The 70,006-nt window shown below is 39.1% G+C and overlaps 8 protein-coding genes across 10 annotated transcripts; 1 reads left to right on the forward strand and 7 right to left on the reverse strand.

The window, feature by feature from the left end:
* Positions 1-2,647: 2,647 nt before the first annotated feature.
* On the forward strand, positions 2,648-3,683 carry LOC115623034. Its single transcript, XM_030517211.1, has one exon. The coding sequence runs from the start codon at positions 2,681-2,683 to the stop codon at positions 3,566-3,568; it is 888 nt and encodes a 295-aa protein (XP_030373071.1). The 5' UTR covers positions 2,648-2,680; the 3' UTR covers positions 3,569-3,683.
* Positions 3,684-7,916: 4,233 nt separating this feature from the next.
* Positions 7,917-10,278, reverse strand: LOC115622387 (protein artichoke). Its single transcript, XM_030516311.1, has 3 exons — positions 10,059-10,278; positions 9,573-9,991; positions 7,917-8,906 (listed from the first exon to the last, which is right to left on the reverse strand). Exons 1-3 carry the CDS (start codon positions 10,276-10,278, stop codon positions 7,917-7,919), a joined length of 1,629 nt encoding a protein of 542 aa, XP_030372171.1.
* Positions 10,279-11,467: 1,189 nt separating this feature from the next.
* On the reverse strand, positions 11,468-12,506 carry LOC115622388 (phospholipid scramblase 2-like). Its single transcript, XM_030516312.1, has 4 exons — positions 12,428-12,506; positions 11,894-12,372; positions 11,680-11,838; positions 11,468-11,615 (listed from the first exon to the last, which is right to left on the reverse strand). The coding sequence occupies exons 1-4, from the start codon at positions 12,504-12,506 to the stop codon at positions 11,592-11,594; spliced, it is 741 nt and encodes a 246-aa protein (XP_030372172.1). The 3' UTR covers positions 11,468-11,591.
* A 2,275-nt stretch (positions 12,507-14,781) lies between these two features.
* LOC115623119 (phospholipid scramblase 1-like) lies at positions 14,782-16,621 on the reverse strand. The gene is made up of 2 exons (XM_030517327.1): positions 16,112-16,621; positions 14,782-15,058 (listed from the first exon to the last, which is right to left on the reverse strand). The coding sequence occupies exons 1-2, from the start codon at positions 16,604-16,606 to the stop codon at positions 14,882-14,884; spliced, it is 672 nt and encodes a 223-aa protein (XP_030373187.1). The 5' UTR covers positions 16,607-16,621; the 3' UTR covers positions 14,782-14,881.
* Positions 16,622-16,917: 296 nt separating this feature from the next.
* Positions 16,918-19,137, reverse strand: LOC115622978 (phospholipid scramblase 1-like). The gene is made up of 4 exons (XM_030517129.1): positions 18,999-19,137; positions 17,787-18,340; positions 17,565-17,723; positions 16,918-17,500 (listed from the first exon to the last, which is right to left on the reverse strand). Exons 1-4 carry the CDS (start codon positions 19,081-19,083, stop codon positions 17,459-17,461), a joined length of 840 nt encoding a protein of 279 aa, XP_030372989.1. The 5' UTR covers positions 19,084-19,137; the 3' UTR covers positions 16,918-17,458.
* A 320-nt stretch (positions 19,138-19,457) lies between these two features.
* On the reverse strand, positions 19,458-21,152 carry LOC115622389. The gene is made up of 5 exons (XM_030516313.1): positions 21,131-21,152; positions 20,964-21,038; positions 20,699-20,902; positions 20,241-20,335; positions 19,458-19,502 (listed from the first exon to the last, which is right to left on the reverse strand). The coding sequence occupies exons 1-5, from the start codon at positions 21,150-21,152 to the stop codon at positions 19,458-19,460; spliced, it is 441 nt and encodes a 146-aa protein (XP_030372173.1).
* Positions 21,153-21,996: 844 nt separating this feature from the next.
* Positions 21,997-27,847, reverse strand: LOC115622149 (phospholipid scramblase 1-like). 3 transcript variants are annotated; one of them, XM_030516015.1, is made up of 5 exons: positions 27,524-27,847; positions 26,018-26,300; positions 23,276-23,766; positions 23,055-23,213; positions 21,997-22,802 (listed from the first exon to the last, which is right to left on the reverse strand). In XM_030516015.1, exons 1-5 carry the CDS (start codon positions 27,686-27,688, stop codon positions 22,743-22,745), a joined length of 1,158 nt encoding a protein of 385 aa, XP_030371875.1. In that variant the 5' UTR covers positions 27,689-27,847; the 3' UTR covers positions 21,997-22,742. The 3 variants fall into 3 exon arrangements, with proteins under 3 accessions (XP_030371875.1, XP_030371878.1, XP_030371876.1); XM_030516018.1 differs by lacking the exons at positions 26,018-26,300; positions 27,524-27,847 and adding an exon at positions 24,842-25,187 and having other exon boundaries at positions 23,276-23,753; XM_030516016.1 differs by lacking the exons at positions 26,018-26,300; positions 27,524-27,847 and adding an exon at positions 24,842-24,981.
* Positions 27,848-55,675: 27,828 nt separating this feature from the next.
* LOC115622390 (odorant receptor 67c) lies at positions 55,676-57,131 on the reverse strand. The gene is made up of 4 exons (XM_030516315.1): positions 56,299-57,131; positions 56,035-56,233; positions 55,814-55,969; positions 55,676-55,735 (listed from the first exon to the last, which is right to left on the reverse strand). The coding sequence occupies exons 1-4, from the start codon at positions 57,129-57,131 to the stop codon at positions 55,676-55,678; spliced, it is 1,248 nt and encodes a 415-aa protein (XP_030372175.1).
* Between the last annotated feature and the right edge of the window lie 12,875 nt (positions 57,132-70,006).

Here is a 70,006-nt window from a genome sequence, read left to right on the forward strand (position 1 = left end):
ACACACACACACACACACACACACACAAACACAAACACACACACACACATATATATATATATATAGATGTGTGTTTAAGTGCGTCACAATGTTGCCGCTTACATATTGTTACACATTTTTACTTGTATAATCAAAAAATTGTGCGTTGCATGTTGATTTGCGCAGTCAGCGTGTCACTGCCACAAATATTCATCTGTTTGATATATATGCTCTATAAATAGCAGCACTATGAAGTATCATTAATTAAGTTCATGTCTTTTTTCGCTGTCATTCCCTGGCCAAAACCCAGTAGGCCGCCCGCGCATGTATAAACAGTTTTCGAATATAATTTGTAACCAAAACAAATTCATATCGAGCTCCACAGTGCAGGTGGTGGCTTAACACGACCAACAACATTTGCATTGCATTAAGGCAGTTAATGCCAATTTGCAAGCCACGAAAGCCACAAGTAGCAGCAAATGTTGCCAGAAACTCAGACTTCATTAATTATTATATATGAAGAAAATGCAAATATAAATCAACAACTACAATTGTTTCCCGATTTATTTATATTTATTTCAAAAGTAAGCAAAAACTTTTACCCTGTCTCTAGCACCGAAACAGATTGTTTTGATTTATAATGAAATGTAGATGTATAGTATTATCTATAATTTTTGAAATGAGTTTGAATGAATTTTCACAAACAACACAATATACTCACACGATTTGAAAATCTATTCTACTAAGATAGGCTAAGGTTAATATTGATGAAATAATGTTTTCCAAATGCTAATGGAGACCATTAGGAATTGATAACAAATCAGATCAAAAAATTTAAATCTGGCTATAGAAAGTCATAATTAAGTTTCATTTTCGTAATCTCGTTAGCTCAGAAAATGTTGCGTATATACGAAAAAATGGCGCGAAAAATGAAAAAATTCAAACCACCACAACAGGCTCGACAACATGAAAAGGTTTTTCCTAGAATCGATGTGCGATTGCACGAATTTCCCCCGCCCTTTAAAACTGTTAATTAAATTGCTGAAGTGCCGCTGTCCATTTGGCCCGACGCTAGAGCTGTATTGCTTTCCTCTCGCCAGGCGTAATGAAATATAATCCAGATGATATGAGCGGCTTCCTACCAGGCTTTTGTGGCTTTTTGAAGTCCACAGAACAGATAAATATGTACATATATATGTGTGTAGCACTACTTGTATGTATGTACTCGTACTTCATGGCAGCAACACCCCGCCCGCAAAAGCGACCACTCAATCTCTTTCTGGGTAGGCACCGCTAATTTGTTTTTTAAGGCAGCTCTGGACGACCGCCTGCAATGCCTCATGCATAATTTATTTACCGCAAATTCGCATTGAATTGCGTTTGCACGTGTGCCACAGTCTGCCCTGCCCTGCCCTGCCCTTGGGTCTGGCTCTGGCAATCCCATCAGGCTACACAAATAAGCTTTTGATAGGCAGCGGCAGCAGCAGCTGCGAAATAGCGAAGGAGCGAACGCTTTGCAAGGATATGGCCATGCAATTTGGCTATTAAAAATCATTAGCAAGACATTTTATGTGCTCATGCACTTTGCTTGCTGTTGACCACTTTGAAATACTGGCAGCATTTTGGCCGGCTTACATACCCTTCTATTGGCTGCGACGACATTGCGGGGCGTTTGCAGGAGGTAAATATTTCTAGATGAATTTTTTGGCAGCAGGCGAAACTGGTACTTGCACTTACCTGTACCATTTTGCTTAAAGCCCACTAAAATGTTGTGGCTTGAAGCAAACATTGTACAGTGGTATGCATATTTCAGTTAACCATCACAAACTACCAGCGATAAAATATTCCATGAAATGTGCCACAAATTCTATAGTTTTGTTTTGATTTTGATCAAAAATTTATTTGTCTTTTGGCATTCTACCCTACTACAAGTATTCAACAGCTTTCTCTGCTGAAATAATAGCGATTCAAAAGGCAGTATTATTTGCGATATTTGCTCCGACTAGCTGCCAGCTATTGCGGCCATCACTAAGGTCTAACCAACTAAAGGCTTAATAGCCCCAAATTCCTGGATTTTATATTCATCTGCAATGAAAAAGCTGTCTTAATCGCCAAACTCTCCAACAACTAAAAATGCAACAACAACCAACTACTCCAATACGAAACAAGCCAGAACGCAAATTCTCAAACAAAACATCATTGATAAAACACTCCAGGCTTCACCACATACAATTTCCAACCACAAGTATAATTTCCCATATCCCGTAACCCCAATCTTATGTTACTTAGAAAACAAAAGATCCGGGCAACCAACTTCAAGAACTTGTTCTGTTCTTGGAGTTCTCTCTTTTAAGCAAAAGCGCTTGCGCAAAGTTTTGTGTGTAATTAAATAGTTAGATCTTAGATTAGAAGCAATACCATAACAAACCAATCATTATTTGGCTGAAATGCGACGTTGAAGGTTCATTGTCTCATATGAATGAATAATTTTGGAGTTCCAAAATAATGATTTCCATATTTAATCACAGTAAGGAATTGATTTCTGTTCATCTAAAGCAAAACTCCAGTCCACTGTGCTTTAAGATTAGTCGGCAGGAACACTTTGCAGATAATTTAGTTTTATATAAGCAAGCTACACAGGCACGTCTAATTTAAATATATTTACTAAAAATCCCCAAACCAACGGAGAAGATCTTAAAGTATGGACTGTCGTGCGCCTGGCCTGTCAGAATCGGAGAGCTGCGAAATCACGCACGTGTCTAGTGACGCGCCGGTAGACGAGGAGGAGGGACTTGATTTGGATCTGATCTACGACAGACTCGAGAGCATGAAGCAGCGTCTGTTATATCTGAGAAGCTTGTTGGTGTGCGTGAACACGGGGAGGGCCTCAAACGGAAAGGGTCCATGCGAGCAGCACATCGAGGGGAATGGCTCGATCAACTTGGAGCTACGACAGTTGCAAAAAGCCGCAGCTCGGATGGCACAGGAAATGAATGCGCTGATGAAGAGTTATATGAGCAGTCGGAAAGACTACACAGATCTCAGTGCGAGAGTCGAGCACCAGAAAAAGGAAGTTCAAAAGCTGGAGCAGGACCTAGGACAGGTGCCCAAGTGGCAGGAAGAGACGCAGCATAAGCATGGACTCTGCATCGAACGCTACAATGATCTACGCATCCATTGCCTCACTTCGAACCAAGTGCTTGGTTGCTTTTCGGAGATGCAGCGTGACTTTTCCAACAAGGTCCAATTCAAAACATCCATTAGGTGCTTCAAGAAGGACAAACATGAGTTTATCGAAAAGTGGCGGGAGTTGAAGTGCTTGAGAAGAAATATGACCACCAGGCTTCTACTGCACGTCAACAAGGTTGAGAAAAGCGTGGAAGAGCAAACGCGATTACGTTCTTACAGACCCAATACTTGTATGTCAAAGGAGTCCGTAACTTCCTTTATATTGTCGTTTCTGACAGACGATATGGGACGACAGATACCGAAAATCAAAGGGATCCTTAAACTTGATCTCGATATACAAACGAAAGGTGAAGACGATGGTGACGATGCTGCCAAGACTTTAAAACCTAATCATAGTTAAAGTTACTTTTAACAAATATATTTCTGCACTCTTGTTCGTTACTTTTCCCGATCTACCAAGCTCTACCGATTCCATTTTGTAGTTAAATGTAAATAAAATTGCATTCTCTGAGTTATTCATATTCAATAGAGAATTGAACACAGAATGTCTGTTGCATGGCAACAATACTATCATCTAATCAACTAAGATCTGCAGACTTACAATATTATTGATCTACTTGTATACACTGATAAAAAAGTTGCACAGTACGGATGAATATTTTCATATTAAATTTATTGTTCACCTATTTCATATTCAAATCAAATAAAAACATCGTAAATTTTACTAAAAACATATTCAATTAGTGATTTTAATATGTTGATATGCACACACTTCAAAAAATAAATAGTTAAATTTAGTATATTCCATAGTAAATTATAATATTTTTCTGAACTCTGAACTAAAATTTGAAGTTTTTTGTAGTGGATTTAAATATACTAGAAATATATTAAATTTAAATTGACTAGAATTCTCAAGTCTGTTTTCAGCGGTTGTGTGGCATGGTCGTGGATATGGTCGTTAGGTATGTGTCAAGTAAGTGTTATTCAATCAGATGCTTCTCACTTTTAATATTAATATTGATCCAAACTATATCTGTACTAAAGGGCATAAAAAAATATCAAAAAAATTAATTCATTATAACAAAAAAACTTTAAGATTACTCTATGCTAAAAATGGTGGTTCTATAGAAAAAAAATATATATAATAGAAATAAAATATGCATCATGATAATGTCAATATTGAAAAGAGTTAACAAAAAGAACAGTAGCATAGACAAAAAAGTGGAAAAAATATGTTATAATTATAAAAAATAAACCTTTGGCGTGAATCAAACCCACGTCTCCACATTGTGATTTAATATCGTCACACTTCAAATTTAATATTTTAATACTAAATTTTTAAATTTAAGTGTGCTTACTTCATATTTACTAAAACACACGATGGTGCAAAATCGATGGTAAAAATAGTTAAATCTACGTGTAAATATTGAAATTTCCGTGCTTTTTTTATCAGTGTACAAAGGCATTTGAGTTTTTAAACAAAAGGATAAAGTTATTTATCATTAAATAATAGCTATCTTTCAATTTCAAGCCGTTAACTACTCATTCATCAATAGCTGTCGAGCAATTTCAACATTATCTTTTGGAAATATTTTATAGTGCTCGTATACTTCTATGTATAGTATGAACTAACTTATTTGCGCTACAAATTGCATATTTTTCAAGGATGCTCGTAAGTTTTCTCAATTCTTATGGCAGATTTCCTCCTTCCCAGGTGCGAGCTCCTTGTATCAAATATTCATTATGGCCAGTTCTGACAGTCTGGCCAACGTTTCATGGTGTGCAACTTTTAGCCAAGTGGATGGCTGGCCAAACTTGGCTGCAAATCAAATTAGTTCAACAGTAGCAACAACAACAACAACAACAGCAACTGGAACAAGCACTGTAGATAATTAAAATTTGTTGCAAACCACACAAGCACACACATGAAACAACAAAATATGCAATTTAAGTGCATTGCTTGGGAAACTTTTCAAACCACAACTGCCAGCGCTAATTTTACAAAAATAATTTATAAATATAATATGTGCATGCGAACAAAAAAGCAATGCATTGCTAATTGTGCAAAATGTTTGCTGCATATTTTGTTAACAATTTTTGTAAATTTCCACACAGACACACACACACACACACACACACACACAAAGATGCAATTAAACACTAAGTCTAATTGAGTTTCATGCTGAGCAGAGAAAATGAAGGCAGGCAACAACTTTTGTCTTCTCAAGTTTGGCCAAAAGTGGCCTTCAGGAAAGTTCTTGGCAGGTGCTGTTGAAAATTTAAATATGATATAATGCGTATACGCCAGATGCGCCCCCCCATTCCACCCCACACGCACACACACACACACACACACACACACACACACACACACACAAATCTGAGCAGGCTACACAACACAAAATTGATGAATATGACACGCACACAAAACAGCATTCCATGTGATGAGGGTTCAATAATCAACACGGTGGTCCTAAAAATATACTTATTTATATCCATGAGTGTGTGTTTGACACACTTGTTGCTTACGCACACACACACGCACACACAGACACACACACACTCAAGCAGAACTGGCTCGTTTGTCTGCTTTTGTCATTTCACTTATCAGTTTTGTGCAAACGAAAACAAAACGAAAGTTTTCTTACCAAATTAATTGAATTAACTTTGTCATTCTGCTCTGTTAGAGCCAAACAGCAAAGTTGACCACAAAATTCATAAGATAGTGCTTACCACACCACCATCGAATGTGGACAGGACAGGTCTGGATAGACATGAAGTTTGCCACAACTTGCCTAAAAATTGACCAGAAATCTTGCCAAAAATCCAGTTAAATCGTCTGGCATTTAAATTGTTGTTGACACGCTGCTGATAACTTTAAACACAAATCTAAGGACCTACATAATATGCGAAAAGGAAAACGTGCTATTTTCATGGCATAGGCTTCTTTCAGCCGCCTCCATTTGTGAATCCTTTGCATTGGCTCTTGTTCCTGACAGGGCGATCTGTTGACACCTCTCTGCATACCTGAAATTCCCATACTTGACTCAGCACTCAATGCAATACACGTTTATACTGAAGTTGGACTCCTGATGTCCTTATCTAGGGCATGTTTCATGCATATTTATATGCCATCCAACAAGGCGGCAAGCACTTCAGGATGGAAAGGGTCACAATTCCTAATCAGATTCGACTGCAAATTAGTATGTGTACGTATGTAGATCATTGTGCAATTATTTAGCTGAACTCTACAGTTTGTTAACACACGTGTCTAACAAAATTGAAAGCGAAAGGCAAATAATTTGCACACAGAATTGTCAAATTATTCAAGTAGGCCATGAAAGGTCAACTCAAACAAACTTAGACCAAAGCATGGTTATTGCTTTTTGAGATAAATAACCCCACCACTACCATGATAATCGAGTATATGTTGTTGCGAATTTGTACACAAATTATTTGTCTGTTTGACCGCTGTCTGTCTAACTACAGGAACTTTCCAAATAATATTTATTAACCCATGAAACACATGCTTTTTTATGCACCATCTTTATAAAAAGCTAACAGAATAGTTTAAAATTCGGAAAAAGTTGTTATTAGATCATTAGGGAAGCTTTGAAATTACTTTTAATCGTATATACGAATATCCCAAACATTACTTTAGCTATTGCAATGAAACAAAGAAGACTGTCCAACTATTTTTTCTTTGATTTAGATTTATGGCTAAGGACTATTTAATTTGCGATGCAGCTTACAAAAGTGTTTATTTTAATCTAGTTTCCTCTATTTTGCCAAACACGGATTTCGACCCTCATCAACTTTGGCAGGCACTTTAACCCTAACAAGCCGCTTTAGAATTAATGCACTGACCTTTATGCATTTTAATCCACAGACATACTTATATTTTGGTCTGAATGTTGTTGAAAGCCGGAGTTAATTAGGCAGGTAGAAAATGGTATTGGTAATGGTTGGGATCCGGACACTCAAACTCTCTAAATTCTCGGCTTAAATGCCGATCAAAAAGAATTGAGCAAATACATTTTCTTGTATAGAATCTTTAAATATTCATCAACCTGAATAGCTCGCCAGCGACACTATTCAGTTAACTTTAGTCGGCTGTCGCCTGCCACATGCCACTTGCCAGATGCCAGATACCTCACCAATTCCTTCATTTACTCATTCATTCATTTGCCAATTCATTAAGTCAGCAGCGCAATGCAATTGCAAGCACAATGCACAAAACTTTGGCCTCAAAACAAATCGAAATTTTAATAAAAATTCTTACGCTAAATTAATTTGAACGCCACCAAAACAAAAGCAAAAACAAAAGCAAAAACAAAAGCAAAAACAAGAACAAGAACAACAGCAACAGCAGCAGCGACAGCGACAAGAATGTTCACGTTGATGTGAGCCAGCATTGCTTTGCTCGTCCTTGCCATCATTGTCGTCCAACTTGCTCCGCTTAAGTGGTGTTAAGTATTTGAGAATCTGGGTGCCTGTGTGCGCCTCACCAGCGTTCGTGAGCAACGGCCGTTTCCAGTTTTATTGTTTAACGACAGTTGGCCAAATACTTTGGCAGGCAAAACTTTTGCGCTCATGGTCATTCAATTGTCTGTGATTTACGAACCGAACACAGACACTCCACCAACACAGCCCCAGCCCCAGCCCCAAACCCAGGCCCAGTCCAAACTTGCATTCCCAACTCCGTTGTCGTTTAGGCTTATTGATTTATTAGTGGGTACTCCAATCGCTCATATCTTGTCGTAGCTCTCGATGATGCTGTGGGCGCGAACTGCTACCAAGTCCCTGATACAATGTGCCACAGGCGTCACCACACAGAGCGGCTTCTGGCCACTGAAGTAGGCATTAGGGGCGTTGGCGTAGGCCACCTTGCGGGTGTCAAGCCAGGAAGTAAGCTCGTCGAGACAGGCGCATTGCCAGGGATTGCCTTCGACGCTAATGCGACGCAATTGCGACAGAGTTGCATTCAGTGCGGGCAGAAATGTCAATCGATTGTTGTTGATCTCCAACGAGAGCAACTGTTCAAACAGTGTCAGGACATCGGACTCGATTTCCGGCAGCCAATTCTCGCTCAGTGTGAGAACCTGCAGCCGACGTAATGGGGCGAACATGCGAACGTCCAGATGGGTCAGCTTATTGCTCTTCAGCTTGAGGGACTGCAGGAAGGGCAGCGATGCAAAGGCCAGTGGATGCAGCACCTCAATGCTGTTGACGCTCAGATCCAATTGTGTCAGCCTGCGAAATAGCGTTTCACCAAAGACCATGGACCCAATCTCCCTGATTGTATTTCGGCTCAGGTCCAGACGCTCCAGGTTATTTAAGTTGGCAAACACATTATCGGGCAATCTGGAAATTTTGTTGCCCTGCAACCGGAGTGAACGTAGTGCCTTCAATCCCACAAACGCTTTGCTGCCAATCTCGCTCAACTGATTGCTCCACAGATTGAGCGTCTCCAGTCTATTCAGTCGGCTGAAAACCAAATCTGGCAGCACTCTCACATTATTCGAGCTGTAGTCCAGCAGCAGCAAAGGCGCTCCTTGCTCCCCACTGGCGCCCGTAAAAAGTTCCGGACTTACTGCATAAATATTGTTATTTGACACATTGAGGACACGCAGCTCGGGCAGAGTCTCAAATAGGGCAGTGTCCAACACCTCCAGCCAGTTACTGTGCAGATGCAGTTCCCGGAGCTTGGGAAGCCCTCGCAGATGGCACCAAGCGAACTATGGGCGATACGAGCAGGAAAAGCAATTAAAGTTAAACGAAACATAACTGAAAACTGTCAACGTGAGAGCCTAAGTATTACAAGCCGACAAACAGGGACTTGTGTAACTTATTTAAAAGGCAAAAGAAAGAGTTTTATGTAGACTTCAAATGCGCATACCAAGCTTATTACAAATGATAATTTTATAGCCACATTTGCACTCGTTGAAACTCACCTTTTTTTAGAAAAATCTATTAACTTCTGGGTCTTACAAGGACCTTAGCGTTGAATTTGTTTTTAATTTCTTTTCAAAGAAGCGTTCAAAATCATGAGAATATTAAATGTGTTTTATAAGTTCTGACTACGTAATGTTTTAAAAAATCTTGAAAAGCGTTTAGACGATTTGATTAGATTATTAATCTTTAAGTAATAGGCATATGTAAGCTCTGCAATCAATTTCAAGAAATTTCCAATTTCAATTAAGAAGGGGGAAAACGGCTATGGTTTGGTCCTGAATCTGCATACCCTAAAAAGTGGTTGAAAATAACTCTATTTAAATAATTTCACTATGGAGAGCATTCGAACTAAACTCATTTAAATTTGTGGCGACGTGGAATATTAAAAAGAAAATTGTGGATATGTGGGATTACTTGTATGTATCATCGATTGAAGCTTCTTCACTCACATCTCTAACATTGTTGTTGCTTATGGACAGGTACAGCAAGCTCGGGCAGTCACCAATGGTCACATTTCCTTGCTCATTGGTGGTCATATCCAGAAACTGCAAGTGCTTCAAGTCCTTGAAAGCGTGCAACTCCACAGAAGCGATTAAGTTGTTCGACAGATTCGCATAAACCAAGTTTGGCAGCTGTTCCATGGCGTTTCTTGAAATCTCTTGTATGTCGTTGAAGCTGGCATCCAGATTGCGCAGCTGGACGATGCCCTGCAAGTGCTTCGCTTGCAGTTTGTCCAGCTGGCAGTACGTGATATTCAGTTGCTCCAGGGCCTCAAAGTCCCTGAAACCATTTTCGGACAAAGTCAAGCCCTTTGAGTCCGACAGATCCAAACTGCGCAGCTCGGCCAACTTGGGCAATGGTGTTGTTGCTAGGATAGAATGTCGGGCCTATTAACACCTCCTGCAACTAAACTAACTGCATTTAGTAGTATTTACCGTCATTCTCAATACCCCTATGCTCGTTTACAATACGCACACTCTGCCAATTGCTTTGTACGCGCTCGTTCAGCTGTTTAAAGCTCTCAATTTCACGGCATATGTAATTACTGTGCTGCAGGAGCTGGCACTCCTGTACATCCTTGGAGAGCACTTGCCTTAAGGGCAACAGCAGGAGCAGAACAAACAACTGCTGCTGCATCTTTTGAACCTCGAACATCACTAAATGCGCCAACTCTCCCTACTGACCAAAGGCGTAGCGTCGCTGGTTTTATTTATGTAGTATATACTACTTATATTTCCAAACTTGTTTCACGCCTTTAGTATCAACACGCGAAGTCAACTCATGCGTTAATTCGCCAACAGGCCGGTCCCGAAAAGCGAAAGCAGAAACAAGATCAGAATGCATGGAACAAAACACGGAGAAGCAAAATGCGAACTCAGTTTACTGACCTTTGAAAACCGCATTGCTTTAAGAGGGTATTGAAAGAGTAAGGGGAGAATTATATCCAGATTATCGGAAGCAAACTGTCTGTTAAAACATATGTATAGTATGTTTTCAATTAAAACTTTGACGAGATTCGTCACAGTTTTTTGTTGGATTCAGTGGAACTGACGAATGGAGAAAGCTACAACTAATAAGCTTATTTTTGAGGGGGCATGCATCCAACCTAATGGTTGCAGATGATGCTCGTATTTTAAATTGAAATGTTGCTATATAACTTGCTATTGTTATGTAACTTTTACTCCAAATACACAAATACACTTTCAACAATTTAATAAATTGTCGCATTTTTCTAAACTTTAAAACGTTTTGAAAAACTGCTTATTCGCAAAAAACTGCTTGTGGCACTTGGTGTGAGTCTCTGCATAAGCACAGACACAATCCACAACGATACCAGCCACATTGTGGATCCGATTCATGCTCCAGGTTCAGTACTATTTAAAAAAGCGAGCAAAAACGCCTCGTAAAACTAAACAATTTTTTTCTCTATAGTCATGGGTGATATATTTGGAAATAAAATGTATCACTACAAAAAAATGTTTACGCTTTTTAAAACTTGGTCATCGATTCCACCTTTTGGAGCATGGACAAATATTCAATTCGTTCCATAACGCGAGGAACATTGAGCCAAGCAGTCCAATTTTTTCGAGACAAAGTCCTGTTTTGCTCGGCATCGGTTTTCTCCTGCTTTTCTTGCCAGATAAAGATAAGGAAAATGGGTCTAAGTCGAGAAACACACAAACTGGAAGATTGTGAATAAATAGATTGTTAATTAATATTTCCCATTCGCTTTCATACATACAATCGGATTGCATACTTTATTGCACTATAAGTGCAGGATATAAAAAATATAAAACAATTTAAGAATCAACAGCTAATAAGCTCGATATACATAATGCTTATTTTGACACCTTGCTTCGATCCAATATACATATATTTAAATGCATATGGCTTTCTATTTTAGTTGGAGAGTTTTACTTATTATAAACCTCCGTGGTTGTTCATGAGTAAGGGGCTTTTTAGATCTTCTAGCTCTCAAAGAACATAAAGTCCTAAAAAACATATTAAAGGTGGACATTAGCTTTTAAATTTAAAATTAAATGTAAAATAGCTCACAATTAGAAATGTAGCTCCAAGTAGCACAGCCTTAGTCCGTGCATCCAAATCCAAGGGAAAAGTAATGCCAAAGAAGTCCGCATCAGTAAACAACTCACGGGCCAAGCCAGACCATTGCTTTGAAATTTTTCCGACTTTAGTGCCCGAGAGTGTAACGATCTGCCAACACACAAATAATGAATAGCCCATGAAAGCTGACATTTATTTAACTTACGTCAAAATCCACATCACCAAAAAAAGACGTAGTAGAGAAAGGTCCCTCAATACGCATCACGGTATCTCCCAGATGATCCTTGACCTTAAATGAAGGCGACAACAATGTCAGTTCCTGCTCGATGGAACCGACTATGTTACCAGGTGGTGCGGTCACCTCCAAGTTTTCAACACAACAAGGGCCACAGGCTGAGGGTCGGGACAAGTGAATGACTTCTTGCTTTGAAGTGTCAACAATTCTTATTTCAAATGGACGCTCAGAGCCGTAACACAGACGTGCACAGCCGTCGGTGTCCCCAAATGCCATATACACGCCTTGGCCAAGGATATTCTTAATAGCGTATTTGTTGTTAGTCTCAATACCTGAGAGATCCTCGAACAGCTCCCCTTTCTGCTTAATCAACAGTTGATCGACAGCCGACAAGTATTCCAAACCAAGAGGGCACTGGGGAATACCTGCTGGTCCGGAATTCGTGCCAACTGAAAAGTATAATCGGTATTAGTTTGTTTCGATTTAAATTCATTTTTCTTTCACCTGGTGCCGATGGCTGAGCCACAACCACAGGCTGTGGTTTTGATGGATTGGAGTCGCCATTTGCTGGAAATTGTGACATAATCGTTAATTTCTCTTCACCAAGGCAAGCAGAAACAATTTAAATTTATAATTGAGCCTCGACTCAATTAGGCGCTAATGAAAGTAAAACTATAACTGTGTATACCAAAAATAAACGGCGCGACGCTTCAGAGGCTAGCGAATTCGCAAATAATTGTTATTGACTGCGGTGCTTAGCTCCAATAAGCTTTCCTCAGAGGAGGTCACGACTCATATAACTTGAAGATACCCGTATAATTACGCAATTCTATTGATATGTTTATGATTAGTAGCACGTCTTAGGGATGAAGGCCGGCGCGAAAACATTAATATCGAAGTCCATCGATTGTTGTTTACAAAAAATCGATGTGTGGTCGATATATTTAAAGAACATCGACGTTTTCAAAAATGTTTTCAAGTTCATATCAGTCAATCAACAATGATTGTATGAATTAAAATATTCTTTTATAGTAATATTATAAACTAATAAGTAAAGTGATCTTGACCCTAACTTTTAAATTATAATTATTAGGGGAGATGTTCGTGATAAATTTTAGTGTCCGGCGTTTTGTTCGTGAATAACGGAAGCTTTTTATCTTGCATATAAAAAATAACATTTGCACAATAAAGCATGTTGTCGATTTGTTGCTGTTTTTTTCGCATCCATTATTTCGTATTTACTCCCCGAAAATTTTTAGTGGGCTAATGCTGCCGAAACAAAACATGAAAAATACTATATGTTTGGGCAAACATCGATAGTTCGGCGATAGCAAGCAAATAAAATCGAGCAACATCGAAACCTCGTCGTGCATCGACGTTTCTTACATCCCTAATACCAAACGTAAACATAACAATTTCAACAAGAAATGTTTAAATTCATTTCTGGTGTTTCTGTTGCTGGCCATCCACTAGAAACATTTCAAGCAGATTATCTCCACGATAATCCAAAACTCCTGTACATTTTAGTGTCAAGGTTCAACGCAATTAATGTAATCTCTGAACAAGCTCTGGCAGCAGCTGCTCAACTCTGTACTGCAAACATACTCCACACAGAGATACAATTCCGATACAGTTCTCCAACTGAGATCGCACCTGGTTGACCCACAAGGTCGGCTCCCAGCGACGCCTGGTTCTTATATGCCGGATGCCATAGACTCAATATTGAGGTAAAATTTATTCTATTGAAACCGTACGACGCTATGCAGATTATATGTATTTTTCATTTTATTAATTCAATTAATCAGTTAAATTAGTTTTTCAAAAAATATTTTGAAAAACATGTTGGTGTACCCAACTATTCAAGAGTTGAGCCCGAGTCTAGCATTCCGTTCATCTTGTTGCAAAGGACGCAATTCTTGCGTAATGAAAAGTTTTTTGACTGAAGCCTGAGCCTGAAGCAAGGGCGTTGAGTCCCGTTGTAGCTTCCAATTGACTGCCTCCGGCTACAAGTAGATAAATAGTCATCTTGAGCTTTCCAAGAATTAATTCACTTTTTAGAGTCCCATTTACGGCTCACCTCCGCTTTCTGAGACATGAATTCCCCCTCGTCCTAAGGGCTTGGGCTGTAAGATGTTGGCAGGGTCTGGTAACAGAGGCATGGGTATTAATGATATGAGCCCAAATCCACCCCGAATAAAATACGAGAAGCAATTTATATTTATCATTAAAAATGAATTGTACATATATGCACCCGTAAAAAAAAGCATCACTTGGCTATGCTCCAGTGTGAAACTCCCGATCTATCATACAAACTCCTTATTGGTAAAATAATACTGCGATGGGTACGTTATCCAACATACTTTTATTAAACTGGATATACGATTATGGGATTTTTTACCTATGTGGAAATGAATAAATCAATTTATAGAAGTGAGGATTGGAATATGCTACATTAGTATTAAATATGAAAAGATAAGAAATGGACATTACACCCATCAAAGATAGTAAATATGCGCCCGAATTCGACTGGAGATCCCCATTATTACCAGGGTAACGGTAACCGAAACGAAATAGCTGTCCTCTAGCATAACCAAAAATAGCCATAAATAAAAACCACAGGAAGAAACACACAAAATAATTTCAAAAAAATAATATTTTCTATTAAAAACTTTATAGAGATTAAAAAATGTGAATCATGTACATATAATACTTGGCATCCAATGCAACTCAAACCATCCATTCATTTACGACTTCAAACTTTATCTATTCATAAAAACTTGGGTAAATTATTATTTTTTATTGTATGTAATTACTTAATAAAATTGATAAAGAAAATATGAGTTTTTAAAAGCACAGCATTTAAAATTTCGAAACCATTGTAGTTCTTTATTAATTCTCAAAGTACATAAAGTCCTAAAAAAATAATGAAAAGTAGACATTACCTACTGAATTTTAAATTTAAAAAATATATCTCACAATAAGGAATGTAGCTCCAAGTAGGACAGCCTTAATCCGTGGATCCAATTTTAAGGGAAAAGTAATGCCAAAGAAGTCCGCATCAGTAAACAACTCACGGGCCAAGCCAGACCATTGCTTTGATATTTTTCCCACTTTCTTGTCCGAGCGTGAAATGATCTGTAGGTGTTAACAAGAGAACGCTACAGTCGAGCAAGCCCGACAGTAAAATAGCCTGTACTCTCCACAAAAAAGAAAAATTAAAAAAAATATATATATTAAAAAAAATTTAATTATTAAATAAATTTAATTAATTTATTAAGTTAATTAAGGAAATTTATTTAATACATGCATAGAAGACATGTTTATGTACAGTTTTACATTTACATAACGTGTCTATGTGTATTTATATGCGTGGATGTATGTAGCACAAAGTTGAACCAAAGCAGCAACAACAACAACAGCTGCGGGCAGCGCTGTCAGCAGAGCTGCAGGCAGCGCATGAGCAGCGATTTTATTTATGGCTATAACTTTCTTCAGAATTGACCTATCATGATGAAACTTGACACGCGGACACTTTAGTACTAGCTAGATGTACCTACCAAAATTAATTTCAAAATTCCAATTACGGAAGTTATAAGAAAAAACACGAATTGCGGGGGAGAGGGGGGTATCAGAAAAAATAAACAAACTCGATCTGGCTAGGGCTTATAGGAACCTTGATACCAATTTTGGTTATCCTAGCTCTTGTACATACTGAGAGCCTTGCGCTCATACAGACAGACGGACAGACAGACGGACATGGCTATATCGACTCGTCTTCTCATCCTGATCAAGAATATATATACTTTGTGGGGTCTGCCACGCCTCCTTCTGTGTGTTACATACATGCGCACAAATCTAGTATAGCCTTTCACCCTTTGGGTACAGGCTATAAAAATAAACTTGACCTGCCTAGGACTTAGGGGAACCTATATCATCGATACCAAGTTTGGTTATTCTAGCTCTTGTACTTCCTGAGATCCTTGCGCTCATACAGACAGACGGACAGACAGACGACTCGTCTTGTCATCCTGATCAATAATATATATACTTTGTGGGGTCTGCCACGCCTCCTTCTGTGTGTTACATACATGCGCACAAAACTAGTATAGCCTTTCACCCTTTGGGTACAGGCTATAAAAATATCAATTCATAAATGGGTCCTTGAAAGCTGACATCTCTTTAACTTACATTAAAATCCTCAGATCCGCAAATGAGACAAAATGGCCCCTTGATACGCAACACGGTATCTCCAAGATGATTATTGACCTTAAATGTACGTGAGCGCACTGACCATTCCTGCACGATTGAACCGATTTTGGTTCCAGGCGGTGCACTCACCTCCAAGGTTTGAAGACAACAGGGGCAGCACCAATTCTGACAGGCCAGGGGGCGGGACAAGTGAATGACCTCTTTCTCATAGCTGTTAACAATTTTCATTTCAAATGCACGTGAAGAGCCACAGAACCTGCGCATGCAGGCGTCGCTCTCCTCCAATGCCGTATACACGCTTTGGCCAATGTCATTCTTAATTGTGTATTTGTTGTTAGTCTCAAATCCGGTAATTACCTCGAACATCTCCACATGCTGCTTAATAAAAAGCTGCTTGAGAGGTGCCAAATATTCCAAGCCGGGCGGGCAATTGGGAACATCGTCTGGCCTGGGCATCATGCCACCTGGTACCATTCCACTGCTCGCGCCTATTACCATTCCAGGCTGAGCCGTAACCACAGACTGCGATCCTGGTGGATAGGATGCACCGTATTCTGGAATTTGTGCCATAACAGAAATTACTTTTATTTCTCCTCAGAAATGTAAGTGAAAACAATTGTGAATTCGAGTGCTCGACGTTTTGCTCGCATAGAATATAAATGTTTCTATATGGCTGCTGTTCGTGCGAACATATTTGACAGTTGGTGGCCATATTGCCCGAGAATCATTTGAAAAAACTATTTGGAAAACATTTTTTTTCCGATCAAAGATGCTGTGGTGGTAGTCCGTGAATGCGTTTTCTTTCCCGTTTTTTGCAGCAGATCATGTATATACCATATATGTATGTGCACTCGTGCAAAGATTTAAAGTTACGCGTATTTTTATGTGTGTAAGAAAACGACTTTATTCCACGAAGCTTAGAATCAATCTTTAAGATACATAAAAATATTAAAATGAATAAAACTAGAAACGCTTTTTGAGGAGCGCCCAAAAATCACTTCTAGCATTTACTAGACAATCAAAGCAAAGGGGCACTATAATCATTGGTGTTACCGTGGGGCGATGGGGATGAATATCCAAAATCCCAAAAACGAGGAAATAATGGCGACACTTCAGTTTTTAGTGGTACGTGATCTTGTACGTGTACTTATATTCATTGGCAATCATGTACTGACTTCACCTAATTACATTCGTATAGACCTAACTAACGTGCGTGGGAGAGAGGATGCTGACGCCAGCAGCGCTCTGCTAGCAGATGTTGCTAGCAGATGTTTCTAGCAGATGTTGTTAGCCTACGACGAGTATTGCTAGCAGAGCGGTGCCACATCAACAATTGGCATTATTATTATTTTCAAAGAACATAAAGTCCTAAAAAAGATAATCAAAGGTAGACATTAACTTTTGAATTTGAAATTTTATAAATATATCTCACAATAAGGAATGTAGCTCCAAGTAGCACAGCCTTAATCCGTGCATCCAAGTCCAAGGGAAAAGTAATGCCAAAGAAGTCCGCATCAGTAAACAACTCACGGGCCAAGCCAGACCATTGCTTTGATATTTTTCCCACTTTATTGCCTGCGAGTGAAACGATCTGTGGGTACAAAAAATATCAATTCATAAAAGGTCCTTGAAAGCTGGCGTCTATTTAACTCACGTCAAAGTCAACATTTCCGCAAATGGACATGGTACAAAATGGTCCCTCAATACGGAGCACGGTATCTCCAAGATGATCCTTGACTTTAAATGAATGCGAGCACAGGGTCCACTCCTGCTCGATTGAACCGATTTTGGTTCCAGGCGGTGCGGTCACCTCCACGCTTTCAAGGCAACAAGGGAAGCAACTCTTACAGGCCAATGCTCGAGACAAGTGAATGACCTCTCGCTGAAAATTGTCAACAATTTTGATATCAAATGGACGTGCAAGGCCCCAACACATGCGTGTGCAGCACGCGGTGTCCTCAAATGCCATATACACGTCTTGGCCAAGGACATTCTTAATTGCGTATTTGTTGTTAGTCTCAGATCCTGTAAATGCCTCCAACAGTTCCACATTCTGCTTAATCAACAGTTGGTTGACAGACGACAAATATTCCAAGCCGGGCGGGCAATTGGGAACATCGGCTGGTCTGGGCATCATGCCACCTGGGACCACTCCACTGCTCACGCACATGACTATTCCAGGCTGAGCCGCAAGCACAGGCTGCGATCCTGGAATTCGTAACATAATGGTAATATTTATTTGTGCTCAGAAATGTAAGCCGAATCAATTAAAATTAGTGATCGAGTCGACTCAATTACGTGCCAATGGAAGTGAAATTGAAACTGAGTGCACCAGGAACATACCGTAAGGCGCTTTAGAGGCTAACTCAGCATTTTCTTAATATAAACATATGAGGGCTTTTGCTGATGCTGCCATTCGATGCCTCTGAAAATGGAGTTCTCAAGGCATACCGCACTCTAAGCTTCAATTTCCCCTCTATGCGCTGAACCCGAAGACTGAAAGGGCGAAGCAGATCCCATATTATATTTAAATTTTAAACACTTGATTACAAACGCATTATAGTGTCATAAAGAGTAATATCTCTGCAATAGGATAAATATGTGCAATAATCACTTTTAATAAAATCTCCATTTCTATAACCATATGATCGCCAATATTCTATAGTTTTATCTAAATCGACATACTATATTAAATAGCTGCCATCTGGAATACAAATTTATTTAGTTTTAAGACTGCTCGGGAGGGGACATGTGATGGGTATACAAGAGTTTGGCGGGCCTTACAAAAACCCACTACTTGTCCAAATCTTGCAACTATTATTTGTTTTTTTTTTCTCAACAATTCTAACAATTGAAAACCACTCACCATGTCCGGCTCCAGGCTGCAAACCAATCACCAGCTGTGGAGATCCTGGCGAATAGGGCGTTCCGAACGCTGAAAATTGCGACATTGGAATGCTCACTCACTACTATTTATTATAACCCAGAATTGAGTGACACAAATGTAGAACTGAAGAATGCAGCTTCTACGGTTGGCGATTCAAAGCAGACTGTGCGTCCATCCAAGTACAAGAGCGTGCTTCACTGACGGAGATGTTCTTAACCCTCCGAGTATTGATCTTCGATATTGTGCAAAAAATCACCCATCCCCTTATATCATGACGAAGTTAGATTTTTATTATATTATGTGTTTCTTTAAAGATTTAATGATATAAAGACAGCTCAATAGCCATTTAGTGCAGTGAAATAAATAAATAATAATTACTGCCATAATCAAAATAAATTAAAGAAATAATTTATTAAGATAAAGCAAAAGCACTTGGTCCTATTCTACATTACTCTGCACCGCCAACACGCTCTTTTTCGTTGCCTGTCATAGAACAATCATTTTATTAGTCATTAAATTTTTGATCCCACAATCGATTTACACAGAAAAGACCTTAGAGTGGTATGCGGAATTGCTGATTTTGAAATAAAATAAAAAAAATTCTTTGACTCCTTTGAGTTCTATAAAAATATTGCTCTCTTAAAAACGCCATCAGTGGGTTAATTTGGGGCTTCTACTGTAATGTAAACACAGTTCAGACCTTTTGCTGATGCTGTCATTTGTCGGCATTATATCAGAATTCAACTGCGCTTTAAGGACCAGCAAGTGCTTTACTTCTGTAGAAGTCAGCACTATATTTTGATATACATACATACATACATACTCGTAAAGTATACAAATCGTTCATTTTGAAGCTCTAAGGGATAACTTTATTCTTAAGAATGTGTTGGACCAATATAAATGAAATAAACGAAAAATCTAAGCGACAGTCTTTTAAAAATAAATTGAAAACTTGCATAGGTTTTACATGTATCTATCCCTGAGCTAAAATAGAAATGTGAAGTCAATAAACAAATTCAAATTTATCAGAGCTCTCGCATAAATTCGCACTTTAATCTTTTATACTTACAACAACGTGGATTGTAACCCTTCTGCAGAGCGTTTTATAATAAATGTGTATATTGGATATACATATTGTAATAGTGTAGTTGTCCAATTAATTTAGTTTTTATTAAAGGTATTTCTTATCATAAAGAATATGAAAGATAATAAAAAAAATACCATATAACACATCGCGATACTGCAAACGCAACAATAAGAAGTGTTCATTAGCATCAGAGTGTGTGCTCGTTGTCGAGCCGCCTGTGACCACGATTCTGGAAAAAAAAGAAATGTATATAATATTAGTATATACCTAATGGTTAAAATTGAAATACTTGTCATTATATATTCATAATTATATATATTGAGGATTGATTTCATTAAATTGTGAAGAGAAACCGGTTCCCCTTTTGCCTCCTAAAGTATATTACTGGATTATTATATTTCATGGGTTTTTTTTAATAAAGCCTTGTAGTGTTAAATCATATATGGTTCTAAAAATGCATTCAGAAGCTCTGAATAATGTTGAACAATATGTTTTAACCCAACATAGCCCCTAGTTCACAAAATGTTGTGCAGGTAATGTAATGTTATTTCTGACATTCTTTTTACAGTCTTCCACTCAGGAATCAACTTACTTCTCGATTCGGTCTCCATTATGCTGGACTCATCAATTTGAATTGCGTTCGGCTGCTGCGATTCATCAGGATCGGATGTTCGGATAGCCATGTAGGGTGTTGATAAGTTCTCATTGGAACTGAAGCTGATGCTGGAAGATCGGGACAGTGGTGCTCTTCTGATTTCAAACACTTTATGTGAGTTTTCGTAGTCAACTGATGGGTCTGAATAGAATAAATAACCGAATCAACTTCAATTCGCAACAACATATGTCTATGGCCTCACCATAAAGTTGTAATATTGACGCCGATGGAGAATTTTCACCAGCATGCATGTAATGGACGCTATCTGCGTATTGATCTGAAAGGTATTTACCATAAATCTATTTTTTAACAAATCTACCTGTGATGTTTATTGTCACATGATTTCTGTAAACCTAATTATGGACTTACCACACAACGAACTTAACGACATTACTGCGTGATCCGCCGATGTCTTATTGGACACAATGTAGCGCTTATTCGACGAACTGTTGTAGCTTGGAAGCTTAAGGTGCGACTGGTCGAATGGGCGAAACGTATTGTGTGTGTGCCCGAAATACAAAAATGATCAAATGACGTCACTAGTAGCATATCCAAATTCAATAGAGACAAATATACCACGAGTATAGTCGTCTTGGAGAGCTATGTCCAAGTGTTAGGAATAAGTACGTGCTACATGGAACTGTTCCTATAGAGACACATTTTATTTTTGCCTACACTCTTTGCTACACTGAGAAAAACTTCAGCACTTTCTACTTAAATCAGTTACAAACGATGTCAATTTTTAATTAACTGGTAGATAGCCTTAGTGTTATATTTTATGTTTTCATTATTGATATTATCTAACTTTAATTAAACCAGGCGGATTTTGTTTTCAATTTTGATTATTCTCTTTTTTTAATGTATTCCCAGTTGTTTTTTGTGTTGGAAATCTTTTCATGAACCCTTGTGCTGTGCCTGCGTGTTGTTGAGGTCGATCTATTACTCGTTTAATATTTAAAATATGAGTGGTTACTCAAAAATGATTCTTATATTCAAAAATCTGATTATACCACATATGTATTTGCATCACTAATAATTGGACGTGGTATATAATATAAAATAATAGATGTGTCTTTAGTCGTAATTTTGGACTTTTATGCGACCCTAAAAAGGACTCGGGTTATTTACATCACCATTTTGTTACAGTTTGTTATCTGATATTGAATCAGGTACTCGACATTTCCCAAAGCGTGTGTCTTTCGTTTTAAGCTAGATTGTATAGGCAAACAAAAATATAAATTTGAAAGTTATAAGCGCTTTATTTCACAATAAATACATACGTTCATGTATACATATTATATTTTAAATATGTTAAGACACTGCGTATAGTTGAAGTGGTTATGGTACTGAGTACATATTTAGTTTTGCATTAGCTGTCGCAAAAAATACAAATTCATGGAGCATTCATTGTCGTTGCTATGAGATTTCTTTTCGCATTTTACATAAATCTATAATGTAATAAGTTAAAACATAACTAAATTAAAATATCAAAATCTTATATATAGAGTTGCACAAAAAGCATAAATCCCGCCACGAGAGAGAGACCTGAGTTGATAACATAACACCAAAATATAATAAAAACGTTTTCATTTCTGGGCTGAGTTCAAGCAGGCAAATTTTAGAGACTTTGGTTCATATATTTGAGGTTGTCTTTTAAAATTGAAATATTTTGTGTAAAAATAAAAAGCATATGTTTCATTCAATAGCTCCAAACATATTTAACAAAGTTATTCGCCTGTGTGAACCGTTCTTAATGCAGTGGCTGGCTTGCAGCGTAAGTTTTGGAAAAGCTGAAATATTTTGATTTACCAAGTCGGGCAAATGTAAAACCTAGAAATTTCGTAGCTTTGGCCATCGGAGACTAGTACACGATAATTCACAGTGATGTTATATTTTCATTTTTATAAGTTTTCTTGCAAATGTGCGGTTCCGACGAAGAGAAGAAATTGCCAATTTAATCCAAGAATCAGCCACACAAGGGTTACAACATGCCCGGGCCATCGGTCTCCCGATTTCCAGATTTTTCAAAGAACATGGCGTCCTAAAAATGTGAAAATTCAGCATTAGTTAGAAATTCTGTTTTACATTCATTAGAGGAAAATGCAAAGTGGTTAGCAAAATAAGACTAAGCTTTGGTCTGGCTGGTAGAAGCGTTAAAGCGTTACCTCAGCACCAAAGTTTGCGACGCAGGCGTCTCAAAAGCTTAAAACGATGAAAATTAACACTATACAGCTTCAAATAAGAGATTTTTAAATTTTTTCTCCTCTTAAGAACAGTTTAAGGCAACACTTACAATTAAGAAAGTGGCGCCTAACAGCACCGCCTTCATGCGCACATCCAGATCAAGGGGAAAAGTGATGCCAAAGAAGTCCGCATCGGTGAATATTTCACGCGCCAAACCGGACCATTGCTTTGAGATTTTGCCCACCTTTTCGCCAGTGAGGGAAACCACCTGCAAACAAATATATGAGATGAGCAAATTGTTTCTCTATTATATACCTGACAGCGACTTACATTGAACTCCACTTCACCGCAGAGCGAGAAGGTGCAGAAGGGACCTTCAATGCGCAGCACCGTATCACCAATGTGATTGTTAATTCGGAATGAGGGGGAGCATATGGACCACTCCTGTTCGATGGTGCCAATGACATTGCCAGGCGGTGCTGATACCTCCATGGACTGCAGACAACAGGGGAAGCAGCAGGCCGAACAGGCCAATGGACGATGCATGTGTATGACTTCTTGTTGATAATTGTCGAAAATTTTCATATCGAATGGACGAGCGGGACCGCACATGTTTCGGGTGCAGCAATCGTTGTCTTCCACGGCATGGTAAACCTTCTGGCCAAGAGCGTTTTTAATGGAGAATTTGTTGTTTGTCTCAAAACCGGTGAATGCCTCCAGCAGCTCAACCTTTTGCTTAACCAAAAGCTGGTCTATAGTCGTAAGGTATTCCAATCCGCGCGGACAATTCGGAATACCGGCTGGTATACTCATCCAATCGCCTATAAAATAGATCAAGTAAATCAACAATTAACACATGAAATCAGCGTCGGACAATGCAAGGAACGCGTTCATCAACATAATTGCCTAAGTAACGAGCTGCGACAAAAGCCTCGACGATTAGCTTGTTTGCCAGTGTGTCAATTGGTCAATTGGTCAATGTCACACCAGTGCCGCAATTGAGGAACGTCGTGGCAGTGCAAACTCAATTGAAGGCTGTGCCCAGGGCATAGACCACTTAGCGCGCTTTGTTAGGCATTCCCATATCTAATCGCAAAATAACCTCACAAATGACAAAGTTTATGGAACATGTTGTACCTTCATATGCTCGTATAGAGAAAACTTTATATTACTAGATAAATCTGTAATTTCATCATGCGAGGCAAACAAGTGAGATAGGCTATCTTTGATACTTAATGATCGCGCAGATCTTGAGCTTGTAAACATGATAACATCATGTCACGTAATTATACGAAATTATATAGAGTAAAGCCGTGGTCAGACAGGCAAATCAATTGCACACAAACTTTCCTACATCTTTGGAACGCACAGTTCTTGTTATTCTTATAAATCTGAACTGCAAATAATTATGCTGCCGACCGGTTTTCGAAAATACTTTTGATATACTATATAATTTCCCAATTTCTTCTTCACTTATTCCCCCTATAATCTCACGTCTCTATTAGAAGTAAGAATCGAGAGTAGGCCATGGCGATTTAGAAGAAGATGGGATTTCACGTCTTCTGTAACTTCGTAAAACTTGAAACTTGTCTCAATTTTGAATCCTATATACAGAAGACTGTAGTACCACAAAGGTCGAAAGCGTATTGATCTTGCATCGACGAAAGAATTGCATTCTATTTGAAGATTTTCTAGCAAAAGCAAGGGATCTCACAATAACTTAACCACCCCTCCCTCTCTCTCTCACTCTGCTTCTCTTGTCAGTCAAGCATATTTGATATGAGAATAAAAACCTTAGAATAAAAGACGAAATCGGAAACACATACATATGCTGACCACGGCATGTCATAACCTATCGAAACTCTGTCTTCTGTAATGCTAGCCTTGACCACTCACCGTCTATCCTCATCGCTGAGGAAGAACTCGTAGCCCTTGCGCTTTGCCGACTTGTTCAAACGCAAGGAGCGTCGCAACTTCTTTGGCAAGGGCTTGTTGGCCTCGCGACAGACAAGTTGCCTGAGCGTTTGGGAGCGTGTGCAGAAATAGTTGTATTTACTATACACGGTGTGCCAGATGAGGCGCAACACCTGTACGCCCTTGTTTTCTGCGTCACGTTGCTCGCCCCCACTCAGATCGACAGTGGATATGTAATTTGAAACGCACGGAGCGGGTGCAGCATGCACTGCAACGACGGCTGGCGTTGGCATCACGAGCAGGGGCACGGACTCGGGGCTCAATTTTGATTTGTATTAATTCTAGACGACTGACGCTGATGCGCACGTTTTGTGAACTGAACTACGTTCGATGCTGCGACGAGAGCAACTGAAGCGTTGGTACAATGCGAGGCCCATCAAGTTGACAATCTGCCACATAGTCGTAGTCTCGCATTTTACCCGTAAACGGCTCTTTCTGTATTATTTTATTGGTCCAATTAAAGCAGCAGCTTGATAAGGGCCAATGAGGCTGAGAAACTGGGGCTGTTTTGTGGGCTTTCGGCACTTCGACGTTTGGTGTGTAAACAAGAACTAAAATAACAACAAACAAGCTCTGATAATCGTAAATTTTAAAAGATAAGCCAGCCAGAAAAGACGTAAATCTTTCGAAGTCACACAAACCAATGTTTTCTTCATGCAAATATGCGGGGTGTTAATTCAGGGCCGTTTCAAGACACAATGGAAAGGGAACCTAATCGCAGATTTGTAGTATGTACTAAAGTCTTGTGTAAAAGGTCTGAAATGTCCCTGCCTTTAATTGTTACCCTTTCATTATCATGCCAAGCAATTTACCGCCTTAGAATAATGGCGCCTGAAAAGAGTGGCACATCGGCATGCGGCTTCATTTGGGGTCAGCGTCTCTGCTATGAACTGTGCTGTCTGCCCCTGCAAAATGGGCTTCAGAGCACAAGCAATTGATTGACAAACGTGTGCGATCGCTGAGATCGGCGCTCCACATTGACATTATCACAATGCAGTGCATTGACACTGGGCTACCGCCTTTTCAAAAAGACAGACGGTAAACAGAGACAACGACTTGAAGTTCGATAAGACAATCAACGTAATACTCGTAACTTACCGCCTGGTCCTCCCTGCATTGGTGGCATGGGTTGTGCTGGCGGCATGCCTGGCTGTGTGATGATAGGCTGTTGTGGTCCGGCTGGTCCTGGTGGATAGACTCCTGCGTATGGATGCTGAGGTCCTCCAAATTGTTGTGGGGGTTGGGGTCCGCCATAATATTGTGCTGGCGATGGTTGGCCCCCATATGGCGGCTGGCCACCTCCATAGGGTGGCGCCTCACCGTAGGGCGGCATTTGGGGAACAGGTGCGTAACCGGCTGGTGCTTGTCCTGGCACAAAACCCTACAGATACGGATTCGAGAGGAACGTAAGTGTTGTAGCTTCAAAGCGTCGAACGCAACTGTTAACCATTGTGGGGGCGTACTTGACTGACGTGTTGGCATGATTCACATATATGTACTACTTGTATAAATTGAGTAATATCGAGTAAATATCGGGCGTGTATAATTGCACTAATCAACTGAAGCACTGGCTATTATCAATGTGTTATATACATGTGTATGTAGGCACGACATGCTTCGGAAACTTATTTGATCTCTTTTGGATATTTTCATTGAATTAATAGTCTGGCCGTCATGGGCAATACAATAACTGCAAATCTCCCTTATCTGAACAATAAGATAGAAGCCAAATTTATTGCTGAACGCATTTTGACGGATAGGTTTCTGAAGCCCCATGTTTACGTAATTTTTTAAAGAAAAAATATATTTTATGAAAGTGGGTCGCCATTACTTGCAATCCTCGTGATTGCCAAGAGCCGTTAAAAATTTTAAATATAGTCTTGCAAAATTGAATGCCTTTCAAGCTCTTGATTTTGGACATTAAAGGACTGGTTTTATTTAATTTGTCAATAAAAGCAGAGCTAATATTTCTTGGGTTAAATCAACCAATCATTGTCCTGGCTGAAGAGCAGACATTTTCAAATTTCCACTTTGTAATTCCAGCATTTTTAGATAATACATCACATTTTTGAGAAGGCACAGCGTTGTTGTAATTCAATTCTATCGGTTAGACAAATATTTTGTCTATTTGTGCTAAAGAAAAGTCCTTTTGTGAAAGCTAGTACTAGGCTTTAGAAACTTTTCAGCCCTGCCACAAGTGGTATTTAAAAACTCGGAACTCGTTTTATCAGTGAAATAAATGGCAAATTGCGTCTGTTTTATATTCATTAAAACATATGTATGTATGTACATACATATGTACATTATCTATATGTATATTATCTATATGTAAACAATGGGCGTGTGCACCTAATCAGTTGTAATTAAAACAACAACAACAAAACAAAAGCCACATTGCATGGCTATCATTCATTTGCAAAATACCGAAACCTGCTTCAACAAACACATTAAGTTATTAATATATATATACGTACATACACACATCTGTATATAAATAGACATTCAAAGAAGCGCCAATGTAATGACGTCATATTCATTTTTGGTGCAAAAGCCCTCTCTTCTGGCCTATTCACATTGTTTTTGTTGTTCTTGTTGTATACTCACAAAATTTTGTGGCGGCGGTCCTGGTTGATGGTGAGGCGGGCCTGGTGGATAGGGAGCATTGGATATTGGACCCTCGGCTGGTGGAGCATTTGGTGGATAGTAACCGGCTCCAAATCCTGGTGGCACGTAGCCGCCTTGATTAATGTTGTTCATGGGCTGCGACATCGTTGTTGTAGCTGCTGTTGAGGAAGCACTAGGAACGGGGACGGAGGCAAGCGAACGCCTAAAACGTAGGCGCTGCAAATGGTTCGTTCTAGTTTATTTTCACTTCTTCAAACAAATCCGTCGAATTTCACAAGGCAACTACGATTAGTGATGCGAAAAGACAACGAAGCAGCAATGTTGTGCGATGATTTTCTGAAATCGATGTATCATCGACACAATGGTTTACTTCTTTATCTTCTTTAATTAATTCGAAACTAATCATTTTCTATTAACTTCAAATGTCTAAGAAAATTAATTTATTAAGAATAACGTAGCAATGAAAAAAATACATTATTGAATACTTACTCATATATAAAGTTATCAATTCATCAATTTATCTTTCTCTGTTTTATTCGTATATAAACATTGATGCATGGATGTTTTGAAAATTACATCAGTATTTGAGTTCTCTTCTTCTTCTTAACAGCTGTGTAGTTAGAGATGTGCTGTGTCAGTGATTGTTTCGCAAGTATATGGTGTTACTGCACATTTTAATTAAGACGTGATATAAGTATAATATTTAAGTCACTACTTCGTATTAAAATATTTGTACAATATTTATGGAATTGGCACGAAATCGTTCATCTCCATATGTTATTTCGCTGCTGCCATACCTCACGAAAACAGTTCAGTTTCAGAAGTTTTCCGACAGGTGGCGCCTTTGGAAAGATTTTGGTTTTGGCTAGCGTGTCTAGATGGCGCTACAAATTTTTGAATAATATTAAAATTTGTAACTAAACGTATTTTTGAACAAAATCTTATGTATTCGAAATTGTGTCGTTATTATGGCATTAATTTAATGTGCGTGCAATTTTTTCCACACAGCTTATCTACCATTTCAGTGTATTTCGCCGCCATTTTTAGTTGTTGTTGAGCAAATGCAAAAACATAAGGCAGGCCAACCCCACACACCCACCCCTCACGCACACACGCACACACACACACAACTGTGCCCGTACAGTTCACATTTTTTCTAATGCGCAAAATGCTGCCCTGGCTTTGTGGGTGGGTCTTTTGCCGGGGAGGGGTGGGTGTGTGAGAGAGCAAACAATCGTATGCGGTAGGGTGGGTGTCAGGCAATACGTATAAAAAATGGCGGTTTCCGGGGAAAAATAGAAAAAAATGTGGCAGGGTGGGTGTCTGTGGTGCAGCCGTAAGTGTGAGTGTGAGTGAGAGAGAGCGAGGGACCAGCATAAAAATATGGCAAAAAAGTGTAGAAAAAATAGCGCCGGCAAAATCCACCCTGTGGCATTTTTGTGTGGACAACGAACAGACGTCAACGTCACACTCACACACACACACACACATACACGAGCACAGTATAGTGGCAACGTAATTACCAATACGAATGCAAAACGCTGTGCAGGAATCATGAGCATCATCATAATCTTCATCAGCAGTAACATCATCATCGGAGGGATTGCCGTTTTTGCTTTAGATTTCCGTTCCAGGGCAGAAACGAACCCTCGTCGTTAGGTCAGAGCAGATGAAGTAGCAATGTGATGATGGCAATGGCAACAAGGAGCAAAAAAAAGGAATAACAAAAAACAACTTACAATTGCACACCCACACACACATAAAGACACACAAATGAGCGCTTAATGCGCCATATAACGCGTCTCTCTAGCCTCCCTGCCCCACTCCATACAAGTATATACGAGTCCTTAGTGCATTCAATTAGTTTCCATTGCTCTCGCATGGAAACAAGCAAACTGCAAATTTTTGCGGTCGGCATCCAACACAACAGCCCGCCCGCCACCTTCTAGCCGTCTGTCTCGTCGTTATCAACTAAACCAAACCCTCAACCCATTAGCCCACCAGGCCACCCACCTACTGGTGACCTCGACCCCGTCGCCTTGCCGTGGTCGTCGTCATCGCCATCGCCATCGTCATCATGGCCGCCAACTCTTTCGCATTGCTCACGCCTCAGTGCGGCAAAACTCGAAAAATCAGGCAGGCGGCAAATATAATGCAAGGATGTCGCTACCGTTACCGCCGATTGCGCGCCGATTTTTGGCATGCGGGCGGAATTCGTGGCTCAAGTACCTACCTTCCTGCCGGTTGTCGCGTTTGGGTTCCATCGCCTTCATTAGCCGCACGCTTTGCGCCTTTAAACATTTAAGAACTACAAATTTTGTGTGGCAGTTTTTTGTTGTTGGTTCGCTTATCCCGACTGCCATCTAATTTATGTGTTTGTCCTTCTTTGAAAGCAAAAGTTTCCGACATGCCAGTCGAGACATGGCCATAAATCAAGCTTCAAAGCCCGGCCTTCTGCACTTCTAATGCTGCAACTGATCGATCGATTGATCGATCGATTGTTCCCTTTTCTGTCTTTTGCATTTTTATTGTAAGGCAGCCGTTGATGTGCCGTCAAATTGAACAGAAACATCTGCTCGTCCTCTTGGACACCAAATGAATGGGTCTGGACTTTGGAAATTGGCGCGTGTCGCCTAACACGCATAATGAGAAGTTGATTATGCAACAGATGATGGATAGTTCCAAGCCATATAGCATGCAAAAGATGCTGGAAATAGTAAACTGGAAATAATCTACTCCTTACTTAATGCAGTTAGAGGTAATTCCTCTTTTCAAGAATGCTCAAAGTTTAAGACTCTCATAAAACTTACAATTTCTTTCAAGATATCATGTAGGCAGGATTGGTAGAACATTTCAATAAGTGCGATAGAAGGAAAGGTGAAAGGAAAGTTTACATTTTCAGTTGATTCTCTCTTTGACAGCATTAGAAAGAAATTTATTATAATCTTGAATTTGTTTTGGGTCTACTTTAGTTTTATATTCCTCCAAACACACCGACCTCACTGCTAGGTTGGCCTCTAAATTCCTACGACGATTCAGAAGTGGTCTTGCTTTTGCTATAACTGTTTGTCAACTAAATAAAAATATCAAATAAAGAAATATTCGATCCCAAATAGATGGTCCGATGTCCATCTGCTCATCTATCTCAGCTTGAACTGCTATCCAATGCCACAAAAATTTAATAACGCAACAAATATATATTTTGTTGATAATATAATAACAAGAAATATTAAAATTTGTTTTTATGACAATTATTAAAGAATTTCCTGACTTTTCTATCACTAAAATAATTGAAATTGAAGGGAGAGTATTTCGGTTAGTCAATTGAATTAAAATTAAAATGTTATAAATTAAAATTTATAACAGAAACGTAGTTAGTTTCTAGGAACCATCCATCGGAATGAATGGCTCCCCAATTGATGATTAATTTTAAAGACAAACAATAATGAAATCAAAAATAGATGTAATTTTTTAAAGGAAGAAGTTTTAACAAGCATTTCAAAAATTACAAAGTGAAAAAGTAATGAACAGAATTGGAGTTGAAATAAACATAATATTCAATATCTAAGAAAATAAAGCACTTATATTGTTTTATAAAATAAGGAAGAATCTTCCCAGCCATGCAAGTGGACACAACACATTGCGTAGAGCCAGTGGCGTTGCATGCGTGGGAAACGGACAGAGCCAGGCAAACAGAGCGGCAGAGAGGCAGAAGGACAACAACAACAACAAAGGCATTAACAATCTGCATGCATAAATGTGTCAATGTGAAGGACGGCAATGGGAAGTGCATTGGCATTGGGACTGGGACTGAGACTGGGACTGGGTTGGGGTCGTAGTCGTAGTCGGAACCGGACCGGCTGCGTTCAGAGTCATGTGTGGCGTCCAGAACCGCGTCATCTGCATTGTCATGCCAATGGACTGTGTGCGTGTGTGTGTGTGTGTGTGTGTGTGCAGTTCCCCTGGGTTCCCAATCACAACAGGTTCGGTCACGAAAAGAATGACAGGAAGTGCAGAGAGGGGCGGACACACACACACACACATAGAGAGAGACTGCAATAAAACATTCAGACAATGAGGACGGGAAGGACAACACACCTGTTATTACAAGGCACTTTGCGTTGATGTTGGTCAGGGTTTTCGGTTTACGGCTTTGGTTTGGTTTTGGTTTGGGTTTGTTGACCCTCTTCGTAGTGGTGCGTGTGTCCGGCTCGAAATGCAAAACGGCAAAAGGGTGAAAGTGTTCTCACCTAATTACTTAATTACGCCAGCAGTTCGTCGTCGCCGAAGTCTCGACAATAACAAAAAAAAAACAAAAAAGGTCAGACCAGAAAAACTGGGTCAGCAGTTAACGGCAATGGGTTGCAAATCTTAATGAGTTTTTCTCACTTTGCATTTGGCCTTCGTTCTGCCTTTTCTAATTAAACGCACAATGACCCGTCCCGACCCGAGTCCTTTGCTCGACCCTTGGCTGCCGCTACGGCTGTCCTTGTTAATGAGTCGACACGCACTCTCGACTGAGGTTGGGGATAGCGTGGAGATAGTGGAGGACAGGGGGGTTTTGGGGGGGTATACGTGTTGGGTCATGCAATTAATTATCAAGTGTTTTAAGCGACGGCTGCGGTGTTGAACTTGAACTTGAAAGTCCGGAGCCTTAAAGCGTCCGCTTTATTGATTTTTCCTCGCTTACAAATACCAAAAGAGTATTCAAATTTGTGTATAGTATTAGCTATATGTGTGTGTGTATGTGTGTATGGGTGTCTGGTCCGTCGCTGCCACATGTCAGGGCCAAAGATTTAAATCGAAAACGACAGCGCTTGCTGGTTTATTTTTTCATTCCGTTTTTTAAAAGTTTTTTCCCCTCGATGAATATATTTTTGAACCCTTTCGCTTTGCGCGCTGTTTTGTCCTTCACTCAACCCTCAACTGGCGGCATGGACTTTGGCCAAGGATGCTGCTGGTCGCTGCACGGTAATTGCTTATTTAAGCGCGCGCCTTCGTCCTTTAATGGGATGGCAGTGGATGCATGGATGGATGGATGGATGGCATACTCGTACAATGGCAAAACAAAGCAAAGCAAATGCCGTGTGTAATTATTGGCGGCCTGCCGGGCGGGCTGAGTAGCCAACCAATTTGTCAGTCCGGCAGTCCGACAGTCCAACAGTCCGTCACTCTGCTTCAACTGGGAAGCATCCGGGCAGCTGTCTAGCCTGAGTCTGAGTCCGAGTCGGAGCCTGAACCTCAACTTGAACCTGGCCAGGCCCAAAATGAACTGCAAAATCAGGGCGGAGTGCGGGCACCATGCGTGCATATTAAAAATGTTTTTAAATGAATTTCGGCGCTCGTTGCTTCTCCTTTTTCCTGTATTTATTTTCCTAAAAACTGTTGGGCAAGGGTTAACGCTGCTTGGCTTTTGTTGTGCACTGAACTGTGTGCCTGTGTCCGCGTCCTCGTCCGTGCCTGATGGGTCTCAGGTTAGCTGAGGTGCAGCAGCTGTCATTATCTAGCCAGCTATCTCTAGCCAAGGGTCAGCTAAGCACAAATGTGTGTGTTCGCTAAAGGGTTGATGGACCGCATGCTTTTTGGGTTTTCACAGCTTGGCGCGCTTGGGTTTGTCGATAAATCTGTGGGTATTTGAAAAGTGGTAGCTTACGGTGAGGTAGGGATGCATATGTCGAGCAAAATATCAATATTGACAGTATTTGAAAACCAAATTGACAATTTTTATGTGCATACAAGTATAATGAAAGTTTCTAAGATGTCTTTTCATTTTTGAAAATTGTTCATGCATCACAACTGACAAATGCAAAGAGTTACTCTAACTCTAGATGTAAAGTACCCCGAATCCGAGATGTTCGTAGGGACAAGTCAAGGTACACGTTAATGTTTTGGCTTTCGCAAGGTCTTCTGAATCATACAGTCAGGAAATTTAAACGTAGGTTTCTATGCCACAAATTGTTTACCTAGCCTATCAATAAACGAAAATTATGAAGTCTGTTTCTTTTTTCTAACAAAACCAGATTGTGTGATTTTACAATTCCCAAATGCTTTCATCATCGTTGTGAATGGTACTGCACTACAAATACTATTTATGTCACTATATTTGATTGGTTTTATTTTAATTGAAAACAAATATCAATATGTTTTTGCTCTATTAGATTACATTTTTGAGTATACTTTTCAAAGTAGTCTTTGTCTATACGGATTCCAAATCTAGACAGAACTTATTAAGCAATTGTATTTGTAAGAAGGATATAATTGTAGTTAAGTCTAGTCAGCTGAGCTCTTTTAAGAAGCTTAATCAAATAGGAGTAAGTTTAATTGTAACTTTTTTAACTCCCAACACTTTCTGTTCTTCTGCGTTTGTAAGCTGGAAATAGGTTTGTGTTTTACTCCGCACCCCTTACTATTGGTTTGTACGTTCATAGTTTGGGATTTTTAGCCGAATTATTTGTATTGTTTCGTCAATTTTGAATCTATTTTGATAGTATTTCGAAAGTCTTTTTCATAGGAATTATGGTAAACCTATTTCTGTATAGTTACGTATTGTAGCAGGCAGTTGCTTCTAAATCTTCCAACATCAACAATCTGAGGACTGTTATGCTAATCTTTTAATGATCTTTCTCACTTACTTTGCAAGAAAACTTTCCCAATACTATATAACCATCAAAGGCGTTATATCTGACTGTGACTCAAGCTTCTTTTAGCTTTCATTTTAGTAGTGGGATCGAATTTTTGTCCACTCTCTAAATGCGTTACTCCAAATCAGTGCGTCCATCAAACGATTAAAAATCTGGGTTGATTGTTATACTAAATTGTTAGCTGCAGTAAAATCGGGTTAAGTTATGAAATGTTTTCTGAAAAATCGTTACATCTAGTTGTCAGCATCCCTACTGTGAGGCCTTCAAGTGACCAAGTGTCCAAAGAGACAGACTTGTCAGCATTTGCCGTCAACACTAGATCTCGACCAGGCTGGGCAAGCGGCCAACAACTTTGCGTTTAACAACTCAATAACCCATAATAACAATAACAGAAAAAGTCGCTTTAGAACATTGCAAGTGCCCATAAATTAAGAAACGCCAAATGCCGCAACGGGTTTTTCATTTCAGTTTGCAGTTTTGTGGGCATGAACAAACATGCAAAAAACATGTTGCAACATTTTTCAATTTTAATGACGCTAAATGAAGGTAGAAACGACACTGAGACGACGACAAAGACAACGGCAACTACAACGACAACTACAACGACAACGACAAATACAACTACAACCACAACATGCGCCAATTTGAGCCGAGCAGCAACAACACAAATAACAGCAACAATAAACGCAACAACAACAGCAACCTGGGTGGAAAAAATGACACAAGAAATAACAGAAATTATTGTCAATTAATTACAATGGTCGAACCAAGCAGCCAAACCAAGCCAAGCCAAGCCAAGTCTAGCCAAGCCAAGCCAAGCCAGGCAGCCACAGCCGCAGCCACCTCGGCAGCATTTGACGCGTTTGACAGACGGTAGGAGTTGCCAAGAAAAGCGTGTGAGTTGTACGCCTCAGGTGGCATGTGTGTGTTGATACCACCACATGATAAAAAAAAAGAACGAGGGATGCTCTGAGGCGTCCCAACACCAAATTCTCGAGGGGTGCACAATCTGCAGTCTATAGCTTTGAAAATATTTGAAGTTTTCAAATACATTTATTGGCTGACAATAAATTAGTCACTCAATAGCAGTTGGGGAGCTTTGAAAATATATTTGCTCATAAGACAAGATCTTGAAATACGATGGAATCTATCCCTAGCCCTTTCTCATTTCCTCCTCTTCCAAGAACAGATTGATTTTGAAATAACATAAAAAATTAAATTAAATTAAAGTAGAATAGTGGCTTTGAGATTGACCCTCAGAAGTCGACTCCCAGTTTTAATTCATTTGCAAAAATATATGGAATGTGTTGTGGGCAGAGATTGATCGAGAAGAGTATAGAAATCTTGGATATTTAATACTACTCAATTGCAAATACGCAAAGGTACGGAAAAGCAAAGCTGGATTAATCAACTAATATGCTGGCAATTTAAAGATTCAATTATTATAGACTCTACAAATTGGTATTCGGTGAACTGGACAACTTTTAAAATTTTTCAAAATATTAGGAACAAAATAGGAATATTTCGAAATACACAATTTACTAGAAGATTTTAAAAATAAGTTGGGAGAAATCAAACAAATTCAGAATGTAAAAGGGATATATTTTCTGATAGCTTATATATGAATATTCCAAGCACCTTAATAACGTCAATGTATGTTTGCTAAAAAGGTTCCAATAGTTTACCCTAGGATACTATTGGAACCTTTTTAGGTTTTATCCGACATTCTGGCTAACCAATAATTATAGCCCTTATAGCATATTCCCAGAATATGAATATTTTGTAAACAGCACTAAGTGAAGCACTAGCTTGTATATAAAGTATAATATATAGTTCTTGTCCTTCTAATTTATTGTGTAATTATCAGTAATCATTTAAAATGTATATTAAAAACTGAAATATACAAATATATAAAAATCATGTAACATTTCTCAAGGTGCTTTGAAGAATGAAAAACAACTACTAAGTATAGAATACTTAATAGTGTTGCTTGACTTCTTTATTAGGGAGGTTAATAGGTGGGACCTGTTATGTCGTAAGACCCTTTGGGAATCTGCGCCACTGCTCTTGCACTTGCCTCTCAGCACAAGTACAAGTATGTAAAGCTGGCTGCCTAAGCTGCCTAAACGACTCAAATCGTTCGACTGGGCATTTGCATTTGGATTTGGATTTGTGGGGAACGAGCGAGCGCGGGCCTTAGCCGCAACTGAAGCCAATACCAGCAATAAAAGTAATAATAATAATGAATTTTAATGTCGCGCATTAACAATTCTTGCATTTTAATTGTGCGAGTTGCCGACCGGCCCAACATTCGCCTCCAACTCCTCCAGTATCTCTATCTGCATCTGTATCTGCATCTTGGGCTATAGCCGTATCTGTGTGGGTTGGCATAAATTGCTGTTGATATGATTTAGTGACATGGAACAATGCACTGGAATTTATGGCAAGAGCTGCATACATTTAAGCGGATTATGTCAGAATTTAACAATTTCAGTTGTAAATAAAAATGTAATTTTTCATTACGGCAAAAAAATTTGTCAGCGCATTGCAGGAATAAACAAGAAAAAAAATTGATTATTGAAAGGCGCAACATGCAGCCCAGTTTTAAAATTAGAACGCCAAGCTTAATTAGCGCACAAATCACGAAAGTGTATTTTAGATCAACAACTTCCATATACAACTTCCATATGTATGCAAATAGTATCTGAGGCGCAGGGGGGCGTGGCAGCAATCGATAAGCGCCGACAGCAAGAATGTGGGCGTAGCCAGAACTCTGGCTAATGACAGCGGCCTCTTACGGGCCCTGAATGTTGGACCAGGCTCATTTGCTTGGCTATTTATTGATGGCCACTTTGGATTCCATTAGGAAATCTGTTCAATCATTGTCAGCGATAAACAAATTTTTATTGCGATCTGCAGATGTAGGCCCTTTTCTGTTTGCTGTTGTGTGCTACAGTTGTTCCACAGGGTTTAAACGAAGCTGGTTCTACATACGTTTATCTAAACTTTGGGATTTTGAAACAAATTTTTAAATCAGATTTTCGTTTTAGTAGAGATCATTAGACTCTCTGCATGAGGAATTGGTTAAATCTTAGCAATTAGAGCTACATCTGTAGTCCGAATACCTGAATCTCATGGAAAGGACTCATATGTGTCACGAGAAACTGAGATCCAAACTAACCAAGGCTCTGGCGATTCTACTTGAAGTCAACATCCTAGGCTTTTAATACGCCTTCCCGCGAGAAAGACTGCGCAAAAACTTTTCGGAATAGGAAGCTGAAAAAAGCTGATATACTCGTAGACAAACATAATTTTCAAGGATAGGTGCACTTATTTTTGTAGAAAATGCAATAAGATTGTTTTAATAATATCAGAACAATAGAATCCTTCATCTATTAAATAAGCTGATGAACTTTTTTTTCTCAATCACACTTCTTTATAAGTATCATAATAACATGTGATAATAAATAAGCTATGCTGCGATTCTATAGGTATTTTATTATGCTCCCTCCTCATCATGGCCACGAAAAATCCATAATAAAGAACTTTAATTTTTAAGCAAAGATTAATCAGACAGGCAAACTATTTGCATGCAAAGGCCTGAAAATAAACCAAAAAAAGTTCTTATGAAGTAGAAATTTATAATTTGCGTATAAACTATTATTACTTTTGATTGATAAACACGTGAACAAGTTATTTGCCTGTCTGGACATAGCCTTAGAAGTTCAAGGTGCTTCTAAATCATGAAATTATTTAAAAACTGAAAGTAACTTGCTACTACTTTTGTTTTAATTGGAGAAAACTGTGGACATAATGAAGTCTAAGGAAATATTTATACTACTTGGCATCAGCAGATTTTAGAACGGGCTTTTACAGGCCATTGAAGTACCATTGTGGCTGCATGGAAGAATCAAATCAAAGCACGCACTAGTTTTTTGCACGCCCCTTACAACTGCGTCCCCCCTCTTCTAGAGTCGTAAAACACTGTTACGAGTGTTTGCGCCGGCGCTACAAGAAATGGGTGGATCTTCATTAGCGCTGAAATGGCTTTTCAATTTGTAGTCGCCGACAACTTACGATCTAGGCGAGCCGAGACGAGACGAGACGAGCCCAGCCAGAAGGCAGAAGGCAGAGCTGGAAGCAGGCCACCAGCCTTGACAGTTCCAATTGCCTAATGACGTTATTTACGGGACGGGCGCTTAAATCGAATTATGAATGAGTGGTTCTTCGTTGCTACAAGTATAGTATAGTAGTGCGCAGCTTAGCTTTTATGTTTATGGAGTCGTAAATACTTAGTATGCATCCCAGTTTGCCGATGCCAATAAATTGCGGTTATTTATTCAGTCAAATAGATTGTAGATGTGTGGCTCCTTCCATCTTCCATCCATGGCTCGGCAGCTGTCGGTTGTAATTAAAATTGCGCACCGCACACTAATTAACTGCAGATCTGCCCTAAAAGTGCAGCGCATTCTGCTCACCTTACAGCCAAAGGCAACCTTTAAGCATCCTTATAATGTCACAGCGCCAGTGCCAGAGCCGGAGCCAGAGCCAGAGCCACTCGAGCCCAAAGCAAAGTCGAGCAGTGCATTTTGTCAACAGTCTCCAGGTCCGGGTCCCCAAACAAGAAATGGGGAAAAAGTCGCTGGCAGGCCACTGTAAGACAAGCAGAATGAAAAGAAATTGCCACTGTGTCTGGCAACCGTAAAGAGTGAGAGGCAAAAAAAAAAAATATATAAAAAAATAAAGAAAAAAGCGCGCAGGAAACGCAGCCATCTGCACGAATCGTAATTGAAAAGATTTCCCTTGGAGGAATCGCACGAGCGAGGCAAAGACGAGCCGTCCGACCCCCAACTTGTTTGTGTCGCAGGGCCCGGACCGGGAAATTTAATAAGGAAACCCCGGCGAGTTTATATTGTACTTTGTGTGAAAAATAATAGTTTTTTAAATAGAGTGGATTTGGCTGCCATGTTGTTGCAGAGGCCTGACTGGAGTAGCTGTACTAGCTGTTGATGTTGCCCGCGGCATTGTAAAATCGTTTTAATAACTGCGAAAAATATTTCTGGCCAAACCAAAAGCTAATTAAGAAATATTAGCGAGCGTTTGGCGTGCCCGTGTAAATGGAATGAAATGGAAATGTGCATGCAGCCCGAGTATAAAGGCATTTGCAACCAACTGGCCACTGCGGTTTCCAAACCTGAAAATAGCAAATGGAAAAGCTCTGCCATTTAGTCATGAGGCACATGAAGGCGAATGGGCTGCGAGCAGTCTGCTAAAATTACTGAAAGTGGTCAGAAACGAAAGATAGCGTTTTAAAGCGCGCACAATGCGCCAACAAATAGGTACAGTTGTGTAGAAAATAACTAAGAGGCTCTATGGCGGCGAGAGTGCCTTAAGGCTAGTCCCGAAATGAAACCTCATTTTAATGGCACAGCAAACATCGAGCCCAGCAAAATGGCGTGCATTGCCATTGATGTGATTTTTTGGCGTGTACTAGAACGGCCGAGACGACTGCCTGGATTCGCTTCGTGAAATTCGTGAAGCAGTCACAAAACATTGCAAGTCACAAAACCACAAAGTCAATAATTAGTTATGAAATTGAAGGAAAGTATCGCAGTCTCAAATAATATTAGATGGAGTTGCCATACAAAATCAAAAGGTAAAAAAGGCTTACTGTATTTGAAGAAACTTTAAAAAGTCATTTAATGAAATGCCACATTTTTGTAGTCTGGCAAAAGAGTGTTCCACTCTGCACCGTTACATATATTTTACAGTAGAACTATTTTTTACAATTCAGAATACATACTTACAGGTCTGTTAGTACTTCTGACTTCGAACAGAAATCATTGGGAAACGAAATTCTGAGCAGTTCCAGTTTCTAATTATTCGGTGTCATAAGTTAAATATCTGCGTGAGTGGCGTGAGATATTTTAAAGATTTCTAATAATCTCTACTATATACTATATTTTGCAAATAATTTGATTGCTGAACACCATAAGGTTTTTATTTTCAAATAGAGCGATTCTCGTCAAAATGGATGCCCTTCCAATATAATTCCAGCATACAACATCAAGGCGATGAGCAGATGTTTATTGACATCTTTTTATGTCAAGTTATTTCCAAGATATTTCAAGATTAGTATTATAGATTAGTCTATTCTTGTAAGCCACATTTATTTTCAAGATATTTTAAGATTAGCATTAGAGTTGTTTAAGAAACGGCAGCTCTAAAATATATAACTACGATCTGTTCGATGCGCAGGATGATAACAAAGCTTTCAATTTCGCAAACGTTACTTTGTGTCGTGAATATTCCTGATCGTGAGGGCAATATTTTGTCACGCACACAGCTCATTCGTTCATACGAATAGGTTTGACTGTACATTTTATTTTGCTTTTTTGTGCGTTTTGTATAATTTCGCTGACTGAAACGAACTTCTTCTGGTTCGTTTGGCGTCTGCGGCATTTTCATTTAGCAATGCAATAGAAAAGCGTCTGCCACAGGGGCACACAAAGGACCACGGCACATTGGAGTGTAGTGGCAGTGGCAGTGGCAGGCGGAAGCCACAAAACCGTAAAAAAATTGAGGACCAAAGCAAAGTCAATGGATGGCGCAGCAAAGGCGTAAATGAACTCAGGTGGGAAATTAAAGTATTAAAATAATTATTTGCACTCGTAAAGTGTATCCTAAGGCAGGAGCAGGGGCCGGGGCGGGGCAGGGACAGAATCTGGTGTCGGGGCAATGCAATTATAAGCAACAAATTACAGCACTTTATTGCAGTTTACAACCCCTCGGGACTCACTCGCTGTCTAATGACAGTATCAATCAGTCAATGCCCCTGGCGTACGCCAATCAACAATCGAATGCCAACCACATAATCGAACCGATCGACAATCGACAAACGCCTAGCCATTCATAGAGAAAAAAGAGCATTGATCGTCTGGCAATGAAAGTGCGTGAGGGGTTGCCGCTCAGGGGTTGGCTGAGTTACCCTCACCCGTAGCCCTACCCTCTGGAAAGTGCGACCCGTCGCACTTTTTTTATAATATTCACTCATCCATTGTTTGTTGCATTGCCGAAAAAAAGGTTAATAGGCTTAATTTTTTGTTGTTGGCGGCATCGTTTGCCTTTCAACTTCAACTTCACTTTTATTTATTGTAAAATTTGCTCAAGCACTTGAATCTGACAATTTTGTTGTCAGTAGTAGTTGAGGGTCTCTGTGACTTTGCTTTATTGACTTGTTAGCGCGCCGTCAAAATCTCATTTGTATGTCAATAAAATTGCGAAATAAAAAAAACACGAATGAACTCTGAGGCCATTTTGTGGGCTGCCTGTTGGTGTTGTTGGGTTGGCAGTGGGACAGCAATTGGGCTTGATTGATGGGCACAGCACGCAAATGAAGAGCTGCAGACGATTGATGTGGTTTTAAGTTAGTGGAAAGTTGGAAGGCAGAGCTTACACATTTCGGGTTCCGTGTGGTGGTGGAACAAATAGTCTACAATTAATCAACACAATATTTATACTATGTTTTCTAATGTATATTTAATTTATATTTGATGCGTGGGCAATTGAGAAATGATTGAATAATGATTGTCAAGTTGTGATATCAATTGTTGAAATTGTTGCCTGCTTTGCTTTCAACTAAATATTGGTATTTTTATTAACTGGAGATTTACATACAAGTATAAGTATAATATTTTCGAAAGCATGCTTAGTTACTTAATTTCTTAAATATTTAATTATTGACTTATCTGAAACGAAAAAGAAGAAAAGCTTGTTGTTAACTAGGAGGCATTTATTTTTCTTACTGCCAGAAATAGTTTTAGGAACTACCATACAAATATGTATATCTATGAGCTCTACTAAATTCTTTAAGAACGGCTTTCTAAATAATAATTTATTCAAAAGAAATGATTAATTTTTAATCGATGTTTCGAAGAAATGTGGACTTATTTCCTTATTTTAATTGTTGCAAGCTTGAAAGCTTTAATATGTGGCTTAGAAGAAGTGAATGAAAGGTTTTGCATTCAAAAAACGAAAAGCCTAATCTTTAAAAAATGTATAAATTTATTCTAGAATTCGAGGGTTTATATAAGCCAAGTAAGTAGGTAAGTTAAGTCATACTTAGTAGTCTACAAATACACGAAAGCCTTTGGGAATTAGAACTTTAGCTTATGCACCATTATTGTATATTATTTGGTTAAGTCTTAGCTGCAACTATTAATGGTTTTTCTAAACTCTATCCGAAGACTGAAAGAGTAAGTTAAAAAGTCTGTATGTAGAAGATAGCGTATGTAGATATATGTGGACAGAGCTTGTTGAAGTTAATGAACAAAGATGACGCGTTTAGGGCATACAACAGTCGAGCTCACACGACTTTAATCTATGTATATCCCTTCACATGACACTGACACACATGAGCTGTCATTAATGCACAACAATAAGCCATTTACCCACTCAGCCCACATTTAGGCCAAGAGCTATAAAGTTAAAACATACACATACCTACTTAGCCACTCGTAGCCATTTATTTTTTTTTTCATAAATTTTTGCATAAAATCCTGCATGGCTTACCTACTCATGAAGCTCGATTTGTGCGCCCCCCCTGTGTATGTGTGTGTGTGTGCGGGTTTTTTCAGCGCTTTTCAGAAAACAAGTCAAAATTTATAACACAAAACGCATCCGACAGCTTGTCAGTAACAATGCGCTTTTAAGCTAACAAGCGTGTGCGAAACGAAACGCTCGACGCACAAAAACGCGCAACAACAACATCAACGATATCAAAACAACAAAAAACAGAAGAAAAAAAAAAACAAAAACAGGCGAAAAGCCATTTACATTAAAATTTATAGAGCATAAAGTGTGCGCTTTTTTAATTTCATTTCATGTTCAGCCTGACGAGAAAAAAACACAGAAACAGCAACAGAAAGAAGAGAAGTTGTGAAAAAAAAAAACTGTTACAGTTTGACTATAAAATTCAAAAAAAAAAAAAAAAAAAATGTTCTATGTGTAAAAAGGTCCTTTATGTTGTTGCCCGGCCAAAGAAGAATATGTCAGCATGTGATATTCCGGAGCAAAAAAAAAAAGATTTTAATAAAAATGCGCCGGAAATTATGTGCGTGCGGAAGAAGAGGCAGTGACGTCGAAATCAACGTCGACTGCGCAGCAGCGGCGAGGTAGGTCGAAAGGAAACCTAACGACCCATTCGCATTCAGGCACCATATCGCCATAAGTATTACGCACCATATACATATACTGAACAAATGGAATTTTTTTTCTATATTTTCTGTTGTTTTTTCTTTCTTTTTTGCCACACTATTTTAATTTTCTGACTCTCTCTCTTGTTCTGGACTCGCTTACGAACAATTGAATTATTTTTGTACGTGGAATCAGCGAGGGGTGGGCTGCTACCCATTAGTGCGGCGCCACCCCTCGCCTCATTGCCACAGTTGTGTGTCCCTGATCATCACAGGCATCCTCATCATCATCGCCGTGGTGTCAGCATAGAAGCAAAAAAAACAACAAAAAACAAAATTAGTACGAAAACTTGTACGACGTGACTGTGAACGCGTTCCTGTTTCTTTCTTTTTTCTATATTTTTTATACTTTTTATTATTATTATTTTTTTTCGTTTCTCGTGTTGCTACAAATTTTTAGACGGCTTGATTTGAATGTCAGATAAAGTCAAATGGATTTCAGCGTAAATTAAGTTGCCGCTTGCCGAGCAGCTGGGGGAGGGGGGCGAGACAACACATTTCCCTTTTCCAACAGCTGTCGAGGCAAGTCAGCGATAGGAGCGTGATTCCGAGATCTGGGCACTAGATATTGCGACCAGACATAAAAAATAAAATGACGAAAATCTGAAGGTGCTTGGCAACTTCAATGCCCAATCGTTAGTTAGACTTTTGAGCAAGAATATAAAAGTCCATGATTTCATATCTATAAATATTTATGAATCAATCGTTTCATACATATGGAAATTGCTTGAAAGTCTTGTCTAGTCAACAATTAATTAAATAATAATTAATTTTCAAACTATTTATGCTTAAGAAAATTCTCTTTAAAATGTCGTATATTACATTTTATATATATAAAATAATATATTTCCAAACAGGTGCAAATATTTCGTTTTATTTCTGGAAAGTGCAGAGCAAAATAATAAATTTAAAAAACTGTTCTTTAAACGGTACAGGGATAATTTTTTTTTTTAATTTTATTTAGAATATCAACAATAATTCTGTCAATAATATATATAATGGAACATACGTTGAAATACATTTAAAAATAATTCATTGTCAATTCGGGAAAATTCGCAAAACAAAGAATTCAGTGTCAGAATGAATAAGATTTGTTTTAATCCGGTCAAGAAATTGGTAGAAGCAATTGAATTGAACAATTGTATAAAAAGGTAAAAAGTAAACACAAACTATTTCAATACATCTGGCTAAAATAAATAATAATAATTATAATAAATACGATTTCCCAATTAAAATAGTCGGCCAACTCTTTCTAGACAATTCCCTGAACATTTCTATAGTTACGCGAAATAATATCATTACAATGAAGCTAAAATGAACTTTGATAAAGGGAATTGCTGATCCTTAGCTATGATGGGAAGTTTGAAAAAAACTATCCAAAATAGTGGAGCATTTTCCAAGCTTATCGCAAAACAGAACAACATCTCTTTGTCAGTGCTCGGCTGATGGATTTGCTTATCAAAAGGGTAACCAGGCCAAATGTTAAATAATGAATAATAACTGAATAAATAAATAACTGGTTTGACCGGTTTTCAGATAATCAGAAATATTGTGGTATTTTTTATAAAAATATTTGCCGCATTTCAACAAATGGAAAATTTGAATGGGTGCCAAGCAGGGCAGCTGCAAATTACAGCCCAGTTTCACAATTTCAGGTAAAATTACAATTAAAATAATTGAAAAAAAATGCTAAAAGGGTTGCGGGACAGCAGCTTGAAAAGACGCACGAAGGATGATGCTGGAAGCGGGCGACCGATGGACGGATCGACCCGGTCCAAACGATCTCTCGACCCCTCGATGCTAGGCCCGAACAAAACGATCGCCACTTCTGGCACCGTTGTGTGAGAACAATCACCCTTTTTGTCATTTATTCAAATCCGTTGGTGCCACCGTTGACAAAAGTGTAAGCAAGTTTCTAATGCCGTATTATCCTGTGTGCCTGTGTGTTTGTGTGTTTGCGTGTGTCTGTGTGTCCTGAAGTGACATTCACTCTATTGTTGGCCCTAATTTGAATATTCGTCTTTCCCACGAGTTATATTTATGATTGCCAGCATCTTAACCCGTGTCAAACATTTTCTTCCTTGCCGCGCGCACTTGAGCCAGGACCGAACTTTTCTTTTCAATATTTATTTCTTATGCTAATGCAGTTTACAGCCTTACATAGCGACGTTGGAAACAGGTTATCAAATATTTAATATATGCAGCGGCTTTTGTGTAGCATTTGTAATTGTTAAAAATTATTTACACGTTTTTAATTGGCATTCAAGTGGTTCGATCAAAGGACTCGACGTCCTGCTGCTCGGGAAAAGCTCATTAGCGATACGCACGAAGAGTAGGCAACATAATTAATAATTTCATTTCATTTGATTTGCGACTGCTCCTCCTGCCTTCACGCCAGTCATACGAATGTGTAGTTTACAGTTGCAAAGCTCAGCAATATGCAACAAGGATTATGGGCCGGGAGTGGGACGGAAAGCAACCACACACAGCATATCACTTACAAAAAAGGAAGAAAAAAGTAATTATGCCGACTAAGAGCTTCATCAGACATCCTATTATGCAGCATGCACTCGACAAATGCACACACATGCGAGAGATCCTGAAACAAAAGCTCTCCTGGCTACCTTTGTGCCGAACAGGCCGTCATCATCATCATCCTCATCCACATCATCCACATCATCAACATCATCTTAAAAGTTTGCATATGAAGTGCAACGTGCTAGGGGGCCGCGGGGATGGGCTGCTGGGATGTGGTTGCAGCGTCTCTCACATGGCAAAAAGCACTTGAGTTGAGTTGAGGCGGCGCACTGAAAAAACCTTGCGCAGGATTAAAAATGCAGCGCATTGAATTTGCTCGCCCCCCCCATCTCATCGTCGCACATTTCGCAACAAATAATGATGCACTTGAAAAATGTTTTGGAGTGTGTGTGCGCAACAACAACAACAACAAAAACAGCAGCAGCAGCAGAACAACAACAGCAACAGCAGTAGGAGCAGAAAAAAATCATTAAAAAAAGTCGAGACCATGTGCCTGGGCATTATTAGAGAGCGGCTCGCTCCTTTGCTCCTTGCTGACATCCATGCCATTAATATTTCATTTAACGCTGCAATTGTCCCGAGAGGAATATGCCAGCGTCGGCATCTACAGCTACAGCTACACCTACACCAATACTCACCCACCCACATACACACACAGACACACACACATATATACATATATAGTATGTATTCGTGTGTATAGAGCCCTTGGCTGCCGCTGCCGCTGCCCACCGCCCGTAAATAGCCTTAAAATGTTTAATTCATTTTATGCGATTTCATTCAGCGCCAGTTTTAATTATGAGCAAAGGACGATGAGGACGGCACTTGGAGGACTCTCTCCTCCCCAGTCTCCAACTCAAATATTGCCCCGCGGCTGCCGCGACAAAAGACACGCGGCACAGTGCCTCGCTGTCCCATGAAAAGTTCGATGAAACTCAATGGAGGTCCAGCCCCCAAAAGTCCTTTAAAATGTTCAAAAGTCTACTAAATTTTACTAAGAGATGGAAAATCTTAAGCAAATGATGAATAATATCAATCTAATATCGTTTGTGTAGTTGGAAAGATTACTGAAATTTATTTCCAATTGCTCTCCAGTAGTCGCATTTTTAGACTATCAATAATTTGTGCATTGTTTAGTTTCAGTTTTATATGAAATCAGGCTTTACTTTTAGGTTAATTTATTAATATAATTTGTACATATACATTTGAGCGATGTAAGTGTTTTTGATATCATCAAACTTATTTTAAAATTATATTTGAATAGACATTTTATGATAATCAAACATTTTTAGTATCAGACTTGTACCGATCTCATTAATTGTTATGAAATAATTTAAACACTACTTAATATGATTTTGGGGTTCTGTGGAGAAACAGTTGAACATTTTTGGTTATTGTGGAAGCCAGACCAGAGATCCTACGTGGCTTTTCCTAAAGAAGGGGCATCTATAATCCCTATTCCTTTACTCTGACATGCTTCCTTCTGGTGATTATTTCGCATCAATTTTGAAGCTTTTAATCGGGATTTTGCAAGACAGATATGCAATATACTTGTATGCTATATATGTATTTCGTTTCAACGATTCTTCGCTAACTATTTGTATATGCATTGTAAGATTGTATTAAAATAAGATTAACGATATTAGTGCAACTGATAAACTTGCTTAACCGAGATAATTCAGCATTAAACCTGTTCAAGAAAAACTGTTATTTGAATAATGGAAGCTCTTTTTATATTCATCCAGTCGGATAGATCTTTGAATATTTAAAAGCTGTAATAGAAATAGTTGTACGCATATCCTGGTTGTTGGGTGTTACTTCTTTTCATTGTAAGATCACAATATACTATATAGTAAAGAAATAGCAGTTTTATTATCTACATTTAATGGTACGAGTATTTTATTCTGTTTGCTTTTGAATGCCGATGGAATAAATGGAAATTTGACCATTTTACTGATAATAAATTTTGTTCGAAGGAAAGAGTTTTTTTTCTCAAAAAAGGTTAAGTTAATATAAAATTTAATTTAATTAAAGTTTAATTCTTAATCTAATCAAACTGAGCATACAAGGGGAAAAGAAAGATGCTTCGTATTATCAAATGTTGCCCAATAATTGCGAGAATTTAAAATTGATGGCTGTGTCAAGAGCTCAAATGTTACCAAATATCCTTACCGGAAACTGAAACTAAAAGTGAACTCTTCGGATTGAGTCGCTTGCTAACGTTTTCTGTGAGCATCGGAGTCCTTGGATTTGGTGGACTCAGTCCATATAATAGACACGCATACTCCTTCGGCGCCGGCAACTGACTTGTTTAATTTGCGCATAAGTTTCATTTACTTTGCAGCAACGACAGCTCCAGGTCCTGGTCCAGGTCCAGGTCCAGCTGCAGCTGCAGCAGAGAAGCAGCAACAGCAACAACAACAATAACAACGAGAGCAACGACAACGCGGGCGACATAATCTTCAGTTTCTTACTCTGCCCGCCGGCTAATGCTGTAGTTGCATGTTCTTGTTGGTTTTGGTGTTGCAGATTACTGCTGTTGTTGTTGTTGTTGCTGTTGCTGTTGCCGTTGTTTTTGCTGCTCTAACTGTTGTCGTAGTGTCAGCAGCGTTGGGCGGCGTCTCACTCAAAAATTGTCTCAATGGCCTTGCAAGCAACGTGTTGGGCAGGGGCCGTGGGTGAAGGAGGGGGTGGGGGTGGGGATGGCTGAAGTTAGCCCCGGCCTTCTATACGGCCGTGATTATGCACTTGAAGTGTGCATAAGGCTGAATTTTAATTACGAGCAAATATTTAAACCATTACGTTGAACAGCGTAATGCCTTCGCCTAGACGGACGTCTAAGTGCATGCAGGGGGCGTGGCAGTTGCTGTAAATGATTATATAATTGTTTGGCCCGGGCTTGTCTTTCAAGTTTCAAGCTTAAAGTTTATACAAGTATTGTTCAAAAAGACAACCATTTATTATATTTTGAATTTTGCGAGAGCTGTCTAAAAATTAAGTAAAATAAATCAGTATTGCTTGCAGCTTAGTCAAGAGGTGCTGTTTTTTTTTTAAGATATCCGATATCGACAATGCCGAGAATATCAAATTCGAAATATGCCACAGGATTCGCATTAAATATGTGAAATAAATCGATATCAAATTCCTTTCCCTACCGGTTGAAGAATTCACACTTTTTCTTGTTAGATGAATTATAAAATTCTCTTCACCCATGACTTATTTCTGGGTAATTATTTGATATTTTTGACATGACATTTGGCTATAAATCGTGGGAAGAGCAAAAAAATTCCCAACAAAGTGTCTGCGGTGTTATTAGATATTATTATATTATGTGTTTAATGACAGCTTTTTAACTAATTCCAACTGGAACTAAATATTGCTTTAAAGTTTCTGCATCTTCATGGCTTACATCTCAAATTGTATTTGTGTGCATACTATAGTATTTGCATTTCTGAACGCAGCTTTAGCTTTGAAATTAAAATTTTAAAAATAATACTACTCTCTACACTTTTAATGGTTCATACTATTCTCATATATATACTTGTAAAATTGATTAACATTTGCACAATTTTCTCAAAATAAAGTAAACAATGTGATACAATATATAAATAAATAAAATAAAAATTTTGATTAAGTAATGCAAATAAAAAATTAATTATGCATATGATCAATGAAAAAACTTCAACAAATCCAAATATCCAATCCAATCCAGAAATAGCAACAACTGAACGACTTCATTATACCCTTTTACAATTCGGTTGGATAAATTAGTGTTAATTGAGGTTTGAGAGAGGCATTTAACAGATCGAAATAATTGAATTGCAGCCATTCTTTTATTCTTGCAAACTGCAAAACCTCGAACTTTCGAGTTAAACACTTTTCACTTTTGAGGCAGCGGGAGCGCGGCTGATAGTTTAATAATTAGTCGCATTTCGCATATTTGCACAATGTCTCGATTTGCGAGCTAAATTTATGAGTTGGTTTGCGGTTTGATTTAGTAACAGCAATCAGATTGTACATATGTTTGCGTCAGACCCCGCACCCAGGGCTCGTTGCTTTTTCAAATGAATGTATTTAACTAATTTCTGTTAATGAATATAAATTTGAAATATAAATTGCCATTCTCGTTGGCGACGGCAACAAAACAAGTTAAGCAACTTAATTAAAACAAATTCAATGGGAAAAACTTTTGCACATAAAAATCTATAACACAACAACGGCGTATTTGTTTAAAAACTGTATGGCAAATAATTGAAAAAATAAAGTGAAGCAAAAAACAAAAAATGTATGCGATGTATTAATTGCAAGGCTTTGGCGCGCCTGGGCCTTCAATTAAAAGTTTCAACAACATCCATCAAACCGCTTCAATGAGTATCGATAACAGTCGCCGCAGAAAATATGTGTACATAATAAATAAAATAAAATAAACTGAAATTTCTCCAAACACAATGCTGGACAACAATCATCGATTGCTTTAATGAAAGAGCAGAAAAAAACTTTCTGAACAGTGCCATAAAAAATGCAGAGTGTACAAATGGAAAAAATCATTTTTATTTGTTCCAATAGGAGGAGAGGAAGTGGGGTTCAGTGCTGGACAGTACTTATTACGAATGTTGTTGTTCTTGTTGTTGCTGTTTTGTTGGCGCTGTTGCTTGCTGATTATATGTATTTGCATGCCAAAGCAGTTGCCAACGTCCTGTGGTCTCCTCCTCGTCCTCGTCGTCGTCCAGGCTTGTTGTGCCGGAGTGTGTCGCCTCTTGAAAGTAATAGCCAAAACGAAAGCAGGACGACGTTCCAAGTCCACAGTCCATTGCATCGCATTCGCAACGCTCCGCCCACTTCTCAGCAGCGCCGTTAACGTAATTTCCATAAAACATGTTGTTACTTATTTATCTTAATTAAAATAAATTTACATTTTTCTAATTTAACAGCGCGAGGACGCCGACGACGACGGCGACGATGAGTATACCACGACTAGTCAGTCGCGTACAACGCCCGACCCGCGGGCCATGTTGCGCATTAGAGAGCGACATTTTCTTAACAAGCCAAAAGGACATTTACCAGACCATTGGGGAGAAGGACAAAAAAAGAAAACGCCATGCTGAAAAGCGACTGAAAAAAAACAAACCTAAAAATTCTACGTAATGGCAAGTTGCCTGCGCCCTCCTTGGATCTCATTAGTGTTGCGGGCAGGACGACGGTGGCTAAGAGACCAGAACCAGAAAGAGGACCAGGACCAGGCGTTGCCTTCTTTTGAGGAAACAACGCTGACATCGTCGTCATCGTCCTCATCGCTGCTGCTGTTGTTGTTTTTCTGCGCCGTATAAGTGGCACTGCATAGCCACAGTCTACGTCCAGCCGTCTGTCCATCTCTCCCTGGCAGGTCCAGGACGGCATTAAGAAAGCACAGTGGGGGAAAAACGAAAGGGCAGCGCGGGCCAGCCCCGTCCGATGTGAAGGCCTCATGGAGAAAAGCATAAAATTAAAAGCTGATGAGCGTAAAATGTTGAGCAAAATGAAAAGATTTCGCATTGCAACAAATTTTCGTATTTGCGAGGTTCCTATTTTGTTTTTCTTTTTTTGTTTTTCCATGTTGGTGCAGGGGGCCAAAAGCTGTTTGTTAAAGAAAAGAAAATGTGACTGAAAATATGACAAACAGTTTTGGGAAGCAAAAGATATGAGTGCCGCGATAATGAGCAAGAAATGCGAAATGGTGGAATGTCTTGGAGCATCTGATTTAAGTTTATGAAATGGGGGATATGATTTAAAAAGACTGGCCATCAGCAGCTGAAGAATTTGAAGAACTTTAATGGCGCTTCAGCTGTGAAGAGATAATTGACAACTAGTGGAAATTGGAAAATGGAAATTTGAAAAGTGCTGTACTCTTCTCTACTGCATAGTAATTAAAACTGCATTATAAAAAATATTGAAGTAATAATTGAAGTAGTAATTGAAGAATAGTAATTATGATAGTTGAATTTAAACTATACAAAAAAACAATTCACATTTATTTAGAATTTGTTTCCATTTGTGCATTCTCACTTTCAAATCGAAATCTTGAACATGGATTGAAATCTTGAAGATCCGCAGTAGAAGTAGAGAAGTGAAGAAAAGTGCCTATTTATTGTATTCTTTCTGGAAATCGAATCTTCTGATGCAATAAAGTAGATGGAAGCAATTTTTGGAAATAGTATTCTTAACTATTTCTTGTATTGAATTTGTATTCCGTAATATTTTTCGTCGAAATGACTTTTGTTTGACGATAGCTCTAGAGTGGAGAGAGAGCTCTGTTTCGAAAAGATTTTTGTTAAAAATGCTTACAGAAATGTCTTTAAATATATCATACAATCAACTGATGAAATCTTGGACACAAGGGATTTCGAACGACGTTCGAAGTATAGTTTATTTATTTTGATTGCTAATATTCCCATAGAAAATAAATAAATATTAAAAAATTTATTGAGTTGTGTTTTTCGCCTGCAACTCAAAACATTTTCGACTTTTTAGAATTCATTTCAAAATATGTGTGTTCTTAAAAATTAATTAATTAATTAATTGCAATCTCAAGCGTGGCATAACATTTTTGACATGACTTATTAAAAAACAATTTTTATTAAAGATAATGCAGATATTGTTTTTCAAATATTTCCGAAAACTGGTTCCAAAGTCATATTTTAATATTCGCTCTTTTTAGATTTTTATTATGCAATACTGATACGCAGGCCTGTCAATATTTATATTATCTATTGAGTTTGAAAGACAACTTTAAACTTCAAATGAAGCGCCAAACACAATTTTGCGGCTCGCATGAATTTTGTTTAAAGCTCAGGTTTCTTATTGAGGGGAATTGATAGGTCAGTGGCTATTTGGACGTAGATTTTAATTAATTTAGGCATAGGATACTTTCGCTTCCTCTTGTTCGGTGCGACAGCATGAGTTGAATTTGAATTATCGTGAATTGGTACAGTTGTGCTCATTAGTGCTAGCTAGCTGTAGTCGCATGGCAACAACAAACTTGGCCCCATTCCCACAATTTAGTAAGTGTGGCACTTAGCCTACACAGCTCGGCACGGCTGAAAATCTCGAAAAAATGGGCAACAAATCAAAAATCAATACAATCTAACGCCATTTTGTATGCTGAGTGGAATGCAAAGCAGCGGCAGCTACCACAAAACAAAAAAAAAGAAGAGAGAATAAAAAGGAACCAAGGAAGAAAACGTCAAATGAAACCAATACAAAACCATAAATAAATATACGAGTATTCTGGTATACATATACAAATATGTGTGTGTGTGTGTGTGACAAGAAATGTTAGAAAAAAGCGGCGAAAATAAAAAGCAACAACAACAACAACAGCATACGCCCGCAATGGGGGAACATTTTGTGCTGCCAAGCAAAGGAGGAGTCAAGTAAAAAATAAGAAGAAAAAAATGAGAGGAAAAATGCAAATAAATTCAAAGCAAACGAGACTAAAATTATAAAAATTGCCCTCCATGGTGCTGCGCACGACGAGGACGAGAACAAGGACGAGGGCGAGGGCGAGGATGTAGAGGAGAACAAGGCGAAACGAATGCGCGATTCCAATACGGGACATCAACGTCAACGAGGGTGGCACACACACACGCACACACACACAGACCAACACACACCTACAGGGACTATCAGCCATAACCACTGCAGCCTGCAGGGGTGGTACATAATGTCCTGCCATGGCTCTGGCTTGCTGAATATTCGCGTTCGTCATTGCCGTTGGCCTCTGCGCCGCATTAAGTTCTGTTCGCTGTGGTGTAGATGCACATATATATCCAAACATATATATACATATAGATATATATATATATATATATATATATATATATGACCGATGTATACAAACGAAGGAAGAGCGAGAGACTTTTTGTATGTGTATGCACACAGCACGCTGCCATGGCCCGCAGCGTCAATGGACCAAAATAATAACGACTAACGGCCTGTTAAGGGAAAATGCAGCAAAAGAACTCAGAATGGGAGAGTGGGGGAATGGGGGAATGCGAATGGAAAGGGGACTGGGAACTGCGAACTGCGAACAGGGAACTGGGAACTGGGAATGGGGCTAGAGTGTGGGGGAGGAGGGCTAGCCAAGGTTTTTTAAGTGGTCGCGCGTGACGTGCGCCGTCCTGTGGACCTTAGCCGGGCTCTTGGGTGGTGGGGGTGGTCGGTGGTCGGTCGTCGGTGGTGGAGGCTGTTGCTGCTGACGTGGTATTTGCTCGGCTCTGTGCCGGCAGTGGCTGCCACCGCCGCCTCCGCTGCCGCCATCCATGCTTTGTTGACGTGGACGTTGATCGGCTGCCAGGCACTTTTTATTCGCCTATTTGTACACAAAACTCTTGTTCTTGTTACTAGCTGCCATTATGATTTTGAAAAGCCATTGCTGTTTTGCTTTTCCTTTTCCTTTTGCTATTGCCATTGCCATTGCTTTTGCCTGCCCCGTTCTGGGCTCATTGAAAAACTGTGAAATTTTATAATAAGCACTTTTTTTGGTATTGTGTGCTGCCATCGTCGCTGCAGATTATTGTCGATGATTGTGATTGCGTTTTATGTTTTTATTATGGGCACAATGCAGTGGGTGGTCGTGGTCCTGGTGGTGGTGGTGGTGGTGGGTGGAGAGCCACTCCCACTTCGAGGGTGTTGTAAGAAGTACCTATTAAATTTTGTATTTTTTGTTATTGGACGCTCTTTGCTCGCTACTTGCTGCTCGCTAGCCGATGTTGTAATATTCCTTTTGAAAAATGGTCGCCTCGTGTTCTTTATTTTATTTTGCATTTTTGTTGCTGTTGTTTTTGTTTGCTATGTCGCTGTTGTCGCTTTTGTGTTCGTTCGGACGCCATTGGTTTCAATAAAAGCTTATTAATTTTAAATGCGATTTTTAATTAAATATTTGAAAAGCGGGCCATGGGAATCACTTGGCAAACTTTTGATGCTGCTGCAGATTTAAGTGCTTAATATGTCAAAGCTTGAAGTCAAAGCGCTAATAAGGCTCTCAGAACAGCAGGGAGACTTTTCTAATTCAATATACACACATAAAAAACATGCAAGTTTCCATTAGTCGAGCTCTATAAGTCTATAAGTTAAGAATGAGAAAATCGTAGAGTCATGAAGCATACTTCCGATGCTGCTATAAATTAAAGCGCCTGATATGTCGAATATTGGAGGGTTTGAGAAGGGAGAAAGAGAAAGTGTTCCAGAGCTGCTATAAATGTCTTAAAAAGTTGTATATAGTAAGTATATAAAAGCCATACAAGCTGGTCTTTTCTTCCTTAATTAATCTGCTATTTATTAATGAAGCAGTGCTGTAAGTAATTGTTAAATTAACCATTAAAGTACGTCAAGAATCAAATGAAGTCTTCGAGAAGATCAGAGAAAGCTATTATTTGCCGAATACATGCAAATTATGGGAAACTTTCTTCTATAACTGTCTTTAGGAATATAAGTCTATATTTTTCTACTAGATAGAAAAATGCTGTTGACTAATTCAAGATTTTGACAGACAGATGTAGACAGACATATCCGGATATATCTGATACTTGGTAAGAAAGGGCATCAAAAGCTTTCCAATGCTGCCACAGTCTAAAGTGATAAGCAATTTAGGTAATATTCAGGTAAGCTCATAAGGTAAGGTTGTTAAGACGCGTAGATCAAAAACTTCTCTCTTCCATTCTCTAGTCTGAACTATATGTAGTACGTAGTAGTGCAAAGAACTGATAGGCCATGCTGATAACCTAAATAAGTATATAGGAAGTATACATATATTAATTTTCAGAAGACTAGAGAGTTCATGTCGTTGGCTAGATAGTTACCTTCATGTAGGTAACCAGAGAAATGGGTGGAAAGGTGGGAGGTCTAATGGAAGCAGGCTTCTGGCTGCGCATTATCAGCACCTTCAGCATTTTGCAGTAGGTCTTGTTGCATTGGAACCACTTCTGGTTGTAGGCGGCATCCCCGACGCGTAGGCTCTACGCAAAGAAATGTAATCAGACCTGTTATACTTGTAGAGAGACACGAGATAAGGCCTACATACCGCAGATATGAGCTCGTCTCCATAGTAGCAGACCAGAAACACCTGCACCATTGACGTCAACAGAAAGATGCAGTAGATGAGGATGACCTCCAAGGTGGACTCCGTGACTTGGAAGGCGATGAAACAGATTTGCATAGAAGCGGTCAAAAAGTTCAAGAGCAGCGAAAAATTAAACAGATTATTCACATCCTCGCAGAGACTGTAAGCGTGAAGAGCAAGAACATGATTAGTTGAGGATTGGGAGATTACAGACCTTCTGCTCACACTAAGCACTTGTTGTGATAGCGAATTATGGAGGCGAGAAAGTCCAAGTTCTCCTCATCGCGACCGGGCTCGCAGGGATGCGTCTCCAGTCTCATCGCCATGTAGTCGAAGTGCATGCAGAGCTGGGTGATGACCACAATGAGCAACAGATCGGCGCAGAGGAAGGCCACTCCAGCCAAGTAGGCGCCATGGGCTATATCCCAGTAAGTCAGCCAATAGACCAAATTGCTGCTCGAGGTGTTGTAGGGGAACCAGATGAGAAAGCCAAAGTTGCGGTCGAACGTATCGTAGCCGAGAAAATTGTACTTGATCGTGGCCTTAATGGCCGGGTAGAAGGAGAACGTGGTGGTGTACATCAGACAGAGGGACGTGAAAATATTCATCACACGGTTCATGGTTTTCTGCGAGTCGGCCAACTTGTAGGCCCTCTGCTTGGCGTGCGTATTCGGATGCATTTCCTCCAGCTCGTCCAGCAGCTTAATCAGCGTCTCCTTGTGTATAACCATAGCCCCTTGCTTAAAGTCTGCCACCAGAGAGAAGCCAATGCAGGGGGCGACTGCTATTGCCGCCTTTATGGTCTCATAGCTCTGCATCGACTTGTACAAATACACGAACTCGCCCATAACCAGCAAATTGAAGTTGATAAAGCCCGCATAGAGGTAGATCTTGAGCAGCAGGCTGCGCCAGGGATTGGTGGAGCGATGCGAGTATATGTCCTCGCCTATGGTCCTGTAGAAGGTCACGGGCACACTCATTATGCTGCTAAAGCTCATTGGCGGCCCAAGGACTGGCTCCTCCGTATTGCCCATGACTGGCTCCTCCGTATTGCCCATGACTGAACTTGAATGGAACCGCAGTGAAGTGAAAGGTCCTACTGTGGCAAGTGGAGGGCATGCGTGAGCTTAAATGTCTCCACTCGGGCAATGGGCGTGGCTCGTAAGTTTCTTTTGTGTCCCGTCATGCCATTTAAAGTGTTGATAATTGTGTGTAAACTTTTCAAATTCAGCCCAACACTGTAATTAGGTGTGAAGGCGAGAAAGTGCCGATGTTGCCATCAGATGTTCAATTCTCAGGAAACAATTATGATTACTTCAAGCAGTAGAGCTCAGGAAAGCATTTCTGGAGAACTATGTAGTAACTAGCAGAATATGCTCAGAATTCGTACAAAGGGAGGATAAGTAGAGAGGATTATTCACTCTCTGGCAATTGATTCTGTTCTGACTCGCATATACTCGTATGAACAAATGAAAGGCAACTAAAGCTATTCAGAAATCAATTCTAGTTTTCTATTTTGGGATAGACGAAATGCAATATTAATATTCTTAAAAAAAGCTTAGAGGTTTTTTAGTAAATAGAGGGTAGTCCTTTTCAAATAAAAATATAGGTAAATAATTTTTTTAATATAAAATAATAAACGCATACTTGGGCTATAGGCAGTAATTACATATATTGTCTGTTTGAAAACGTCGGAATATTCGGTTAGAAAAGTCTTCTGTTTACAAAATTAGGGATTTCCATTCAAAAAAATGTGGATTTAAATAAAAAAGAAATATTTATTTTTTGTTAAAAAAAGATTTGCTTATTAAATGATATTTCTAAATTTGAAAACAATTTTTATATTCGTTCTATTGAAGACTAAACATTATATATAATGATAAAATAAAATTAAAATATTTTTTTCTATTGATTGAATAATGTACATAATTTCGATGCGGCAAATTAAAAGCTGCTCATTGATGCCATCTTGGGATTAATCTCAAACCACACATAAGATTTTCTAACAGACTTTTCTAATAGACTCCGACAATTTATTGTTAAATATTTTTTTTTTAGTTTATTTTAGAGTTTTAAGTTATAAATTATTGCTTACATGTTTTAGTAAAATATATTTAACAATGACAAAAAAATTTTAATATTTAATTCATTATTTATTTTATATGCTTGATTGAATAGACACCTTCACTTTCTTGACCATTTTTTTTGGTCATATATCGACCCCTAATTTGTCGACTGAACAAGTAAAATTTAGTTGTTTAAAATATTTATTAATTATATTTATTAAAAAGTGGAGATATGAAGTTACAAATAAAAATGTCTGAAAGAATATATAAAACGATTTAAATCACATTATCAAGCGCATGAACTTAGAATAAAAGAGACTACAACTTGGAACTACTTAGTTTATAATTTTAGTTCTCATTGCAAGTTCGACTGTACAAGTATAGAGTACGTATAATATCTTGACCTTAGCTATAGTCCCTAATGCTGCAGTGCATTTAGGTCCCCTCTCAAGCCACTAATAAGCACTAATTGGTTAGGCCCCGCTCAAAACTTGAGCATGACAAACAAAAGCAAATGTCACAGCAATTTGCACCGTTCCATCCAAACTTGAGGCAAACTTGGCCAGAAACGTCTGCTTACGAGCTCGTGTACGTGCCCAGTCAACAAGACTAAGACCCAAGGAAATTATGCAAAGTGGTTTGGGCCCACAGTTTCAATTCTGGGCCAGGCTTGCTCGAGTGCCAATGAATGGATTTGTTCGCAACGAAACTAACGCCATATTTCTGCCTGCCCTTTGTTCGGATAAGTAAGCAGCGGGGAATTTTCATTTTAGCGTTGAATGTGTTGAATGAAATGAAAATAATTTTTCTTGTTATCCTGCCTCCCAAGCACAAATTGAGCAGAAAATAACTAATAAAGTCCGACGCTGTCGTTCCAAATGAATAAAATGCAAGGCGGACATTCAAGATTACGTGGCTTGGACTTTTTCTTCAATTTTTTTCTCCCGTTGATTCCTTTTAAGGGGCGTACGTGCAAGGCGTCAAATGAGCAGCGAACAAATATATATAAGTAGAATACATATACTACATAGTATATGTAAGTATGTATGTACGTTTGTTGAAAAAATGGCCAGAGCAGAATGGCAGCTAAAATTGAAATGCTGCTGCCACAATGGGTAATTTTCATTTCAATTTAACATTTTTGTGGCTCCCGACGTCCGAAGGTCCAAACGTCTACACCTCCATCAACGCAGAATGGAGATTCTGCCTCCATCCCCCTCGATCTTTTCTCTTCTTCTTCTTTTTCGTATCCGCCTTCGACTAGGACTGAATTTTTTGCTCATTTGCGCACATTGGTTGCATTTGAAAATTGAACTTTTGCCTGCCTCTGGAATTTCTTTTTCGTCATTTTCTGCTGAACTTTTGCCTGCAGCTGAATACAAAAAAAAAAATGCAAAATTAACGAAAATAAGAAAAAGTTTGCTTTGGACAACATTTCAGCCATATTAAAAACGTTTGGAAATTTTTGTGAAAATTCTTTAGACACACTTTATAGTGGGAGCAGAGGTATGTGCTGGGTAAGGGTAGGCTGGGGGCGTTGGGAGCTCGTCCTAAAAAGTTTGCTCTTTGAATTATTTAATAAACCAACGTCGGGGGCCATGTGACAGAGACTGACACAGACTGACAGAGGCAACAACAGCAACAACTCTAACAAAAGCGTATCGAACAACTTTTTGCGCAAAAGATTTTTATGTCAATTTTCAATGCAATGTTCTATTAATTAGCACAGCTGCCGTGCCAGGACACAAACACTCACACACACACACGCACGCACACACACAATCACACAATGCCACTTATATACTCCACCCCCTAGCATTTAAATTCCCACTCATGCTCTCTGCAGTTCATCGCTCACAACTCACAGCTCAAAAATTGCAACTCAACTCAATTGCGCTCGCGAGCAGCGTTTGGAGCCAGTTCGAATTGGCCGCAGGGGTAGTTGAGTGCGTGAGTGCGTCCTTTTGAGCGCAACTCAGAGGCCATCAATGTTAAAGCGATGTTAATGCTATGTTTGCAATGTAATGCTATGTTCTGTTAACCTTAACATACCCTGCTATGTTACCCCTGCCGAGCCTGCTGCTGGTTTGTGTCTTTGCTAGCTGGGAACAGTTTTGGTCATGCACCGATATGTGCGTGGCAGGACATTCGGCTGATTGGGGTGGTTGAGATTTTATATCCTGATTTTGTGCAGTTCCCGCCCAGATACGAAAGATGGCGCCACCAAATCCAATTTGAAACCGTAATTATACTTGTAGACTAGAATTGTGTTAAAAGTTTCGATTCGGATTTCAAAAACTTTAAGAAATAATTGATTCGACCAATTTATAGAGCAGTTGTAAAAGGCTACATAGTTTTAAGCTTCAGGCTACTATAGATTAGGTCTACTAGACAATATTAAAGGGCTATTTGATTAGAAAAAGCGATTCGTTACAACTTAAACATAGTACAAATTTTCCAAGAAACTTCTTTTTAACTGGCTAGATAAATGCAGTTTCTATCATTTTATCCCTCAAAATTATTATTCTTTTTATTTTTTGGTGTATTGGCTATTGATCAGAAATGTGAATAAAATATTTTTACAATAATTCAGTTCCTTTTAATGTGGTATTTAACTTCTGGACTAGATAAAAAACGGGAATATTTGTTGAAGACACTCATCATCACATACAAGTATGTATTAATATTATAATAATATAATAACTCCAAAACAGAGTGCAACTGAATCTCAGAACAATAAATATTTTTAATGGACTCTTGTTAGTTATATTGGCTTGGTTTGAACACTTGGTGAGAAGTATAAAATATATATAATCCGTAATACACGTTAATAATGCATTAAAAACTTGTCAAGATGAGAATTTAAATAAAGTTTGGAGCCATAATATTAAGCAGCTCCTAAGGAATATAAAAGTTTTCTTTCTACATTTTAATGTCGATCTTTATAAATCATATAAGCAGCCAGATCTCAAGATAATTAGGCTAAGAAGAATAAGTTTAAAATTACTTTACAAGCCTTATAATGTCAAACTGCTTGTCATATTTTAAATAAATACATGTGCGAAGATTATGGATGTGTTAACATTAATAAATTTTGAATCTCTCTCTCTTACTTAAATTCAATAATTCTCGTTTAACTTACATTCCTTAATTGTAAAGGAACAATGTTGACTTACTTCGTAATAGCAGAATAGAGAAAAACCACACAGATTCATGAAAAGGTTTTTCTTTTTTTTATTCAAGCTGCACTTTCGTCAACCGATTTCAACTACTTAGCGCTTTGCAGGAATTACAAGCATATTTGAGTGTATTCTTCATAATGTGCATGTTTTTTTACCCGTTTGAATGTGATTCTCTGGACGTTTTTTTTTTTTTTAAATTTTGTTTTGCGCAAGGCTTTGAGTATGCCGCCACTTTGTTCTAAGTCTTCAGTCCATCGCTCAGTTGCCCCTCACCCCTTTGCTTTCCTGCCCACTCGGTCGGCTATACTTTTTGCAGCGTGGAGAGCTGCACTTAAGCGCAGATTTTAATTACTTTCCGGCCGACTGGCAGTGGCGTCGGAACAGCAACAAAGATTATGAATCGGGGGTAGGGTAGGGGGAGCAGGTCGCCTTTTTCCAGCGTTTAAAGAATGCAGTTATCTAGTGGCCGGTGATGGGCCTGCCATTTAGATTAGCCAACCTCCTCCACCCTACACCCTACACCCTCCACCCCCCTCTCCATGGCTTTTGTCGCACACGAGCGTGCGCGCCTCAAGTGCAGAATTATGTATTCATGACGAAGTGGATGGCGTGGGGAATGGCGATGAGAGGGGAGAGCTGAGAGCTGAGGACTGAGGGCTGAAAGAAAAGCCAACAATTTTTTCTTCTTCATATGCCATAGGCACACATGAGTGCGAGATGGCGGGAGGGGGCGGATGGGGAGGGGCGTGTGCCACCCTGCAACCACTTGGGCAAAATTGTACCTAAAAAAAAAAATGATGAAGGGAGAATGAGAAAGAAATGTGGAAAACAGAAAGGAAAGCAATGAGAGGCAAAGAAAAGCTGGCAAGTGCACTTAGCAGCATGTAGCCACCTTTCCAAACAGTTGACATTGCTGCCCGTCCACACACACACACACTCACATTTAAATTGACGAGTATATGCGTGCCAGGCAATTCCTTTTGGGGGTTGTTCGTTTCTTCTCGGCCAGGCCATAAAAAATTTGCACATGAGCACGAGACACACGAGACAATGGCGCATAAAGTCATTTGTTGGGTAGGTGGAGTGTGTATGTGTGCGTGCGTGTGTGTGTGTGTGTGTTGTCCAAAGTGGTTGCTGCTGCTTCTTCCTGCACCCTTGCTGCAATTTTCAAATGGCCTAAACGCTCAAGGCGCTGCGTTGCCCTCAAGTCTTGCAATTATCCTGGCAACAACGACACCGACAACGACAACGTGTCCTGGCCGCCTTTTGTTCGTCATCGTCATCGTCGTGGTTGTCGTTGTCGTTGTTGTTGTTGCTGCCACTGCCATCGCATGTAATCACAAACATGTAACAAAAGCCAAACAGGCTCAAGTTAATGACTTGGCAACATGTTGGCCGCCGTGCCGGGCCGGGCCGGCCCGCGCTGCACTGCCTCGCGCCGTTGGTTGTTGTTGGTCGTTTCTTCTGCTTTGGCGCACCATTTGATGCACCTGTGCCGCATTTTATTGCATCCTGCACATCCTGCGCATCCTTCGCAGCCATGTGCATGCGAACAATGTCGCCTTTTGTCTATGCACCACATCGTCAGTCCAATTGTGAGTCTAGGCAGATGTTCGGCCAAGCGCCTCGTTCGTGTTGGCACAACCCTTCCTATTAGCCACCTCCCCCCTCCCCCCACTCACCCCTCCACTGAGCAACCTGCTCGGCTTTTAACGCTTTGGATCATGCGCTGATCTGGATGGCTAATTGCCAGAGGCAGCTGCATGACGAACAGAGCAACAAATTGAAGGAAAGAAATACATAAGTATTAGCTGCGAAGAGGCTATGAACAGATGGAAGCTAAAGTGTGGCGAAATAAACATTTCTGCGATGCCTACAATTCCAATTGTTATTTTCCCAGTTTATCGCAATCTATTCTATAACATGCATTAATGAAAAAGAGAATGATTCTATATTTAGAGTATCCGGGTGAGCATTGTGGACTTAACTTGTATTTCAATTTGGATGAGAGCTGGACATTAATTACTTCCTAATGCTCCATTCCCATCATTATACGTCTATACTAATATTATAAAGAGGAAAAACTTGATTGTTTGTTTCTTTGTTTGTTTGATTGTTTGTTTGTTTGTTTGAATGAAAAGGCTCTTCATCTACTGGACCGATTTAATGGATTCGTTCACTGTTGGGAAGCTACACTATCGACGGTTAACATGGGCTATATTATATTTGCAAAAAAGAATGGAATCCTTACTAAAACGCCAATAATGTAACCAAATATGTACAAAATATGATAATAAAAATGAATACGCCCTAATTTTTAGACATGTATGTAACTTTATTCACTCCACTTGGAAGCATTGGGTTTCAACCCAACTACGAACTCTAATTCTATGTAAAGCTAATGTTTTGAAGTGTGCCCCTGGCTTGGCCAATTCAGCAAGCACAGTTCTCCTCCAGCTATTGCGGTTCCTTCCTCTCCTTCTACTTGCCTGGGGACTCGATTCTAATGCAGCCCGACTTATATGATTGTAGCTTCTGTCAATCCATCTCCCTCCTGCAAAGAATTTGCAAATATGTCTAAGACACTTGCTAGTGAATGTCTGGAGTTTGTTCAGATTTGTAGAGTCGCGAGATTCAATACTGGCTAATGGGCTTGTATTTTTTCAGACAGTCTGTTTATTTGAAGCAAGGCATTTGCGATTCTGGTAGTCGCTTGAAACGTTAAAACGCGCGGCTAATGCTTTGGCAAATTTGTCAAACATTTGGCAATCGGGCGTCAGTTGCTTGTAGCCTTGTTGTTGCCCGCTTGTGCCCGTTTACCATATCGGCCAAGTAACAATGCAACATCTTCGTTTCTGTTGCTGTTGCTGCTGGTTGCTGCTGGTTGTTGTTGCAGTTTCCGTTGCAGTTGGTGTCCGCAAGTCACGCATGCGCCGTTGTCACCAAATGTTGCAAAGTCTTCGTCGTCGTCGTCGTCGTTGTTGTTGTTGTCTTCGACACTTCGGCGATGTTGATGCTGTCGCTTGTTTGGGCTGTCATGTCCATTTTTGGGCAAATAACTTGCTTAAAAGTTCCGTTATACGAGCATGCGACCAATGCGGGCCGCCAGAGGCTGACAAACAGAGTTAAAGAGTTGTCATTCAGTTGTCTGGGATCGAGGACCACCACCGGTGTCGCCATCGTCGCTGTTCTGTTGTCGTCGTCTGCAAATTGTTCGCGTCGCTATTATCCAGGGGCATCAATCTCAAAGCAATTGACAGGCAACTCGGCTCGTCTCGGCTCGGCTCGTCTCGCCGCTCCTCCACCTCCACCTCCAGCACCACCTCCCCGACCTCGCCACCCCTTTCCGACAGTGCCAAATGCACTTTTATGGCAAGACGAAATTATTCACTCACCTGCATTGCCATCTCGGCCTCACTCCTAGCCTCAACCGCAGATGCAGCCGCAGCCGCAGCCTCTACCTCCTCCTCCTCCTCCGCCTCCAGCTGCCTCTCACGCAATTGTCAACGCGGGAATTGTCATGCGAATCCGCTCGAAGTCGTCTCCTCTTGCCTCCTCCTTCTGCTCCTCCCGCATACTTTTCGTCTTCGACTCTTATTCGTTGGTTTTATGGCAATTTGATTTGTTGCCGGTTTCTGTAAATTGTTTGGGGGGCTCGCTTTTGTCTCGATTTTTTAATTCAATTTGTGCGCATTTTATTTATGGCTAGTTGGCAGTTTTGCTGATTGGCGGCAGTTCGCCTGACTTGTTGGGGGTTTCTTGTTGTTGGGGGAGTGTGTTTGTAAGTACTTGGAAGTGCCCATTTGGACTCTGCCTTGTTCTCTTACAGCCAGTTTTTTAGTTATACATATGCGAGATTTTTATAAAATCAACCACAAACAAATGTTTACGAGCAATGCCCAGAATGTCCAGAACTGGTCTTACAAGCAAATGTTATAGGGGGATTATACTTACATTTTCATAAGTTCTATGTTGGGAAGGAGCTATAATAATTTGTAGTATGTACTATAATCCATATAAGTTTATTTTGTGATTCAAGTAATCTTTCGAAATTGAAGTAATCTTTAAAGATGGGTCTATAATTTTGGGGTTAATTTATCAATTTTAAAAATATTCCGTACTAAGAGCTAGAAAGTAGGTAAGCACTAAGAAGTGGTTTACAAAAAATCAAAATTCAGAACAGATTCCATTACATGCAAGACAAATTTGCTTTCTTTAGAATTTAGCTAAAAAATTCTGAAAAATATTTAAAATTATTATAGAAGAGAGAAAGTATTTCGAAATAATAATTAGGAACTAAAATAAATGAAGTCGGGAAATGTCCTCTTTAATTATAAATAGTTCAAAGAAACATAAATTATTCAAAGTTCAGTATTCGCACTGACTGGATTACCTATAAAAGCAATTCTGCTTATGTATTGAATTTTTAATCATAGGAAGACTTTCCATATTAAAAAAGAACGACTCTGCGATAGTTAAATTTTCTTTCTCATGCTTTACATTTTGTTTTGCAGGTATTTGCTATTTCCAAATGAAATTGCGATTTTGGCAAGGAGAAGGGACAAGGAAGTGCCCATGAGTGTAAGTATGCGAACTCAAAGACTCTTTTAAAATGTTTTCGTTGTATGAATACCAAAAACTATTAATGATTCACTTATGTCTACTGCGTCAATTAAATGAAATACTAAATACATTCTCATACCAATCAGAGAGTAGTCTAAATAATGTGCCTGTTTATTATTCCAATATTCTATGTGAACATGGCTAGTTTTGGGTCTATTTTATTTTCAATAATAATGAATAGCCAATTTTTTTCGCTCTTAAGGACATCTCGCTTTTGGTTATAGACTGCATTCTGCTTCTGCGGCGGGCATTCATTAAAGCTGGTGTTTTACAAACTTAAATTCCCAAAGCGACCGCAAGCAAGTTCGACTGAGCCAGCACTTCAGCAACAACAACTAACTGGGAGTGGAGCAGTCCATGTTCATGCCATAAAGCCGGCAAACTTTTGACGTATCAATGCCGGAGCAGAACAAAACCCAATGAAAAACCAAAGCGAGGGGAAAACAACAACTGGATGCTTCTCGCCAAAAAGCTGGTCTGCACTGCATTTCCGCTGTTTTTGACGCGGTTTTTCCACAGCTTTTCAGCGATTTTTTGTTGTTTTTCGTAACAGCAATGCCACGAAAAAAAGTTTTGCCTTTTTTAATTACAGTACCAAAAAAAAAAAGAGGAGAAAATTGTAAATAAAAATACACACACTCACATAAACAGCATGGAGCGGGAGTGTAGAGGCTGGCGGTTTGCTTTAATTACCGCAAAGAGTGCGATGCTTTGGGATTTTGAAGCGCTGATGAGGCGCACTTGGATGAAAGAATTGCAGCACCAGAACCATCAGCAGGCGGTGCAATTATGGCATCATGGAAATAAAGAAAAGCGAAAATAATACTCGTGCTCCAAGGTACGACCGACAACAACAACAACTCCATTTTTGCTGCCACGGCTGGCACTGCGCGCTGGTTGGTTGCCTGGCAAGTGGAAATGCGTTGAAGCGTGCAACAACAACACAACAAGAACAACAAGGCAACAACAGCAACAACTGCACTTTAAACTTGCTGGTTATAAACAAAAATAAAGAAGCACCGCACACATATTTTGCCAGGCATTTTTTTATGACATGGCCGCGTCCACGCCCCCAACCAAAGGAGACCAGCAACGCCGGAATGTTTTTCTTAATTTCAAAATAATGCCGAGAGTGTATATGAAAAAATAAGTAAAAACAAGTACAGTGGAGCCAACATAAGATGGCACACGAATAGTGTGATTTTTTACATTTCGAGCTCAAGTTTTGTTGCGAAATAGTTTTAGCGGCTCATGAGAATTAGTTGAAATATTCGCCCTGCCTGCCAACAGTTCCTCCTTCGGATTTAATCATTTTTGTCGAATATTTGAAATTCTTAAATTTAGTGTTAGTGGATTTATAAACACGATCGATCCCTTTATTTAGTTACAACTATTTAGTTGTTTCGATAGATTTCGGTTAGCTCTGAATAATTATCATATTTTGGAATTTATTAAAATTGTATTTGAAATATTTATTTTGTAAGAATATTTATTATTTACTATATTCATTTAATTTTTCGGAATACATTTTTGGTTTTATAATATTATTTACGTGTATAGCTGTCCGGATTTATAAAATTTATATATTTATATAAATATTTTATAAAATTTCTTTCATATGAACGATGCAATTAAAATAGAAACATTAAATAGCACGGAAAAAAGAAAATAATAACAAATGTGTATAAATAAGAAGAATTTCTTAAGACTTATACTACAAGTATAAGTCTTATAGTATAACATCTCTCAGTGCTTTGTGTGCTGCATGGGCTGGTCAGGAAATATAATCCTAATTGAGTCGGATTTGGTAAAAAATTGTTTTCTAATGGGCTTTTTCATTTTCCAAGTTCGCTTTTTATTCATTCTGAGCTATCAAAAGGTTATTACTATTTTTCTTTCTTTTTTTTTATAACGTGTGGATATTTAAATGTTTTGTTATTAAAAGATTTTCATAAATAAGTCTGAACTCTGAGGAGGTAACAAAAACGAGTTTGTGTATTTTTCATTACCTTTATGATTTTATTATTTCTTCTTAACATACTTAAATCAACCGAAAAACTGACAATCTTTGCCAGATATTTATATTACAGTAAGAACTGAGTATATTTGGGCATTTTTTTAATACAAGCGTGTTGGTTCATGCTTGTATTTAAAATTAAAAAAAAATGGCCCAACAAAATAACAAATAACAACATATTTTATTTTAATTTTATTTAATTTATTTAAAGTGCCACCTAGCCTGGGTTTATCTGTTCGATATATTCAAAGGTACGAGCATGTTTCCAACTTTTGAACAAATAATATACAGGTTCAGCTTTAAGTCGGCCAGGGTATACTCTTTGTCCGGTTAGTTCTAAGGAAAATGGATTTGTAGTCCACTTAAGGGGTCGTACTGTACAATATGGAAGTCGTGGCAGCGTAATAATTATAAATCCAAAGTCCAAGTGCAGTTGCACAGACAAATAGGCAGACAGACAGACAAATAGACAAAACAGTCAGCCAGTCAGCGGGCCGAGAGTCTGAGAGTCTCTGTATTTGGTGGGGGTTGAGGGTGGGGGCGGGGGCGCGGAGTGGGTGTGGGCGCTCTCATAATTATGCTGACAAGATTCTTTGCGCCAATGCCATGGAAATGTCATTAATATAGCGCCCATTAAAATCAACGCCAAGCGGAAGCGCCGCCTTGCCTTTGGCTGCGGCTTCAATGGAATGTGGTGGGGAGGGCTTGCCACCGTTGTTGTTGTTGTTATTGTTGCTCTGATCGGCGCTCTGTCATGTTTGAGGGGCGGCCTTTGACTGGGTGGGGTCTGAGGCTGGAGCTGGAGCTAAAGCTGAGGTTGGCTTTATGCTTGAGAATTGCATTTTGAATGGGCTTCATTAGTGAGCGGTCGGTTTATTGAATCGAATGAATGCACCAAGGCAATGGCATAGCTCGACTATGGATTGATAGATACTCGTAGGTAGTTGGATACATAGATAGATAGATACGCAGATAAGCAGAGGGTATTGTGCCTGCTCATTGTTGACTACAATTGCAAAAAATTAGTAACCAACTTTGAAGTGCAGCCGGCGACTGAAGTGCAGTCGTAAGTTGTTAGGCTGAAGTAGCCACCGAGTAGTGAGCGGGTAAGCTTAGAAGTGGACTGGGGACTCCATTGTTTGGACCCCACAGAGTGTATTATTTGCACGGTTAGTGCATGTCGAGCGAAAATTAAAGATTTCGTATATACTTGTATGTGGGTAATGATTAGCCGTTGTTGGGGGTTCAAAATTACATAACTACCCCTTCTGGCGAATTACTTGTATAATGAAAACATTTCTCTAGCACTACTATACTTTGCAAACCGTTCTCTACCATAAAAAATGATAGAGTTAAGAGTTAAAGCTAAGCTATTAAAGTTGTAATGAACTAACAAATTCAAACTAACTAATAAGTACTTGAGTTTTTAAACATTTTAATTTGTCGTCTATTGTCTTTTAGTCTGGCTTCTCATTAAATCCCATCAATGTGTAATACGTTTATCGGCAACAGTTCTTCGATTCGGTTTCAACTGCTTCTTTTTAAAAGTTACACGAACTTCCCTGCATTTTAAAGAAGATCGACTACTTAATATTATTCATAATTTCATAAAACAGTACAAGTCTTAAAATGTTTTCAGCTTAGAAATTCATTTAATCTATTCAATGAGGTAGATTTGAAAGCACGAATATTCCACTCATAACTTTACTGTGTTGGTTGAAAATACTTGTAGAAATAATTTCTTCGCGCTGTCACATCACATTTAATTACAGAAGAAAAAAGTAATGGTAGGTAATGGAACCGCCCCTTTGTTTCTGCTTTTAACATTCTGCCATCATTTGCAGCGTGTGTTGAAATAATTTGCGTCAATTTTCCTTTCCATTTAAAAGTAAGTTTTGTTTCTTCTTTATTTGGCAATTTGGCTTGGAGGAATCTTTGGGGGTAGTGCCCTTGTCCTTCCATGACCACTGCAAGCAATTAATCATACGCCCTAATAAACTTGCTACCAAAAACTGTTGCCTCTTTCCCTTCACAAGCTGCCCAGC

This window comes from Scaptodrosophila lebanonensis, unplaced genomic scaffold, assembly GCF_003285725.1.
Source record: "Scaptodrosophila lebanonensis strain 11010-0011.00,11010-0021.00 unplaced genomic scaffold, SlebRS2 tig00000043-arrow-pilon, whole genome shotgun sequence".
Classification (NCBI taxonomy): domain Eukaryota; kingdom Metazoa; phylum Arthropoda; class Insecta; order Diptera; family Drosophilidae; genus Scaptodrosophila; species Scaptodrosophila lebanonensis.

Bases quoted from the DNA above. Each gene is read 5' to 3' on its own strand.
- LOC115623034 (XM_030517211.1), top strand. From the start codon at position 2,681: ATGGACTGTCGTGCGCCTGGCCTGTCAGAATCGGAGAGCTGCGAAATC.
- LOC115622387 (XM_030516311.1), bottom strand. From the start codon at position 10,278: ATGTTCGAGGTTCAAAAGATGCAGCAGCAGTTGTTTGTTCTGCTCCTG. The intron at 9,992-10,058 runs GTAAATACTACT...ATTCTATCCTAG, and splicing joins TAGGGGTATTGAGAATGACG to CAACAACACCATTGCCCAAG. The intron at 8,907-9,572 runs GTGAGTGAAGAA...TATCGCCCATAG, and splicing joins GCAACAACAATGTTAGAGAT to TTCGCTTGGTGCCATCTGCG.
- LOC115622388 (XM_030516312.1), bottom strand. From the start codon at position 12,506: ATGTCACAATTTCCAGCAAATGGCGACTCCAATCCATCAAAACCACAG. The intron at 12,373-12,427 runs GTGAAAGAAAAA...TATACTTTTCAG, and splicing joins GGCTCAGCCATCGGCACCAG to TTGGCACGAATTCCGGACCA. The intron at 11,839-11,893 runs GTAAGTTAAATA...GTGTGTTGGCAG, and splicing joins TTGGTGATGTGGATTTTGAC to ATCGTTACACTCTCGGGCAC.
- LOC115623119 (XM_030517327.1), bottom strand. From the start codon at position 16,606: ATGGTACCAGGTGGCATGATGCCCAGGCCAGACGATGTTCCCAATTGC. The intron at 15,059-16,111 runs GTAAGTTAAAGA...TAACACCTACAG, and splicing joins GCGGATCTGAGGATTTTAAT to ATCATTTCACGCTCGGACAA.
- LOC115622978 (XM_030517129.1), bottom strand. From the start codon at position 19,083: ATGTCGCAATTTTCAGCGTTCGGAACGCCCTATTCGCCAGGATCTCCA. The intron at 18,341-18,998 runs GTGAGTGGTTTT...TACGAATTCCAG, and splicing joins GCAGCCTGGAGCCGGACATG to GATCGCAGCCTGTGCTTGCG. The intron at 17,501-17,564 runs GTGAGATATATT...TATCTTTTTTAG, and splicing joins TTGGAGCTACATTCCTTATT to GACTTTATGTTCTTTGAAAA.
- LOC115622389 (XM_030516313.1), bottom strand. From the start codon at position 21,152: ATGTCGTTAAGTTCGTTGTGTG. The intron at 20,903-20,963 runs GTGAGGCCATAG...TATTCTATTCAG, and splicing joins GTCAATATTACAACTTTATG to ACCCATCAGTTGACTACGAA. The intron at 20,336-20,698 runs GTAAGTTGATTC...TTTTTTTTCCAG, and splicing joins AATGGAGACCGAATCGAGAA to AATCGTGGTCACAGGCGGCT.
- LOC115622149 (XM_030516015.1), bottom strand. From the start codon at position 27,688: ATGTCGCAGCCCATGAACAACATTAATCAAGGCGGCTACGTGCCACCA. The intron at 26,301-27,523 runs GTGAGTATACAA...CCGTATCTGTAG, and splicing joins GACCGCCGCCACAAAATTTT to GGTTTTGTGCCAGGACAAGC. The intron at 23,214-23,275 runs GTAAGTCGCTGT...ATTTGTTTGCAG, and splicing joins GCGGTGAAGTGGAGTTCAAT to GTGGTTTCCCTCACTGGCGA.
- LOC115622390 (XM_030516315.1), bottom strand. From the start codon at position 57,131: ATGGGCAATACGGAGGAGCCAGTCATGGGCAATACGGAGGAGCCAGTC. The intron at 55,970-56,034 runs GTATGTAGGCCT...TTCTTTGCGTAG, and splicing joins GAGACGAGCTCATATCTGCG to AGCCTACGCGTCGGGGATGC. The intron at 55,736-55,813 runs GTAACTATCTAG...ATACTTATTTAG, and splicing joins CTCTGGTTACCTACATGAAG to GTTATCAGCATGGCCTATCA.